This window comes from Amphiura filiformis, chromosome 10 (genome assembly GCF_039555335.1).
Source record: "Amphiura filiformis chromosome 10, Afil_fr2py, whole genome shotgun sequence".
In the NCBI taxonomy this organism is placed as follows: domain Eukaryota; kingdom Metazoa; phylum Echinodermata; class Ophiuroidea; order Amphilepidida; family Amphiuridae; genus Amphiura; species Amphiura filiformis.
This window is the reverse complement of record NC_092637.1, coordinates 21,698,693-21,765,360: the sequence shown is the minus strand read 5'-3', so window position 1 is coordinate 21,765,360 and position 66,668 is coordinate 21,698,693. Positions and strand designations below refer to the sequence as shown.

Genomic DNA, 66,668 nt, shown 5'->3' with positions numbered 1-66,668 from the left:
AATCCTGCTCCTCAGAGTATCTTCTCATCAAAGAAGGGATGAAGTCAACTTACTCTAGGCAATTCTCTGTTACCACCATTATATCGCCCTGGTCCATTGTACGGGGCCACCACATTGCTAAGTGGAGTTATGCCCTCTTCTCCACTCTCCTGAAAACAACATCAATTAACATAATTATAAATTCTACGTCATTCTTCATGGGACTCCAACCACATATTGAGGTTAAAATCTCATATCAATGTATTGAAGAAATTCAGTGTTCTGGAAAAGTCTCTGAATGCAGCCACAGTGGAACACCTGTGTTGAATCAGATACTATTTTGCTCCGGAAAATGTAGAATTGAGAAATATAGTGATCTGCAATATGGCAGAAATATGGCGGCTATACCCAATTTACTATTTAGGACACAGGCATGTGTAAAGGCAAACAAAACCATATCAAATTGTTTCTGAAAGAAACAAGGACATTTCCTGAAGTTTGGAAATTGTCTTAACATTTTCAACTTCAATTCAAAAGGCACATGAAAACACATAACTTGTTTCTGTGTCATGATAAAATCTCAGAAAAGTTCAGAAAACAAATGAGGGAGGGGTACTACAAACAGCAGCTTCCTGTTGGCATAATACACTACATACATCTCAACCAGATAGTTGATGAAAACAAATTAACAGCAAACCGGAATATTTTGGTATTGTTGCCATGACTGCAGAATTTAGACAATTATACTTTTTCCCATTTAGGAAAATAGCATTCTAATAGGAAAGAAAAGAGTACAATTCAAGTATGGAACCACAAATCCAAAGACAAACAGTTAGTTGTCAAACAGGGGGAAAAGATATTCTAGTATCTACAGCAGGTTTGCACCGGGGTTTGCACGTGCCCGGGGAGGCTTGAGCCCCTGGGGTTTACACCAAAATCATGAAAAATTGTCCCATTTTGAGTCCATTTCAACCTCTATGCTCATCAGTTTCCCAGGTATGCTCCAGCATTAAATCTGGGCAAGCCACTGGAGAGTAAATTCAGATTCAAAGCAGTTGTAGTTGCAGAAATATATTATTAAGGGATTTGCTGCAGGTCTAAAGGTGAAGAGTGGTCCAATAGGGGGAGGAAAGAGTTAGGTAATTCTTGTTCAAAACTAAGCTCTTGATTCTGACTAGCAAACATGACAATTTTTGCTGCTGGCGGGCAGCAGATGATTGAAGCGAGTTTGGTACTGCTAGTTTTAAAGACGATTAAGAATTGCTTTAATTTTTGTTGCTCATTGCTCGAGTGATAATAGTGACCATCCCAGTGACAAACGTAAAAAAAAATACTTGCCCATCCTCCTAGCTTGGAGTGCTGGGAGATCAAGAGAAGCAGGGGATTTGTGTAGCATGCTCCTATGTGGATTTGCCAATGATAATATTACATGGAAGCAAAACTGCAGGGTTTTCTCCCAGTCTGTACCACATGCTTTTTATGTATGGCATCATTGATCCTTCCAAGGCATACCTCACCACAATCTGACCAAGACGAAGAAGACACATCACAAGGATACCAAAATATAGTATCAAATGTTTGATTGCTGTATGAGCTAGAGCATGTTTGATCTACCAGTAGCTATGATAGAGCTAAACACATCAAGGAGGAATTTAACAATGAATGCAATTGTGGAGGAAAATTGTATACTCGGTGGAAACTTTGCGCAGAGCGTCCATTATGGTCAGACTCAGAGCAAAATATTAAAATATTCAAGGAGAGCACCATGGTGATAATGCTCTTTCACATCATGCCATAATAATGGATTGTGAAATGCAGTTTTGAAATACCAGAGAATCAACAAAACAACATCTACCCTGCAATATCTGTATTTGTAACATTTTGCTACGAAATACCAGCTGCACTGGCCAGAAAACTATCTTCTAAGATAGCAGTGGACCGATATCAGAATAATACACTATCTACTGCAGATAGTGTACTAAAGATAACAGTGGATATGTCAGAATACTTGTTATCTACTGAAGATAGAAGTACACACTATGAAAAGATGCTATTCATTGGTCAGAATACTTGCTATCTGCTGAAGAACAATGTGCCCGTTGGCCAGAAAACCTGCTATCTACTGAAGATAGCAGAGAACATATATCAGAATATGCACTAATCAACACTATCTACTGGAGATAATCTACTAAAGATAGAAGTACATGTTGTTGATCAGAAATGTTGCTATCTACTGAAGATAGCAGTAGACACATCAGAATATCTGCTGCATACTGAAGATGAACGAAGTGCACATTGGTCAGAAATAATTGCTATCTTCTTAGGATAGCAGTAAAAATTGGTCAAAAAATTAGTCATCTACTTAAGATTGCAGTGGACACATCAGAATACTTACTATCTACTGAAGAAGTAAGTACACATTGGTCAGAAATATTGCTATCTACTTAGGATAACAATAAAAAATAGTCAGAAAAATTGCTATCTACCGAAGATAGCAGTAAACATTGGTCAGAAAAATTGTTACCGGTATCTACTGGTAGCAGTGCACACATGCCAGAATACTTGCTATCTACTGAAGATAGCAGTGGACATATGTCAGAATACTTGTTATCTACTGAAGATAGGAAGTACACACAGTCAGATCATTGCTATCTACTGAAGATAGCAGTGGACACATGCCAGAATACTTGCTCTCTACTGAAGATAGGAAGTACACACAGTCAGATCATTGCTATCTACTGAAGATAGCAGTGGACATATGTCAGAATACTTGTTATCTACTGAAGATAGAAGTACACATTGTCAGAAAATTGTTATCTACTGAAGATATGGAGCACAGAGTTTGATTGACTTGATTTACCTGAATTTTACAGAAAACATATTTAGGTGATGTTATGATATTGACTGCTCAGTGCCCAAAGTAAGTGCAATAGCTTCCCTGTTATACCAGCTAAATAGAATACTCAGGTACACGCTGGTCAGAAAAATTGCTATCTGCTGAAGATCGCAATGAAAACAATCATATCAGAATACTTGCTATATACTGAAGATATACTGGTCAAAAAAATTATCATCTACTGACAATATCAGTAAATAATATTGGTCGCATTGGAAAACTAATCAAACTTGCTATTTATTGAAGTGTACTCTCAAAATGTAAACAAATGAAAAACACTAATGAAGATTGACTTTATGAGCAACTAACTTTCTATAATGAAATTTTTAATTTAAATTGAGTGCAAATTCATTACATTATTCAATTTGCCAACTGCAAAAATTCAAGTTACAATCAATCCACTTTGGCCAAAACACCGCTGTTGTTAATTGCATACAAATAACGACAAAGAGTCCCTAAAATGCAAAATCTGGGTCAGTCTGGCCTGTAGAAAAGGGCTTTCTTTAGCTTTCTTTGTTTGTTTTGATCACCTAAACTAGAAAATACTAGATAAAAAATTAATCTAAATAAAGATGGGGCATTCCAGATGCAGTCACCCATTCAGGTAGTTCCAACTGAAATTCACACTCCCTGTGTTGAAGATTAAGGTTATGACTTCGGGTGTATGGATTTTGATTGCATTGACACTTACCTTTGGCATGTGATCCCTGTCCCTGTTGAAACCACGACCTGGTCCATTGTATGGAGCAAACCTGTTACCGTGTGATGAGTAACCATGTTGATAGCTGCCAGAACTAGTGTGATAGGAGAAAACTTGTAATAAAAAGGTGTGCTACAATTTACTTAGCAAATAGGGGAAGAGGCATCAATCATGGGGAAAGGGCATCAACCCCAACACTCCCAGCCACTTTTTTGGCCAAATGAGCCACTTTTTGTTCGGCCATGCCCACAACAATTGTGATGACGGATTGATGCAGAGGGAGGGGGGGGCAAGATACCACTCAGGTACATCAGAACCAAATGCTGATAGCCTTGCCTGTTATTTAATCAGGGGGTACAGGTCCCCCCCCCCACCTTTCAGCAAAATGATCCATTTTTTGTTCTTTTCAGCAACTTTTTGTCAATTTAGGCCGATTGTCCCCCCTCCCCACATTTCAAGCCGAATTGGTGGTAATACCCAAGACATACTATATAAACCATTAGCAATAGTGAGGAACTTGCAGCCAAGAAGCACATACCACATCCCACAAAAAGCATACCACATCCCACAAAGCACCATCATATCACAACCAGGATCAGCTTCCAGAGCACTGGTACGAGTCATCAAGACAATAAGAAGTTAGTTCCTTGCCCAGAAAAATTTCAACTTAATTAGCTCAATAATAAATAAATTAAAGACTTCACCAGGAATTGAACTTGCATCACCACACTCTAATGACCAGAGTCTAATGCCTTAACGAATGAGCTAACTTGACATCACCACTCAAGTCTTATTCAGATTCCCTTTTATAAATTAAGCGTACTGCTAGCCGTCCAGCGTGTATTATTTGCACAAGGTCCAATGCACACGCTTGACGTCGCGCGCGTATACGCGATGGTTAAGCTGTCAAATGAAATCTGAATAAGACTTTAACCAAACTCATCACCATAAACCCCATGTCATTATCCTGCCAAGCATATTAGTTTTCAAAACAATATGTAGCAAAACAAAACGAAACATCCGAAGCGCACCCACAAAACTCAATTTACAAAGATTGAAAACACAAACAATACATTCTCATAATATCAAATTCAAAACTAAATCAAATCCACCAAAAAAGGGCTTATATAAATTTTAAAAGAATATAAAAAAGTGATAATTCATTCCAACAAACAAACCACACACATGACAAAACTTCAACATTTCATTCATTTACTATTCCTGAATTATATAACCACCACCAGGCAGTATCACCTCCTTGATTTGGTAAAAATATCGCAAGTCTGATTTGTAGCCTAAAGCAGCATCACAGCAAGCACAGTTTTAGAAATTTCTTTTGACATGCTTCAAAACAGCTTCCTCCAATGATGTATGAAGTGTCATTCACCTACCATTGTAACATCTACACTGCGTCAAAAAAATGTCCTTGCACTTCGAAACAAAATCGTAATTTTAAAACTGAGCCACATTTGGGTGAATTCCCGGGGGTGAATTTATTTTTTTTAATAGATGCACTATAACCCTGCACATTATGACAGGCCATTGAATCCAATGTGACAGTAGAGTTACAAGCAATTGATTAGATGAAGGTCCCGTTTTAACCCTATTCTATTACCCCCACAAAAGTGGTATATTTGAGTGGTGTGGAGGTATCTTATTAACTACTGTGTTGCAGTGTTATCTGTTGGGTAAAAACCAAGAAGTGGCATACCATTGGCAAGCTTGGACTTTAGAATTTAAGTTTAATAATTCATTATGTAAGTTTTATGCAGATTAGCTCATGAATAATTGAGTTCATAGACAAATATGGTGAAAAAATGTTTTGATTAACATTTTTGAAGTGTATGAGTACATCAATGTGGCATTTTTATGCAGTTTTAAATACACTGCCGTGTGTCTAAATATAATAAAAAGGAATCAGAGTTAATTTGCACTATATTTAAAAAGTTTATGGACATTTTTGGTCTATATTTTCCATATACGGTACTCGGTTAGTTTTGTGGGGTTCGATCATTATTGTGATTATATTTGCTATCTCTCAAAATGTTCCCCTATAGACTATATATACAGACAACATAAAAATTCCAAGTTTTAAGATATTTTTCAAGTTAAATTATGAAGACCTATCTCAAGACCCACAGAACCAAAGCTAAGCTTGTTTGTACTAGCTCATTTTAATGCATTTTCCATGTTGATTCCAAAAATGCTCATGGAAAATGTACAATTCGATATTTTTTTTAAAATATGACTGAAACTTGTCATCTGCAGCCAACACCAATGTCAGAGGTTGATTTTATCTATGAAATTATTATTCAATCAATGGATACCACTTGACCACTTCTCTGTTGCTATATAGCTCCCAAACTACTGCCAGAGACCCTTTTATCTTTAATTTAAAGCTTCACTTAGCATTTCTGAAAACATATTATGTATTTGTTAAGCAAGAACTTGTGAAGGGGAAAACTATCAAATTCAAATTGGTCTGCCATCATCTACTATCAATATTATTATAATTTTTCAATTCTTCACTTTAGTATCACATCAAGTCAAACCACATTTTGGTTTTCAGCCAAATACAGAAAGCAAACCTTTTTAAGCCTAATTGTTGTTATCAAGTTTCTAACCGCCTCCAAGCTACCTTTATAATACCACCATGGACTTTTTTAATTCCTTCACTTTATATCACACCAAGTCAAACAATACAGGTGCAACCTCAGATTACCCAAAACCATGACAACTGTAAACCTCTCATGAGAAACAAATTGAACAAAAATATTGCACTCAAATTATGTTATATAGCATGTTTGATTACAAATATTACACTCTCCACTTCATATTGATAGACGCTGATTTACATGTACACATTAAAAAAATAAATTCGTCAAAACACCCAGAGATTTCTGGCTAGGTTGTTAGTAATCAATTTTCTAACCTCCTCCAAGTTACCTTAATAATCCCACCATGGACTATTTTTAATTTTTTCACTTCAGTGTCACATCAAGTCAAACAACTGATTGCCAAAAGTTCCAAATTTAAAGCCTTTCTGAAGTCTCCTCAGATTACCAAGACAACTGTCTACCTCTCACAGGAAACAAACAAATTGAACAAAAATATTATATTGCACTCAAATTACATTATAGCATGTTGGATTGCAAATATTATGCTCTCCAATTTATCACTTTATATTGATAAACACTGATTTTACATTTTAAAATAAATTTAAGTCAAACACCCAGAGATTTCTGGCTATAGGCTGCCAGCATTAAAGATTGGCAAGGTTGCCAGCCTAAAGGATTTGTTGCAAAGGGTGTTGCCAAGTTGAATGATACTATAACCAATACCACCTGCTGCTGACGCGGTTTGGATTCTCCCGGGACGGACGACGTGGGACAATCTCTCTTCCCGAGGCATAATCTCTCCCTGTAACTTGAATGCGTGGCCTATCTCTTGAGGTGTTGCAAGGCCTGCTGCTTCGCTTGTTCAAACTTTCTCTCAGATCGGGTGGCTTGGCGTTTGACCTGTTTTATGTTATGAAAAGAAAATAAGACAATGGTTAATTTCTGCTATAGTTTGAATGTGTCAATGTACTTTATGAGTTCCGAGTTTGACTTTAAAGATAAAACGAAGAGTTCAGCGGTAAAAAAGTGGGGTGTCATTTTCAGTTGAGGTAGGCCTACGTCACTTTCATCTGTCCTGTAATGCGATTATGTTCTGTCCTGAGGCATTGGTTAATTTCTGCTATAGTTTGAATAAGGGAATGTATTTTATGAGTTGAGTTTGACTAAAGATCAAATGAAGAATTCAGAGGTAAAAAAGTGATATGCCATATTTAGTTGAGGTCATTTAACATATGCCCTGTAATGCTGGCTTATTGAGACCCTTCTTTTATAATTCCAATTGTCTTATTATTATTTTTATGTTGGACCAGTTATATTTACCTATATATCTCAAATTGAGAAAAATTTATTGTTTTCTTTCATCTGAATTACTCTCCATATTTGCATATTATTTCTAGCTAGGCCTATTATAGCAATAGCAATAGCAATACCTACTAAAATTGGTCCAGTAAGTGATTAAATGCCACTATTTTGGAAACAATTGATTTTGTTTTTTCTCCACTTTCTCTGGGCCAAATTTCTGAACTTCCTGGACAACGTGGTATAGTAAAAGTAACCAACATTACAGCATGCAGTAATTTAAAACATTTTAAAAAATTGTTGGTTTATAGCCAGTTTCATAAAAATATCATAAGAAATAGTAATAGAAACAGTAATATTTAGTTGATTTCAGTTAACTTTCAACGGCCATATTTGATTTGATTTCATTAGATGGCCTATTCCAGTTGAAATCCATACACCCCCTATGAATGATGTGATCTTAAAAGCTCCCACACAAGGGGTACGTGTGACTATTAAATGGAGTTACCTGAATGGGTGACTCCATTTGAAATCTACACCCCCTGTGTGGGGGAGAGTAAGGTCATGTCTTCCATAGGAGAGATAGAGGGTGTATGGATTTCAACTGAAATAGCCCAATCCAAGGCATATAGTGACAGGCTATTAGCTTTCTGCTCCTGTGAGCACATATATTTATTTTTATCTTCCCTGGGGCTCTAATTAAACAAAGACAAAAGCAAACCATGGTTGAATGGATCCCATTATGGTCACACAATCATGAGAAACAAGAAAGGAAATTGATTAACTCTCTCCAAGGGGTGTCGACTGCAGACGACAAGTTTTATTTATTTTTTTCTTCAAAAATTCAAACATTTCAGAATTGTACATTTTCATGACCATATTTGAAATCAGCATGAAAAATGCATTAAAATGAGTACAAGCATGCCTATTGGTTCAGTGGTTCTTAAGATAACTTTTATCTCAACAGAGTATTAATTCATATCACCGCAGTTGAAAAAAGTCATAACAGATCAATGCTTTTAAAGGGTTTTTGGCTCTATAATAATAGATAATAATGAAAGGAAAATAATAGATAATAGATAATAAATTTCAAAGGAAAACAGAAGGTAACGATACTGATTTGAGATATTGGTATTTAAAAAACTGTTTGTTTTTGTTCAAAATCCATGTTGTGAATGGTTTTGGCCTAATGGCTGTATCCACAGTATTGAGAAATGTTTTAAGAGAGGGTATGATGGGTAGGGGCTGGAAGAAAGGGAGGGGGACTAGTAATGGCAGTGAAGTAAACGAGAGCTAGGAGGGGAATCAAGATAATATCCAAGGAGAAATGCTGCTTGCCTTGGCCTATTTTAACATTTTGTGTTTGCTGGGTAGTGACAGCAATAACCTCAATATCGGGATATGGCTATTTGTTCTGGTCTACTGGCTAGGTCCACAGTAGGCCTACTGATATTGAGATCTGTATTTGGAGAGGGTGGTGGGGTGGGGAAATAGAAAGGGAACAGAGTTTGGCGGTAAAAGAGAGGAGGATGGGATGGATGAAAGGGGAAAAAAATGCTCACGTTGGCCTAGCTTTGGTGACCATCCAGGGCATAATATAACCGGTATCGCATCGCATTTTGCTTCACAATCTAGCCAAATTGCTATGCAATCACACAAAATGCCATTGCTATACATAATTATTGCTATACAAATAAAACTTCACAATTTTGCTATGCAAAATTCTAACACTAAATGATCTCAATATAATCAGGGGATGCTGATAGTTCTGGTCCACATATAGCTATGTCTCCAGGATTGAGTTCGGTTAGGAGAGGGTTGATGGGGTGGAGGAATGGAAGTGGAACAGAGCTTGGTAGTAAAGGAGATCGGAGAGGAAGGGAAGGGGGTAACAAGAGAAACCTTGGCCTAGCGTTGGTGACAGCAATGATCTCATATCAGGGGATGTAGACTGTTTTGGTCTAGCTGTGTCAGACATTATGACTGCTGTATTGAGGTCGGTTTTAGGAGTAGGTGGATGGGGGTAGAGAAATGGAAGGGGAGCAGAGCTTGGTGGTAAAGAGATCAAGGAGAAGGGGATATTAAAAAACAGAAGAAAAGTTGCTCACCTTGGCCTAGCTGTGGTGACAGCAATGATCTTAATTATCAGGGGATATGGTGATTGTTCTCTGGTCTACTGACAGTGTCCACAATATTGGAATGGAGGAATGAAATGGGAACAGAGCTTGGTGGTAACGGAGATGAGGGAAGGGGATAAAAGGAGAAAAGTTGCTCACCTTGGCCTAGCTGTGGTGACAGCAATGATCTCAATATCAGGTGATGGTGATTGTTCTCGGGTCTACTGACCATGTCCACAGTATTTGAGACTAAGATCTGTTTTTTGGGGTGGGTGAGTGGAATGGAAGAATGAAACAGTAACAGAGCTTGGTGGTAACGGAGAGGAGGGGAAGGGGATAAAAGGAGAAAAGTTGCTCACCTTGGCCTAGCTGCGGTGACAGCAATGATCTCAATATCAGGTGATGGTGATTGTTCTGGTCTACTAGCTACAGTATTGTCTACAGTATTGAGATCTGGTATTTCACTTTCATCACAGAAGACAGTGAGAACATCGGCTGCTTGTTCACTGGCAGCAAGAGCACTGTGGAAAGATAAATCTTGTATATTTACCAAGATATCTTTGTTGCTACAAAATAAAAACTATTAAAATTATTCAATGACATGCCACAAGGTTCATTTTGAGTCAAAGCAGGGAGATCGGTGCAGTGTGGTGTTGAGGAGGATTACCCCCCCCCTAGATTTGGTTTGCTATCTCAACCCCCTCCCCAAAAAATTTCAACTCCCTAAAACCATCCCCCCCACACACACACCCCCACATAGTGTAAAATTGGAATGGTAAACACAGAATTTCACCTTTCAACAGTCACTTAGAGCCTAAACCCACAGGGAATTTGTTGTTGTTGCCCCCTCAGGCTATTGACCCTGATCCACCACTGAACATGGTACGTACCCCAAAAAAAACCCAATAATTCACACAATCCAGACTTCATCGATCATACCAGGGAATGTCTCAATCAAGGAGGTTTTAATAATCATAGATACTGGTCCCGATACTGGTACACATAGATTACATAACACATTGTTTCTTTGATGCCAATTTGATTTGCAGACAAGCTATTCATCCAGTTTGTGGTACCTTTTGTTTCAGACAAAAGGGTGCCGCCATTAAATTGATAACTGACCTAGTGATCAAAAGCAAGTTATGTCAAGTGCTTACTTGAACGAGTGGTACCTTTCATTCTTATTAGTCCACAGTCACCACAAGCACAAAAAAGTACACTTTAGCCGTTGATGTACAGTTATTTACTGCCCGCCATATTTGAGGTGCATCACAAATAAATTGAATCGATTACCCGTAACAACGTGGAGTGGCTGCCAGGTATAGGTCCATGTCTTTGTTGCTTTCTCACAATTATTTCACAGTTTATCTTGATATCATATATAGGACTCTTTAATAAAGTTCATTTCCATTTTAAAGCCAGGGGAAAGTGAGGGAGTGAAAGGAGGAAGGGGTGAAAAGAGGGGAAGGGAGGGGCAGAGAATGAGAGGGGGTAGAAGGGGAGAGAGGGAGAAGGGGAAAAAGACGAGGAGAGCAATCTTGAGAGTGATAGAGTGTAGGCCTACGAAAGAATAAGTGCAGGAAAAGAAAGGAATGAATAATAAATGTTATAATAATTTATTAATTTTAACTAAACACATCTCTCTCCCAGAACTGACAGTTTTAAATTTACTATTGCATTTTCTGGATAACGTTAATTTGTTCTTGAGCACAGTCTGCTGAGAGTTAGTGAGTGAATGAATGGAATGGTGAGGGGTGAGTGAATGAGTTTGGATGAAGTACTGGCAGGACAAAGCTCATGATAGACGCCACTTGCACCCTTGCAGCCACTGATGACTTTTGTACTGTTTTTATGCATAATTAGGTTTTATTAGTACAAAATATTGCAAAAAGCAACGAAACAGCTTGTTCAAGTTATTCCCCTTTTGACCTACCAGAAATTGCTTTCCCTATCATGAGGAACCAGCTGAACATTAACTTGCTATAAAGGGTAAAGTGTTATGCAGAGTAGTCTTACACTTTACACAGGATTTCGGAGCTTGATCTGTGGTTCTGATAAAATCTTTCCCTATTTTATTTGCACAATGTTGTTCTACACAGTTGAATGAACATGAAAAGAGTGTCGCTTATCATGCGAACTAAATATCGCATTAGTTACCATGGTTACTGCACCTTCCCTTACCTTTCAATCCTTGGAGGATCAGACAAAGGTTTCTCCATCGATGGACAACATCCTCCGGGCCTCCTCTCCTCATCTATGTTTTCCATAGGTGGTGGGGGTGGAGGGTCTTCGACTAGACGGAGTATTTCAGCGATTGGTTTAGGTGACACACTTGGTGGTGGTGGAGAAGGCGTTGATAGTGTGGAAGGCGTTGGTGAGTTTTGCACTGGAAATTCATTTAAAGTTACAATAGAAAATTATCATAAATTACCTGGTCAAAAATGTAGAGAATTATTTATATTTTTTACACCACCTGCCCACATGAGTCCCCCAGTCAACCAAAAAATCCAAAAATCATTAACAATTCTACTTTTGGGGCAAAAAATTTGTCTGATGTATCCCCAGTATGTCAAATTATTTTCCTCCCCTACCCAGTGCCCCCGAACAAATTCTTGGTGGCTTCACTGATTGCTATGATTCCTTCGGTCTGAGTGTATCAGATCTTATCACTTTTACAGGATTGGGATCAGAAGTCAAAAACAGGATTCATGTTTTAAATATGGTACTGATTATGATAGAGGGTTGAAAAATATGGAAACATGAGAAATATGACAAGGCAAATATCCTTGTAGGGGGTTGGAGCAGTGCTGGACAGTAAGACATTTTTATTCAGTAGCATTATCAGCTTGCTTACTTAATTTTTGCCCGGGGGTAGGGGCCTACTCAAGTTTGGTTTTGGTAGGGGTGTGCCGCTGAGAATTTGAAAGTGCCAAAAAAATTTTTTGGACCCCCAAAAGAAAATGATAGCCCCTTATTACTGGTAAAAAAATACCCCTTTTCTGCAATTATTTGAAAACATGAAAGCATGCATGCATGATTTATACCAGTACCAACTTTCATGTTGGGGTGTTGAGTAGGGGGTGGGGGACGGGAGAGTAAACCTCCCCTTTTTTTACCACACAGGTACCCCTGAAGTACAAAAATTTCACCATTTGGCTTTGCTCTCATTAATGTTTTACGATATTACGATAAAATAATGTAGGCCTATATACAAATTCTGCCATTTTTTTTGGCTAAAAGGAGATTGTATACTGTTTTGGGCAAAAAGTAGATTGATTTTATACTGCAAGCTATAAAGTGAGGGGAAATAATTGGAAGAAATTGCAATAATGCCAATATTTTGTTGATTTTTAGAGTCATTTGCTAGTAGTAAAAAATATAATAAATACAAAAATGCCAGATTTCATGGATTGCAAATGATGTGCTAAATAAATAATATGACTGAGGATTGGAAGCAGAACAAAAGAAGCCCAAAATGTGGGAGGGCTCCCCAAACAATGTCCTCACCCCTTTGGTCATGGTGCCAGTCAGCCACTGACAATGTCAATGGACAATGGCTGATAATATAGACTAACGGCGGGTCCTCACATCTAGAATTTGGTGGTGGAGCTTCTTTTTTTTTAAAGTACTCCCAGGGGGGGGGTCACTCCCATTGTGGCCTTTACACCATCCACGAAAATAAAAACGCGTAAAAAGGGTAGTTAGGGTGTCAAAAACATGAAAAAATGGAAAAAAGGGTAGCAAAATTGCAATTACTAATACGCGGAAATGGAATTTAGGGTATGAAATTTAATGCAAGGAATAAATTCCCTGTTTAGGGTGTGAAAACAGGCGCGTAGGGTATTGTTTTAGCCAAGGGTTAAATCCTTGTTTAGGGTGCTTTTCAAAAGTTGATTATCACGGATGGTGTACAGGCCACAATGGGAGTAACCCCTCCGGGTAAGTACTTTTATAAATTAGCTTTTATTTGTCAACAAGGAGCTCTGTTCAGACTGTTGCATGGTTGGAAATTGCAAGCATTTTAATAAGGTCAGGAGCCCAATAAATCAGGCGTGGATAAATCAAAAGTGGTGCAAAGAAAAGAAGAGAAGAGAAAAAAAAAAGGGAAAAAAGGAGAAAAAGAGAAGAGCAAAAGGAGGAGAAAAAAGTTAAATTGGCAGATAGTCATGATAGTATGAAAAAACAGTGCAGTCGGGTCGATCGGAAGTAGGTCTTAGGCTAATGAAAGTCGATTCCTTGTTTCCCGTTACCCTACTCCGCTCAAAACCAAATGCTGGCCAAATATTTCATTATTTTGAATAAAACATTGATTTCTAACAAACTTTAACATACCAATAAAAAATTGTGGTTTTAAATATATCATAAATCTCTTTCTGTTGATTTTCAGGGATTTTCTTTGCAGTAGGAGCATGGCATATGGTTACTAATGAATTAATAATGAATACCTACTCACTTCTCTGTCCCGCACTTTTTGATCTGCTCTGATCTCATCCCGTAAAAAATATTGTGAAAGTTTTGATAATAGTTGTACAATCTCCTTCATGTGGTTGTAAACTACATCTGTAAACTACAAACTATGCATGATTTATCACATGTATACATGGGTAGTTATTGGTTTACACCTGTAACAGATGCAATAATGAAATGGTATGAAATAATGAATTAAAAATGAAATGGTCACCTACACAGGCATGAAAAATTGTGTAACGGGAAACAAGGAATCCCGGGGGGTACTCAAGTTTGGTTTGGGTAGGGACGTGCCGCTGAGAATTTGAAAGTGGACCCATAAATATACCAATTTACGGCCGAATTTAACCCAAATTGTCTTAGTTTTTACAAATTTTCCCAAAATTTTGGGAAAATTTTGGCTAGATTAGGGAAAAATTGGGCTATTTTCCGAAAAAATTGAGAAAAATATGAAAAAAGGACCCATTCATATACCAAAATAGGCTTTGAAAAGGGGTCATTGATATACCAAAAGGCTGAAAATGCTACCCATGTTTGCGGCACGTCCCCGTATGGTCATTTGTACTGAGTACCCCCCCCGGGCAAGGAATTGACTTTCATTGGCCTTATGATATAGGCTATAGGCCTGCAATTATTTTAGGCATTGCTTGAAGGCGGGTCCCTACTCGCGGATCACTCATGCTCGTCGGCGAACTTTGAAAACACCCCCTTTTGAATCTCATTTCGCGAACTTTTCAGGATAAAACACCCCTATTTTTAGCAACTTCAACATCGATCCATGTATGTTTTAATTGCGAGTCTCAACTTAAATAGTGTAAAAATGATGCACCAAAATTGCTTTATTTTATTGCAATTATTTTGCAAAATTTCACAAGTTCTGAGGGGGAACATCCCCCTCAAACACCCCCTGCATAGTGGGTAAACAAGTGCCCATTTTCGCTTCTGCTTTCAACGTTTGCCAGTTTAGGCCCTATGTTTAACAGAATTTATAGGCCTACAATAATAGGGAAAACTACTTGTCCACAAATTTTCGGCTTTTTCAAACTAAACTTTTCTCATTAATAGTGCTAAAATGGTCCACAAAATTGCTTCAATTAGGACTGCATTTTTCTTACTTCTCAGGGGGAACATCCCCTTTCAGACACCCCCTGCGTAGTGGACCAACAAGTGGCAATTTTTGCTTCTCCTTTCGACATTTGCCAATTTATGTTTCAACACAATTTATAGGCCTACAATAATAGGGAAAACTTGTTCACGAAATTCGCGCGAAAGGCTTCATGGAACACTCATTTCACAAATTTTCGGCTTTTTCAAACTAAAGTTTTACACAATAATAGTGCTAAAATGGTCAAACAAATCGCTTCAACTGGGTCTTCATTTTGCAAAAGTTTCTAACTTCGGAGGGGGGCACATCCCCCCTCAGACACCCCCCTGCTTCGCGCAAGCGCCACACGATTTTGAAAACATTTTTTTCGGTGTCATATTGGATCCGTCTATTGGGCGCCCCACCTTTAGACGCCTTGCTATGCGCCTGCAATAAATGGTAATGAATTTATGAAGGTCTGCCCGGGACCAGGGACTACCTACGGCAGTATAAGGGACCATTCACAAACACTTGCTGGGTGGGGGGATTTTTCAGGGCCCCCCTTTTGAGATCACAAAAATTTCAGCCCCCCCCCCCTTTTGACAACCCAATAGAAAAGCATATAAACTCAATTTTCCCAGGAAAATTTGTGGTCATTTTTTCAGGGCCCCCCCTTAGCTTAGGAGGGTCAAAAATTTAAGGGCCCCTTTTGCATCAGCGCCCCCCCAACAAGTGTTTGTGAACAGCCACTATAAATAGCCCACAGCTAAATATATGACTAAATCTTTAAATTGCTATGGTTTAATCTCACCTATGTAAGGTCTACTGAACGGCCTAACAGGGACTGCTGTACCAAGCAATGCAGCTTCGTTGACAATACGGCAGCACATTCCTTCTCCATAATAATCGTCATCTTCATCATCATCTTGATTATCTGCCCAACGCGACCATTTGGTTATTTTTCTCTCCTCTTTTCCCGCTGAATCCATTTCAGACCTGTTCACATAACTCCACGGAACTTATATCCAAGCATAAATCACCAGTTCGAGGAAAATATTCACGAAATTGAACAGTTTTTCACAAAATTGGTTGTAAATTTGACAGTTCATTTGCATGCATGCGTCATACAAAATCACTGCACTGCAATATCAAAACCGCAACACCTGCAAGCACCTGTTTACGCAAGAAATTTAAAGCTGACTTTATGCTCCATCACTTCATCACCAATGAGGTTGCGTGCTTTTCTCAACGCAACAAAAAGCGCGCTAGCTCATTGGCTAGAAACCAGTCGCTTGTCGCTCAGCGATGGAGTATAAATTTAGCGTTACCAACTTTGTACAATCACTCAATTTTAGACAAGTTTTAATTTTACGCCGTTTTCTTTGGCTAATATTATTTTTTTCTGATGATAAACATTTTGCATGTAATTATATTTGTAAAAGCGTATCGAAATTCAAATTTTAATTTGATAAGCAACATCATTTGTTATAAAAAAAAAACGTGTTTATAAATGTGTGAAAATAATAATTGCTGTGAATATTTTTGTTACAAATGACAGCCTCTTTCAAACACGCGTATTTACGCGTTCAGGCACTTTGTGGACTCGTCGCGGGGGACTCGTCCACCAATCGCTTCAATTATAGGTCTTCATTTTGCAAAATTTTCCAAGTTCTGAGGGGGAAAAATCCTCCTGCGTGGTGGATAAACAAATGGCCACTTTCACTTCTGCTTTCGATTTTTGCCCATGTATGTTTAACACAATTTATAGGCCTACCATAATAGGGAAAACTTGTCGTTCACGAAAGGCTTCTTGGACAGCTCATTTCACAAATGTTCGGCTTTTTTAAACTAAAATTTTACACATTAATATTGCCAAAATGGTCCACCGAATCGCTTCAATTAGGTCTTCAGTTTCCCAAAGTTTCTTACTTCTCAGAGTGCATTTTTTACATTTTATTATTTTCTTCTAAAATTGCTCCCCCCCTTATGACTGATCTAGATCCGTCACTGCTCCAAAACACACACACTTTTAAAAATGTCTTCAAAAATAATATTATCAAAATACCCCTTGGGCACTGTTTTTGACCCCTTTTGACAATTGAAAGGGTCCAAAAAAATTAAAAATACTCCTTCAGCAAAATGCTTAAAGAAAACACTGACTATTGGTATTGACTTGATTGTGCATGGTATTTATTTTAGTCAATCTAATTTTGGGCTGGCAAAAAATAAGAAAACTTGTAAACATTGCGAGAAAAAAAAGATTGAGATTTATTCTGCAACTCCGTAAAACAGTATATATAGTCAATATCAAATAATCCTCTCAATAAGGAAAAAGGTAGGCCTATAATGATATTTTGAACAAATATAATGAATGAATGAATGAATGATTAATTAATTCATTCATTCATTCATTCATTCATTCATTATATTTGTTCAAAATAAACTTGATTGATTGATTGATTGATTGATTGATTGATTACCACCATAATAAGTCCCCTAGGCCCCTATATGATTTTTGTCACAATTTAATTTTGTTATTCTTTTGCCTATATCACATCAGCAGCGATAGGGCATTGATGATCTTCTTGCTATCAACAGTAGATAGGGCATTGATGATCTTCTTGCTATCAGCAGTAGATAGGGCATTGATGATCTTCTTGCTATTAGCAGTATTGATGATCTTCTTGCTATCAGCAGTAGATAGGGCATTGATGATCTTCTTCATATCAGCAGTAAATAGGGCATTGATGACCTTCTTGCTATCAGCAGTAGATAGGGCATTGATGATCTTCTTGCTATCAGCAGTAGATAGGGCATTGATGATCTTCTTCATATCAGCAGTAGATAGGGCATTGATGATCTTCTTGCTATCAGCAGTAGATAGGGCATTGATGATCTTCTTCATATCAGCAGTAGATAGGGCATTGATGACCTTCTTGCTATCAGCAGTAGATAGGGCATTGATGACCTTCTTGCTATCAGCAGTAGATAGGGCATTGATGACCTTCTTGCTATCAGCAGTAGATAGGGCATTGATGAATTTCTTGCTATCAGTAGATAGGGCATTGATGATCTTCTTGCTATCAGCAGTAGATAGGGCATTGATGATCTTCTTCATATCAGCAGTAGATAGGGCATTGATGATCTTCTTGCTATCAGCAGGAAATATGCATTGATGAACTACTTGCTATGTGTATTAGATAGGGCATTGATTTAATTTTGTTATTCTTTTGCCTATATCACATCAGCAGCGATAGGGCATTGATGATCTTCTTGCTATCAACAGTAGATAGGGCATTGATGATCTTCTTGCTATCAGCAGTAGATAGGGCATTGATGATCTTCTTGCTATTAAGCAGTATTGATGATCTTCTTGCTATCAGCAGTAGATAGGGCATTGATGATCTTCTTCATATCAGCAGTAAATAGGGCATTGATGACCTTCTTGCTATCAGCAGTAGATAGGGCATTGATGATCTTCTTGCTATCAGCAGTAGATAGGGCATTGATGATCTTCTTCATATCAGCAGTAGATAGGGCATTGATGATCTTCTTGCTATCAGCAGTAGATAGGGCATTGATGATCTTCTTCATATCAGCAGTAGATAGGGCATTGATGACCTTCTTGCTATCAGCAGTAGATAGGGCATTGATGACCTTCTTGCTATCAGCAGTAGATAGGGCATTGATGACCTTCTTGCTATCAGCAGTAGATAGGGCATTGATGAATTTCTTGCTATCAGTAGATAGGGCATTGATGATCTTCTTGCTATCAGCAGTAGATAGGGCATTGATGATCTTCTTCATATCAGCAGTAGATAGGGCATTGATGATCTTCTTGCTATCAGCAGGAAATATGCATTGATGAACTACTTGCTATGTGTATTAGATAGGGCATTGATCAATTATTTGCTATCAGCATTGATGAACTACTTGTAAATCCTTTGTCAGTGGCGTACCGTGACCGCTCCTATCCCGGGGGCTAAAGAAAATGTAAATGTTGTAGCAACAGCAACAGCCCGAAAAGGTTGACCCTCGAAAATCTAAAAAATAAGGGGCATTTTTTTTTTAAAGTAAAGTTTTACAGGTGTTTCACCTCAACCTCCCAAGCTGTTGCCCTGTTGATGGTCGAAAAGGTATTATAGTTTCATTAATTTACCATAATTTTTCGCCCTCTTTCATTGATAATTATTCTTGCCGCCCCCAGGTCCCGCCCTTTTTTTCTTTAGTTCTTGTTTTTGTCGCCCCTTTATTTGTGCCGCCCCTTCTTTTTTGCCGCCCCCTGCTTTTACCCTGGGGGCTCTCGCCCCCAAAGCCCAATTGGTCAATTACTTGCTATCAGCAGTAGATATGGCATTCATGAACTATTTGCTATATGCATTAGATATGGCATACCGACATTGATCAATTACTTCCTATATCAGTAATGTATAAGGCATTTAAGTTTGTTTTCAGGATATATATTTTTTTCCTTGTATTTAATGTGTATTTCTAAGTGTTTAGCTGTTTTTAAAGTGCAATATATATTCATGTTCCAGAGAGGCTGATGGGAAGTGAGTGTAATGTTTCTGTGCATGTGAGTATGTTGGGGTGTGTGTATTTTAGGAGTGCCCATGTATTGTTGCTTCAATGATTGTGAGAGTAATTTTGTATGTTGCTCTTTGCCTGTAAGTAGTAAGTGCTTGAGTTATATAAATGAGTGAGTGAGGATTTCTAATTTGGGTTTTTTGCGGCATGAATAATTTTAAATAAGTTTGGTGTGTTGTGGCAATATCAGTGCTTGATTCTTGTGCAATTTTTTTTTTTTTTAAATATTTACTTTATTATTAAATGTTTTTTCTATTCCTGTTGTTTTTTGATTTTAAAAGCATGTATTGATTTTGTACCTTTTATACCATGTAAAAAAATACGTAATTTGGCCTTAGGGCCACGAGGTTATTTTTTAATAAAATTGAATTGAATTGAATTGAATTATCAATTATTTGCTATCAGCAGTAGATAGGGCATTGATGAACTACTACTTGCTATCAGCAGTACGGTAGATATGGTTTTAATGAACTACTTGCCATGTGCATTATTTATGGCATCGGTCAATTACTTGCTATCAGCAGTAGATAGGATATTGATCAGTTAATTGCTAGGCCTATTAGCAATATAGATAGGGTGTTGATAAATTATTTGCTATATCAGAGGTATATGGGGCGTTGATCAATTACTTGCTGTCAGCAGTAGGGCATTGATAAACTACTTGCTATGTGTTCCTAAGGGTTATAAAAAATTTGCGTCCCATTATGCATGCGCATATTTTTTTTTTGGGTTGTGGGGGGCCTTTGGGGCGCGAGCCAAAACGAAGGTGCGGCGGAAGAAGAAGGACGGCCAAAACGAAGGGGCGGCGGAAGAAGAAGGGTCGGCAAAAAGAATTAGTAAAGAAAAAAAGGGCACTATACATAAAAATGTGTTGCTTTTAGGGCGCTAGCGCCTATAATCCCCTTTTTTTTTGCTCTTCACTTTTTCAAACCACCAAAAAAAAAAATTGGGTCAACCTTTTCGGGCTGTTGAGGAAGGGGCGGCAAAATTCAATTTTCTTTAGCCCCCCGGGGTATAGGAGTGGGCTATACCTCACGGTACGCCACTGCCGTTATGGTTGCAGACAAAATTAACCGGCCGGGACAACTGCTGAATGTAGGCCTGTTTCCGTTAGAAATTGTGTGGAAGGTTATTCAAATGTTTCTTAACATTATGTTCCTACATCCAGTTTTTTAGGGCCTGTTAGGGCATAAAATCTTTGCTCCTCCCTACTTTGGCCTGCAAAAAATGTCCCGGAAAAGTGTTTGCTCCCATTGACATTGTCCCAGCCTGTCCCCCCATGTCCCCCTCTTTGTCCTACCAAAACATCTTTGCACGGGCCTAGCCTTGATCTACCAAAAATATTTGTACCCCTCCTCCAAAACCAACTCGGGCCACATATTATTATTGCCCCCCCCCCCTTGGGCTTTGAGCTTCTTTGATTGCCACCATGCACCAGAGATTGCCACAAAATAAAAAGTTTTGTAATTGGGAGGAGTTACAAAACTTTCTTATGATTGACAGCCAATGTCAGAAACTGTTCGCCACTAGGTCACTCAGAGGTTAAAGGTCACTTCCGTTACTAACAACGCTGACGAATTTTCGATGAGTCGTGCATGTAAATTTCTCTAATTTATTACGGTAATTTCGTTAATAAATTTTGACATTGCAGGTATGTATATTTAATGTAGATATAGCCAACAATGGCTATGGGGAAATTCACGCGTAACTGAATGTGGATTTCATTCATTATTTCATGTGCGCGTACATAGCTTGAAGCTTAACAATTTCACTCATAATCCACTCATAATAAATAATTGTAATGCACTCGCAGCACGCTCATTCATTCCATTCAGTAATTATAATCAAATTTTAAAGTTTGAAATTTGGACACCAGAAACTTAACGACGTAGTCTAAAATGTGCTTGGTACTTTATCCTTGATACAGAAGTCAGCATGCAGTGAAAGTTAGATTTCATAAAATAAAATCGCCTTTGTGTAAAATGGATCATCATGGTAAAAAATGATGCATTAAATGCTTGTTTTGTACAGTAAGTCATTGTAAGGTATTGTCAATGATGGTCGCAGAAAAGTGCAGTTTTTTAAAAACTGACATTTGCCCATAACTTCGCTAATTTTTGACCTACAGACATGGTTGACCCCCTCATTTTTTAAGTTAAATAATCACCTTTTTAAACAAAATGTTTTAACAACCTGTTTGACCTCTCCATATATATTCATACATTGCTCAATGCTCACCTGTGTTTTCATATATTTTGTGGTGAATATGACTACAATACAAATGTGTAATTTGCAATCATTTTTGGAGCAACAATTTCTTTGAACCGGCGGCTTAAGTGTGTATATGAATGCACATTAAACACATAAAAACACATACACAGCACCTGTTGGAACTCCCGGTCGGAGCTGGGAGTTTCAATTATTGGAACTGCGTTCCACGATGTACACAAATTAAGTAATTTTTCTATAGTTAGTATATCTTTGCCAAAAAATATTATAGTACGACGGCAACTTCGCGTTGTGACCTCTTTTGTTCGATAGAAAATTATTCCAGGTTGGTGAGCACGGGTTACGTAACACAATGTTGAAAATTTGGCCGGCAAACATGTTTTAGCAAAATAGCTCCAGATATGGGAGAAACAGGTCGTTTTTTGCTTAAATCATGTACCTAATCATGAGTCGACCACGGATTATCTTGGTCGGGCTGACGTCACAAAGAGGAAATAGCCTTGTAAAACCAGTGTGCGCATGTGCAGTTCCCCTTTCTCGAGCTAGTTGCCATGCGCACGCTTGTACAAAGGGGACGAAGGGGACAATGTTCCCGGATGTCCGACCGAGTGAATAAGATACCAAACATTTGTTTTAAAAAGCAACAAAAGTAAAAGTTGAATTATATTGAAAATAAAGAAGCCTGAACATGTGTCCAAAGTAAGTAATTTTTCTATAGTTAGTATATATATCTTTGCCATAAAATATTATAGTACGACGGCAACTTCTCGTCGTGACCTCTTTTGTGAAGGCTAAATTATAGCTGTTCAGAAATGTCAAGGCTAAGTATAGCTGTTCAAAAATGTGTATATATCAAAACGAGGCACTTGTCGGCTGCTACATGTGTCTCATTTCACATAATAGCTAGGAACAAATACCAGACTCATCCCAAGTGGAGGTCACTTCAAATCATCCCAAGCCACGTAACACATTAATTTTTTAGATGACTCTTGCAATTTGCCGACAATCACACATGTATAGCTTTGACTACATTTTCTGACAATCACATGGTTTTGACCACAACAGTCAATTTTTTGCAGACAAAATTGTGTATTGTATACCCCCCTCTAATGACGTCCCTGTATGGATGTACACAAATGTGAAAGCTAAGTTATAGCTGTTCCAAGCATGCAACAGTTAAGCTACTGGTAGTTATACTTCTTAAAATCAAAAACATGTGTGATATTTTTTATGAGATAGGTATGTTAAGGTCACATGCACTCTACATTGTATATTCATCTGTGACATTTAATTAAATACAGACATGTCAACAATAGAAATATACGTAGCATATTGTGTGTCAGATAATATCATATAGCTGCCTTAATATTATTTTTCATCAGCAATGTCAACTACACAGTCTAGTTAAAGCCCCATCTCCCTAATCATGGTCTTAGACAGGATTTGATTTCTTGGGTGTGTAAATCAAGGGTGAAAATAAGAAATGATGAACCAGGGCTCCTTTTTACACAAAATGGCCCCCGGTTCACTTCATTCAACATGGAACCAGGGGCCATTTCTAATCAACAAGGGGCCAATATTTGTTCTGAATAAGTTCATCATGCGTTAAGGGGACTCGATCTTTCGTGCGTAATTATAGAGGGCCAGGGGATTCACTCTATCATTAAAAAAATCATTTGAAGAAGTCAAAGAGCCCTAAGAATAAAAACTGTACAGTGTAATTCACGCCAGACACAATTTCTTTATATGACAAAAATTAATTTTTGTAATCGATCAAAAAACAAACGTTTTATATCAATTGTAAATTTAGCCTGAATCCGTAAATATGGTACCTCTCGCCCTTTTTTATGTCAAGGCTGTTTTTACCATTATGCAGCGAACCATTGTTGAAGCTATTTCACATACATGTATAAAACATTCTAGAGAAAGAATGATGCCATATACTGTTGAAATGTCTTTTGTTGATTTCGAATGATAATGTCATGAAGTCGTAAATTTTAAGGTCAAATTCCTAAAACCAAAACAAAACATTGCGATGCAGATATTTCCCGACTTACGAAATTTCATCATCACATCAGTGTCTTTATTATTTGTTTGAAACCTTTCCCAAATTGAATTTTTGGGTGTAGTGACCAGGGCCAGTTTCTGAAGAAAAGTGTCCCCTGGTCAGCTTAAATTTAGATGGGACCAGGGGCCATTTCAGGGTTTCTGGGGGCTAAACGGCTCCCGTCTCCCACTTATTTTCACCCTTGGTGTAAATTCAAAAACCTGGGTGTGTAAATTTAAGATTTGTGTACAAAAATAGTATAGGCTATGTGGGCCAAAATTGGGTATTTACAAATTTGGAAAACACTCCCTACACGGCTGGCTGCCTAAGCCCTTGCCCCTAATTTACCTGTTGATGAGATTTTGGTATCATATAATCGATCAAATTTTTCTCCCTACAATCCTGAAAATTGACGTTCTAATCTTAGATCTCCCGCCATACACATAATTTTTTTTTTTTTAAGTGTGGGGGTGTATGTGTGTGTGGGGGTGTGTGTGTGTGTGTGGGGGGGGTAACCTATTTGTTTAGGATACGGTATGAAATGTATTCAAATTTAAATGTGACATGATCAAGGGGAATGAGTCGCATGTCGGCAATTTTCAATTAGCAGTTTTTTACATCATTTTCTACCAGTGTACAAATGCTACATTTTGATGCAAACCCCATTAAAATCGGACATCTGGTTACCGAGTTATCAGCAATATACCAATGGCTGAAAACAATATAAAACAAAAGAATTTGAACACTGTTTTTGCCAATATATGTCAAAAACAATCAACGACATCCGACTCATTCCCCATGATCATGTCACAAATGTCAAACATTGTCCATTTTATGCATCCATGTAAAAATCAAGAACATTCATGTAGCTCAATTTAATATACATGCCAACCTCAAATTGCAGAGAAATTAAGTGAAGCCCCATTTTGGTTCACCATTCTCTATTTCCTGGGCTATCTTGATACAACTAGTATTTTGGGAGCATGTGTGGCCGAGTGGATAAGACGCCCGACTCATGATCCATAGGTTGTGAGTTCGAGCCCCGCTTGTGCCAACGTGTTGTGTCCTTGGGCAAGGCACTTTATCCTCATTGCCTAAGTATGGGATGGGGTTGGGTTGGATTGGATGCTTGTATAGTCGTCTGTTTCAATGTTGCAATATTGACGCTGATTAAGCTGCTGCCTGCAAATTGCATTGTGTCTGTTGTACATGTACAATGTACCTGCAGGTCACCATTAGAGTTTGAAATAAAAACCTTCCTTTTAAAAACCTTCCTCGTATGCATGGTGACAGACTATGGTTCAGGACAAAAAGTGTGGCCATACTTTTTATGTGAAGTGGAAAAATTAAGATTTAGTCTAAATGGGCTGTAGTAGTGATGGGCCTGAAACAAGGCCAGACCCGTAGCCTATTTCTTTCATCTTTAGACCTCAAGTGTGTCACTCGCTACTCAAACAAGGAGGGGGGATGTTTGACATTGTGACAATATTTCATATTTTGGGTTCACCCATTCCATCCTGTTTCCAATGAACAATTTATTTCAAGCATATTGAAATAATAAAACACAACAATCAATAATTTGCCTGGTTCAGTGCCCGGTAGGCACTAGCACCAATCTGGCTTGAAATGTGGGGTGGGGGGATAATCAGCCAATATTGTCAAAAAGTGGCTGAAAGGAACAAAAAATGAGTCATTTTGCCAAAAAGTGGGACATTGAGCCACCTACAGGCGATTCACCAAAACCTCTAAATTACACAGAAAAACTCCTGACTTGGTTGACATCATGTGCCCATCCCCACATACAAAAATATATTTTTGATATTTCATTCTTAGAAAAAGATATAAAATTATTTAAAATTGTAACATTTTTTGAGATATACTGTGTAACCCTTTAAAATGGCCACTTTTGTTTTCCGAGGCAGCTTTATTTGCTAAACAAAAGAAGCCACACATGCATGTCACTGTATTGTATCATTGTATCCTACTCATCAATAGCATGGAAATGAGATATATCGTTAGTGTATCAGTGTCACTGCGTGCATTGATTGATTTTTTTGATCTAATACAAAATTCTGTGTTTAATTCTTGATTATTATTAAAATTGAGGACATCAGAATCCGAAATTGCAGGTATGAAAATGTGAGATTCCGTATCGGTATCATTAATTAATTTGTACTTTGGATAAATAGTCTATAAATTTAAATTCACAGTTCAGCATTCATCCTTCCATATACAGATTAGATATATGCAAGGTAGTTTATAGTTCAATCATTTCATTTTCTTATTCTGTTTATAGGGGGTACTACATCCCTGCTAAATTTTGTGCCTATTTTTGCATTTTACTCAAAAATTATAGCGCATTGGGGACAAGTAAGATATGTATATTATAGGGGCAAGGACTACAACTACTGCACTGGAAATTTTTATTTCAGCACAGATAACAGTTGTGGAGTTACAGTCAAAAATGAGGGAAAACCAATATTTGATCAATAAATCAATAACTAAATTACTACTTGCTTTGAGTTGCTGAATTTTCAGCATAGTAGTTGTAGGCCTTGCCCCTATAATACATATCTTACTTGTCACCAAAGCTATAATTTTTGAGAAAAATGCAAAAATAGGCACAAAATTGGCGAGGGTGTAGTACCCCTTAATGTTATATATCTATCACCACTGCTCAACAGTATGTTGTCTGATATCAATTAAAGGTAGCTGATCAGATTTTTTTCATATTATGTTTTGTACCTCACATTGTTGCCTTTATACCAAAATAACCAATCATTACGGGTTGGTGAGCACGGGTTACGTAACACAATGTTGAAAATTTGGCAGGCAAACATGTTTTAGCGAAATAGCTCCAGATCTGGGAGAAACAGGTCGTTTTTTGCTTAAATCACATACCTAACCACGAGTCGACCACGGATAAGATACCAAACATTTGTTTAAAGCAACAAAAAATGAGTAACAGTTGATCGAATTATATTGAAAATAAAGAAGCCTGAACAGCCCTATATAGCCACTAGATCATCACAACCTGCTACCTTATTCTCGCACCTTTTTCAATGTTATTTCTAATTCAGTGTCTCGTTCAACAATAATCTTTTTTAAACTGTTTGTAAGTTCAGTGAAATGGGGTGAAATTACTTTTTATATTGACTTCGATATTTTGTAAGACAGGGCAGTATTTTGTATGAATCAATAAATATTACTGGAGTCAACTGGACGATTCTGACAATTATTAATCGATATATGGACAGAGCTGACTGCTAATTTTCCTACTGACACTGGTCACCACTGAACACGCACGATTGCGACACAAAGCTGTTTTGAAAGGACCTACTTCTGATTGACCCGACTGTCGTTTTTTAGGCATGAGCCTACTCAATTATGTACAATTTAACCTTTTCTCTCCTCCTTTCCTCCCTTTTCTCTTCCCTTTTTCTCCATTTTCCTCCTTTCTCTTCCAGAGCTTCTCTCCTTTTTTTTGGAGGAGCCCCCCCCCCATTTTCCTCCTTTCTCTTCCAGAGCTTCTCTCCTTTTTTTGGAGCCTCCACTTGGGATGAGTCTGGTATTTGTTCCCAGCTATTATTTTAAGTGAAATGAGACACATGTAGCAGCTGACAAGTGCATCATTTTGATATGGATACAAATGTGAAAGCTAAGTTATTGCTGCTCCAAGCATGCAGCAGTTAAGCTACTGGATGTTCAAATGTACAGCTGTTAAGTAACAGTCTATAGTGAAGGCTTAAGGAAGGGGTATGAACGTTTGGACAGTATTTATTGTGGGACATTAGAGCACATCAGACATATCGAATTGCATTCTGAATACGAAGAATGGCCTTCTGATATCAAATAATTTTGATTCTTTGAAATTCGCAATGTAATACACATTTTATGGCAAATCATTAAAAATTGATATTTTTTATATTTGACAGTACTCAAAGTAAACTTTATAAATCTGATGATTTCTACCTAAAGTGTATGTAGGTGGGATGAAAAGTCGACGATCAATTGAAAATTTTGACCTTTCAGTATTGAAGATATGGATTTTTTCCCCAAAACACCAAAAAAAAATGAGGTCTTTTGGGAAAAAAATCCATATCTTCAATATGAAAGGTCAAAATTTTCTATTGATTGTCGGCTTTTAAGACTATATCATTACATTTATAAAATTTACTTCGAGGACTGTTATATCTCCAAAATGTGAAAAATATCAAATTTTAATAATTTGTCATAAAATTTGTATTATATCGTGAATTTCATAAAATGAAAATTATTTGATATCAGAAAGACATTCTTCGTATTCAGAATGCAATTCAATAGGTCTGATGTGCTCTCATGTCCCACAAAAAATGCTGTCGAAAACTTAAAATGCTCATTCCAGTTCCCTTAAACAGGGTTATACTTTTTTAAATAAAAAAAATGTGTGATATTTTTTATGGGATACATGTAGGTATGTTAAGGTCACATGCACTCTACATTGTATATTCATCTGTGACATTTAATTAAATACAGACATGTCAACAATAGAAATATACGTAGCATATTGTGTGTAGATAATAATATATAGCTCCCTTAAAATAGTTTTTCATCAGTTATGTCAACTACACAGTCTAGTTAAAGCCCCATCCCCCTAAGGCCTAAAAAAAATTGTTTGTTTGGCGTAACATAAAAATAATTTTAGGGTAGGTAGGTCGGGATTTTTTTATTTACTTTTTAAGCTGTAAATTTCGTTTGATAAAGGTTTTGAAACTTTTTTTCTTCTTTTTTTTGTAAATATATTTATTTTTATTTATGTTTTTAAATTTTATTTATTTTTTTGGCAAAAAAGAAATAAAAAAGTTAGGGTCGGGCCTAATTTTAGGGTAGGTCGGGTTACGCCAATCAAACAATTTCTTTTAGGCCTAATCATAGTCTTAGACAGGATTTGAATTCTTGGGTGTGTAAATTCAAAAACCTGGGTGTGTAAATTTAAGATTTGTGTACAAAAAAAGTATAGGCCACATGGGCACAAACTGGGTGTGTATATCCCTACACGGCTGGCTGCCTAAGCCCTTGCCCCTAATTTACCTGTTGATGAGATTTTGGTATCATATAATCGATCAAATTTTTCTCACTACAATCCTGAAAATTGATGTTCCAATCTTAGATCTCCCGCCATACACATAATTATTTTTACAAAAAAGTGGGGGGTAACCTATTTGTTTAGGATACGGTATGAAATGTGTTCAAATTTAAATGTCAAACATTGACCCCTTTATGCATCCATGTAAAAAAACAAGAACATTCATGTAGCTCAATTACATGCCAACCTCAAATTGCAGAGAAATTAAGTGAAGCCCCATTTTGGTTCACCATTCTCTATTTCCTGGGCTATCTTGATGCAACTAGTATTACTGTATGGTGACAGGCTATTGTTCAGGACAAAAAGTGTGGCCATACTTTTTATGTGAAGTGGAAAAATTAAGATTTAGTCTAAATGGGCTGTAGTAGTAATGGCCCTGAAACAAGGCCAGACCCGTAACCTATTTATTTCACCTTTAGACCTGTGTCACTCGCTACTCAAACAAGGAGGGGGGATGTGTGACATTGTGACAGTATTTCATATTTTGGGTTCACCCATTCCATCCCGTTTCCAATGAACAATTTATTTCAAGCATGTTGAAATAATAAAACACAACAATCAATAATTTGCCTGGTTCAATGCCCGGTAGGCACTAGCGCCAATCTGGCTTGAAATGTAGGGTGGGGGGATAATCAGCCAATATTGTCAAAAAGTGGCTGAAAGGAACAAAAAATGGGTCATTTTGCCAAAAAGTGGGACATTGAGCCACTACAGGCAATTCATCAAAACCTCTAAATTACACAGAAAAAATCATGACTTGGTTGACATCATGTGCCCATCCCCACATACAAAAATATATTTTTGATATTTCATTCTAAAAAGATATTAAATTATTTAAAATTGTAACATTTTTTGAGATATACCCTGTAACCCTTTAAAATGGCCACTTTTGTTTTCCGAAGCAGCTTTATTTGCTATTAAACCAAAGAAGCCACACATGCATGTCACTGTATTGTATCATTGTATCATACTCATCAATAGCATGGAAATGAGATATATTGTTAGTGTATCAGTGTCACTGCGTGCATTGATTGATTTTTTTGATCTAATACAAAATTCTCTGTTTACATGTAATTCTTGATTATTATTAAAATTGAGGACATCAGAATCAGAAATTGCAGGTATGTAATGTGAGATTCCATATCGGTATCATTAATTAATTTGTATTTTGGATAAATAGTCTATAAATTTAAATTCACAGTTCAGCATTCATCCATCCATTAGATATGCAAGGTAGTTTATAGTTCAATCATTTCATTTTCTTATTCTGTTAATGTTATATCTATCACCACCGTACCAGTGTTCGAAATAAGCACTTATCCTCTTGTCCTCTTGTCCAAAAATCACTGGGGACGACCATATTGAGCTATGTACTTATCCCCTGGACAACCACTATTTGGATTCTTTGCACACAAAGGCATGAAGTGGGGACAACCAAAATGTTTTGAGGACAAGCAGAATTCATGCTTTAATTGATCAGCACTGCTCAACAGTATGTTGTCTGATATCAATTAAAGGTAGCTGATCAGATTTTTCATATTGCACTTTGTACTGATGCCTGTACCAAAATAATCCAATTCCCAAGTTTTAAGGTGAATTGCATGAGCCGTTTTGATATTAGAAGCAATAATGTCTTTCACAAATGTTCCATAGAATGATATGTGGTCATTGGCAGCGCCAAGATTTTTTTCGGGTGGGAGTGAATTTCATGGGGCCCGCAAATTCGCAAAATCAACAAATTTTTGTGCAAAATTGCCCCAAAATGTGGAGGGAAAGAGTTCTGACATGGGGGGGGCATTTAAGCATTCCACATGCATATGGTGCTGTAAACTATGCACGACTCGGGAAAAAAATAAACCAATCATGTTATGCGGCACTTGGTGTTTATGAGGCAGTTGGTCTCTTTTCGGTTGGGGCTTCTGCAAAGTACCACATGCATTTGAGTTGACATGACACTCGCCAAATTGTCAATATTCAAGGTGTAAATTTGATCTTATTCAATAACATTTAGGGCTATTATACACCAGAAGTATTATGCTTGCATGACAAACTTCTATTTGCTGGAAATACATGTAGACATGATAATGATGGTGAACAATGCAATTACTTTAGTTACCATGGTAACAAAATCAGTACACACAGTGATTGATATAAATAAAGGGAAATAGTCGGTTTATTTTGGTCACCAATGTGCAGGCAACCACAAATTTTTTCCAATTACTGTGAAAGTTATTAAATCAATATCTTTATGCTGGGGAAGATTTGCGTTGTTCTATTATGTGACATGATCAAGGGGAATAAGTCACATGTCGACAATTTTCAATTAGAAGTTTTTTCCATCATAATTTCTGGCAGTCTACAAATGCTACATATTGATGCAAACCCCAAAATTGGTCATCTGGTTACCGAGTTATGAGCAATTTATCAACAAACAATATTTAAACAAAAGAATTTGAACACTGTTTTTGCCAATATCTCAAAAACAATATTAGCGACATCAGACTCATTCCCGTTGATCATGTCACATGAACTTCTCCAGAGTCAAGCATTTCTGTGGAAATTAATTTTCTATTCTAGCCAATCAGATGCTATTAAAAAGGATTAGAATTAGATGCATAAATATGTATCATTTTAGGCCACCTTAAGTAAATCCTAAGTCTCAGAGCTTGTGAGGAATTGAAAACCTAATACAGAATGCGTTTTTTTTAATTAATTTTTTTTTTATTGTTTTTTATGTGTACAGGCTTTGGGACAAGCATTTTGTGCAGAAAGTATCCAATGTCCTGATGTCTGTTGCAAATGTTGGAATAATAGACAAAGTCACTGCTACAAAATAATTCTTCTGAAACTTATTTTCACCTTTTTGTTTAAAAAAAAGACATAAAAAACCAAATTTCTTGATTTTCAAAGAGGACTACGATTTTACTAACACGCATGGCAGCTTTAAGACTGAGATTTAATTAAAATGGCCTAATGTGTTTATGTTTGATTTTTCATTCAGTAATCAAAATGTGCTTGTTGTTTATTTTCTCCTAGCAAAACACATATTAAACATCATCGCATGATGCAGCTACATGTACGAGAGATGTGAACACCAAGTCTACACATTAAATCATGTTCCACGATGACCGACTACAGAGCCCTTCCATACCGCTGTCCAAAATGTTTCCACAAGAACTTCTTCCCGGACATCACCACACTACGCACCCACCTTGAGCTTGACCACTCCTATGTCCATTTGTCAATCCCACTTAGCAGTGTTGCTATGGTAACATCATCCCCGAGATCTCACAGCTCCATGTCAAACTTTTCCATGGTTAGTACAGTGGCAGGAAAGAAGAAGGGATTCAAGGACCAAGCTAGAGAACTTGAAAAACAGCTCTTTATTGCTGCAGGTATGTATGTCCGATTGCTTTCAATAAAAGTGGTTAATTTGTAATCTAAAACATATCATGCTAAATTATTTTGTCCCCATTAGGGCCTACAGTTATTTATTCTTATTATTAAAAAAAGAAGATATTTTGACATCATCAAAAACCCGGATCTCATATCCTTAAAAACAGGTTATGTTTGGCCAAAAAATACCAATCTAAAAAATAATTTCTATAGCTCTATGTACCATCATAAGTCAGGACATGCTAACTCAAGTTTGGTTTGGGCAGTGGACCAGGCCATCACTATTTTTCAAGAAAAGCCTATATAATTTGTCTGTTAAATTTTAAACAAAGCTTACTTTTTACCGAATTTTCAGTATTTTTGTTATATTTGATGAAAATAATGCCAAATTTTGTGGTACATCCCCATATGGTAATGGGGTCATCAGTTGAAAGACAGATTTTTGAACCTAAAATATGTTGACTTTTCCAAAACAGTCCCACAGAAGCAACATCAAAATTTCTAGTTCTAAATGGCTTCAAATAGTTTTGTTATTTAAAAATAAAGTACCGTAACAAATTAGTGATAAGTGAAATATAGAAAATTGAAAAATAGGGGCCTTTGGGCCAAAACAGTCCCACAGAAGCCTCAACATCAAATGTCTAGTCTAAATGTCTTGAAATAATTTTGCTATCTGTTCAAATTGAAAAATAGGTGTATTTGCATGGGTGACTGATCAAATGCAAAAGTAAGGGGTCAAAAGTTTGGTGAAAGAGTGTGTGTTTGGAAAAAAAGGGGTCTTTGGGTGACAACGATGGTGAAAATGGGGTATGCATCACTTCTGTGTTTTTCACCCTTCAGCACAGGTAATCACACTCCTTTTATATCCCTAAATGCAGGTAAAGATGCTCCATACACACCTCGCCATGGTAACACATCATGGCCAAACAACAGCACTGTATCCCATGCATCAGTACTAGATGCTTTGTTGAGACCCTCAGAAGACACAAGACATGCCTACAAAGAATTGGATCAGGGGGCTGCTGATGAGGTTCATCGATTGAAGCAGGAATTATTGGACAAAGATCAGGATCTGGCTAAAGCATCGCTATATTTACAAGTAAGTTGTAGTGGTTGTAATGAAAGTGCATGTTATGAAAACTTATAATATCAGTGAGATTTTAATATAGGGCTAGTACATGCTTTTCATAAATTGCAGCCAGTGATGCAGGCTAACATTTTCATGTTGGCCTGCTTTCCATCCCAGCTACATACACTTTTAAAAGTACATACATCATTAGATTGATAAAGTTTACTTTGAGGACTGTTTTAAATTGTCAAAAATGTCCAATTTTAATAATTTGTCACCACCTTTTCCAAGTCCCTTTCCTCTCCATATATATATCGCAAATTTCACAATTTATTTGACATCATCAGGACATTTCTTGTATTCTGAATGCAATTTGGTGTGTCTGGTGTGCTCTCAGGTCCCACAAAAAATACTGTGCTAAGGTAGATGACCGCCTAATTGCATTTGTTTCCTTATTTTTGCATATCAACATCATTATATTGTCAACTTTGGTCCCCGGCTTTGGTCTGATTGGATCAGACACATACATCTGATGACGTCAACTGAATCTCATTTTAAAGTAAAAAAGCAGTTCTATAACTTGGTTATAAAAGGAACGAACAAATTTTTCAAAGACTATAAATATACATCTATGCTGTGTTTTTATGCGATGGGTCTTATGTTGTGTAATTTGTTTTGCTGCAGGAAATACAAGTTGAAAAGGTGAAAGCACAAGAGGAGACCAAAGATTTAAGTCATAAAGTGGAGAGTCATTCAATGGAGATAGCTGCATTGAAATCTCAACTGAAAGAACAGCACAAAGAGATCAAACAGGATGAAAGGTATGGTACCACAACCAAATTTGTTCAATCTTTGGATCGATTGTTATTGCTGCTTTGATGCTTTGTTATTAATTAACTAAAACTAATTAATCAGAAATGATGGTAAATTTGTATTGGTCAATATCATTACACAAAGATTCAAATGGTGTCACAATTGTCAATAGTCAATGAATTAGAATTGACCAAGCATTTAAGGTAGATCGAAAGATTGAACTAATTTGGTTCTTTTGCCTAAGAGAACTTTTCTATAAGACCTCATAAAATTAAGTTTTAAAATTCATTTCACGTCCCCACCTTTTTTGAAAAGTGAGGAGGAGGAGTTTGACAAAATTGACAAAATACAGCAGAATTGACAAAATACAACTTTAAAAAAATACAGAAGTTTTTACATAAAATTGACATTACTAGTAGTTTTCAGCATCTCCCAGGAAAATGATAAGGTCAATCTTTTTATTCAAGATCATGAGATGTTAGAACCATTAGTCTTTGACAAAAACACTTTTTTGCTCAATTTTTGCCAATTTTATTGTCTTCATATAATGTGAACAGAAAGTTGTTGGAATTAAGTCAATTCCTGGAGGACATTGATACCAAACAGATGACAGCTAGGGAGTCATTGAAGCCCATTGAAGATACACTTGGATACCCTGGTAGATAGAGCAGAACATGCCGAGATGGAGGTACTACACCAATCTAGACAGGGAACCTTATCATCAAGGACTCGTGAATCTCCTGGGTCGTCTGTAGAGGGATACCGTGTGAAGGTAGGATACTTAAGGCTTAGATACTGTGAAGTGGAGATGTTTTACCATGAAAAATCTCTGTGATTCCAGATTTCCTTAACCCCCCTCAGCACTACCTGCCGATCTAACATTTCTCTGATCATGATTGGTCAGTTACATGATATCTTCATTTTATCCAATCAGAATGAAGCTTTGCCAATAATTCACCTCATTTTTTGTGTGTGGTGAAATTGTTATGCCTCCACCGGAGGTATTATGTTTCCTGGTTGTCCGTCTGTCTGTCTGTCCGTCCGAGCTTGCGAGTGCAATTTCTCAGAACTGGTAAGACGTACAGTGATGCAAGTTGGTGGAGGGATGGTCATGGGGAGTCTTCAAATTATAGGAGGTTTTCGTCGCAAAATATGGTAATTAAGTACCTAATTTGCATAATTTATGCGTAATATGCATAATAAGCAAAATACCTTGTGAACAGATTATCTGGAGATCCGTATGGGGTACAGTGACGTAACTTGGTGGGAAATAGCGTGGCCACATGTTCTTGACCTGATTAGATTTTCAGGGCAAAATATGGTAATTAACTACCTAATTTGCATAATTTATGCATAACAAGCAAAATACCATGTTCACTGAGACTAGGGGTCGTACGTTCCTCAAACTTGGTGGGTGGGTGCATCTTGACCCTAGACAGAACAAGTTTGTATTGGTCAGTGGGTCAAGGTCACCCGAGGTCATCCAGGGGTCATCTGAGGTCAAATTAGCAAAAACTACCGTATGGGCATGAAACTGGGTGAGTACAGTCAACATTTAGAGCCAATTATTTTAAGGGGTCATCTGAGGTCAAATTACTAAAAATTGTCGTATGGGCATGAAACTTGGTGGGTACAGTCAACATTTAAAGCCAAAATTTTGGAAGGTCATTTTGGGGTCATTCGGGGTCATCTGAGGTCAAGTTACTAAAAACTGTCGTATGGGCATGAAACTTGGTGGGTACAGTCAATATTTAGAGTCAAATTTTTGGAAGGTCATTCCAGGGTCATCCAAGGTCACCCAGGGGTCATCTAAGGTCAAGTTACTAAACTGTTGTATGGGCATGACACTTGGTGGGTACAGTCAACATCTAGGGTCATATTTTTGGCGGTCATTTAGGGGTCACCCAGGGGTCATCTGAGGTCAAATTACTAAAAACTGTTGTATGGGCATGAAACTTAGTGGGTACAGTTAACATTTAGAGCCAACATTTTGGAAGGTCATTTTGTGGCCATCTGGGGTCATCTGAGGTCAAGTTACTGAAAACTGTCATATGGGCATGAAACTTGGTGGGTACAGTCAACATTTAGAGTCAAATTTTTAGAAGTTCATTCCAGGGTCATCCAAGGTCACCCTGGGGTCATCTTAGGTCAAGTTCCTAAAAACTGTCATATGGGCATGAAACTTGGTGGGTACAGTCATCATTTAGAGTCAAATTTTTGGAAAGGTCATTTTGGGGGCATTTCGAGCTCACCCAGGGGTCATCTGAGGTCAAATTACTAAAAACTGTCGTATGGGCATGAAACTTGGTGAGTACAGTGAACATTTAGAGCCAAGTTCAACATTTAGAGCTAAAAACCTACACTGTCTTCTACAGATGGCCAGCTCTTGGTGAAATAGCACCGGTTAAAATGATACGCCTCAAGGTGGAGGCATTGCGGCCGATGCTTTGCGTCGAGAACCGCGCAAGTCGAGAACCGCGCAAGTCGAGAACCGCTCTAGTTCTATCAATGTTGCTGATTGGTCCAATTGATAATGAAAACTTCTTTTTGACCAATAGGCAGGTAGGTCTCATGGGGTTAACATGGATATAGAATACCACATAGAGAAAATAATGAGATGCTACTAGCTAAATATGAATATTTATGATTATCCATCCAATCAAGAACCAAGATTATGGCATTAATTTTTGTTTTGTCCAAAACAGCCTATATTTCGTCGAGGTGTATCATTTTCATAAAGAGCTTGGGCAATTTCAACAAGAGGTTTAGCTGGCCTAGATTCAGAGCTGATCAAGTTATCGTCCGTAAAAAAAGCTAATGTGGTAATGCACCGCGAGTAGGGGACATCAGCTAGCTGTACATGTAGTACAAGAGATGAAGACTATTGTCTGCAACGTTAACATTGAGAATGTCAAAATGTTTTTTTGTAAATGTTCATTTGCAAAAAAAGAAGGTAGTCCAAAGTATCACATTCAATGTCAGCCTTCAGCATGATGCTCAACAAAATTTATTGTACAATAAGATTTGGACATTATTTTATTTTCATATTTTTCTCAAATTTTCAGCATAACAGAAGTCATTCATTGAGCGATGATGCATGGAATAACCAAGACCTTCCACAAGGACATGGAAAAAGGTGAGTGTCTATGAAGAACAAAATGGAAATAACCAAGTTGAAATAAAAAAAAAAGTGTTGAATTTGAAATCAAAGTATATTGTGACCACAAAGCCCGGAACATTTTGGCAGATATGCATTTTTTCCTGCAACGAATTAACTAAAAATTTGTCGTCATTTGTTCATATCACTTGTTAATTGGTTTCTGTCATCCAGTGGCGTAGCCAAGGGGGCAAAGGGGCAGCTGCCCCCCCCCCCCTGTGATAAGTCTTGCCCTAAATCTCCCACACAGGGGGTGTAGATCTGTAACTGTTGTGTGTTTTGGTCAATTTCCTGTTCATTATTAAAGCCATAATGTAACATTTGCTGAGGAGGATGCCCTCAATATTTTTCAAAATCTGTTTTTTACACAATTGTAATGTAATTTATTAGTAAATTAAAGTACCCTGCAAAAATCAAGACTTCAGGTGCTGTAGTTTTGTAAAAATCCAAGATTTTGAATAATACAGCTGAATAAGACATGCAGTCATATAATTATTAGGGCTATTAGACATGACCTTAATCTCCCACACAGGGAGTGTGCATTTCAAATAGGGGTTACTTGAATTGGTGACTCTATTTGAAATCTATGCCCCCTGTGTAGGAGATTAAGGTTATGTCTTCCATGGGGGTGTATGGATAATGGATATCAACTGGATTAGCCCATTGTCTATTTACATGCAAAACCAACAGAAATAGAAAGAGCACATTTGTGACCGTCCAGGTCGAAACGCTTGTAAAGTCGGCCCCTGGTCAAATTTGTTTTCTTCCGTGTTTAGAAAATATACATCATAAGCTTTACAATGATATATCATTTGACTTCAAACGATATCCAGAAGCGGAGTTATAACTTGTTAAACTTTGCTCCTTCAGAAAAGGGTACATTATTTTGGCACTACATTATTTCTTTTTTTCTACATTGCTGGTATTAAATATCATATGGTCATAATTGGCGGTCACTTCAAATCATCCCCAACTGAACGAGGTTCAGGAATGTCCTCTCATTGTTAATTGTTGGTTAACCCACCACTTGAACAGGATTTAGCCAAAGCAAACAAAGACTTTTTACTAATGCTATACATAAATATAAGCTTATTATCCTCTTCAACAATAGGATTAAACGTTGGTGTTTGACTGGACTAAAATGAGAAACATGTCGGACAAATATTAGGGACAAAAGAATACAACCTCTATGCATATTTTGCACTGTAACTCGAAATACAATTTGCCGATGGTCACATTTGTGATGCGATCAAGCAAAATCAGTCAGAACTCAGAAATATTAAATTTTCAGTTTCTTATAGAATAGTAAAAGGCATTTACAAAGTTGTATTTTGCAGAAAACCATATTGAAATTGAACAATCAGTCCCAAAGATATGAGCAATTAAAGAGTTTCCAAAACAAAAGAAAACAAAAGGGAATCTTTCCTTTGTTTAGCTATATCTCAAAATCATTATTTCCGAGTTTCGACTGATTTTGCTTGATCGCATCACATTTGTTATTTTATTATTTACATGAGAATAACTTGAAGTAAACTGCTTTTTGCTCAACATTTACAGGTCACCTTCCAATGGCAAACAGCTGCCACAACCTTCAACAGAAAATACAACTCCAGATCCTCATCCAGTGCAAATGTCTTCCACCCACCAAACCTCAACACCTATTCCTAGCCACAGTGAACGGTCCAATCAGCAACAGGAACACCGTCAGGAACAGCTTGACAATCTACAGCAACAGCTAGAAACCTTACAGCATCAGCAGAACCAACTACAGCAGTTTCTTGTTCAACTCAGCGAGCAACCTACACACGTTAATCAGATGCAAGATTTATCCCCATTGCTTGTCAAACAGCTCTTGTCACAAACTTTGCCAGAGACTAACCAGGTTGATTCACAAAATGGTAACCGGTTCTTGTCAAAGACTGCTCCAGAGACTAGATATAACAGACCAAAAAGTACAGACCAGGAAAGTAGCTATGCAGAGAAATTAAAGCAAAGCAAGACATTCCGTCAAAATCAGTATTTGCAGCAGGTGATATTGAACCCAGGTCAAACTGAGAACCAATCTGATTATACCAGAAGTCCAAGCAGGACATCAACTTCAAAAGCAAATCATCCATATAACGGTTCCTCTGAAAACTGTACAGAGGAAAAACTTCAACACCATCAGAACAACATGGAGTCAAATTCCACATTGTACCATAATACATTGCCATGGCAGCAGTCCTCCATCTTGCCTAGTAGACTCAATAATCATGCCTCCTTGTCTTCAACCCTGCCTTCATATGCTGGATCAGAACTACCTAATTTCAACATTGTTGATGATGACAGTGACGATGATTCAGATGATATTATTCAAAAGACAGAAGTACCTTTTGAAAGCACGACTTTTGAAAGACAGTATACTGACAATCCTAATAGCTTGCCTAAAAGTAGCATCGATGGTTATGACACTGCAGTCTTTGTAAAGACACCACACTCTGATATGTCCACGTACCAAAGCCCCCTCAAGAGACCCGCCGATCAAAATCCTCGTCTTCCGATTGATCAAGACTTTCGTAGCAGTAATAGTACTTCGGATGCAATGAATTTAAAAGACCTTGAAGAAGTATTCCAAGATTTGTTAAATCGCAAACAGCAATCTGCAAAGACAATTGAAACACAGGCATCTCAACTTGAAAACCATGGTAACACTTCAGGGTTGACATCCTTACCAAATACACAACATGTGAATTTTCGAGAAAGTAGTGATATAAGAGTGAGAACTTTACCAAATGGAATTCCAAAGAACCCAACCATGCAGGAGGAATTCCACAGAGGGTTGACATATGTATCTGAAAATGATGACAGAAGGGCGTCATTTACATCACAGAATGTGCCAGAAATTGTGATTAATAGTAGACCAAACTCTGTGGCTAGCAGTAGGAGGGTCTCTGGCGGATCTTACACAACTGTATCAGAGTTGTCGGATATAGATGATTCGTTCACTGATGTGACATATACGCCCTCTGTGTCAGTACACAGTGGATATGCAAAAATTAAACGTCCAGGTATGTGCATGTAAACAGTCTGTAGTTAGAGAATGAAAATGTAGTATGAAAATTAAAGTCTCTCTTATTTTTATTTTTTTAATTTTTTTTTTGGACATATTATACATACTTAAATCATTAAAACAAAAATTTTCAGAACACAAAGACTATTGCATTACACTACATAATTATACAAGTACATGTATAACGAAATTAAATTGAACAGTTTGGCACATTGCGAAGTTTGAGTTCATTATCAAACAAAAAGAGCAGATTGGGGTGGTTACCATATGTGTACATCCATATCAAAACGATGCACTTGTTGGCTGCTACATGTGTCTCATTTCACTTAATAGCTAGGGATAAATACCAGACTCATGTCAAGTGTAGGTCACTTCAAATCATCCCCAAGTCAACTTGTATAAGGAATGTTCTTTGTATTCCTAAACAATGTGACTTGGGATGATTTGAAGTGACCTCCATTTTGGAGATGAGTCTGGTATTTATCCCTAGCTATTAAGTGAAATGAGACACATGTAGCAGCCAACAAGTGCATCGTTTTGATATGGATGTACACATATCTATATTTGCTAATACAAAGCTTGGCAATCACAATTACGTAGTTGACAAACAAGTTGTCTTTGCTGTATGAAAGTCTCTCTTATGGTATGTTGTACTGACGCTATGTTGGCTCTATCACTGTAGCTGTCCTTTTTCAACATTAAAGTAAGGTCATCTCTATACCTCTCTCTCTCTCTTTCTACTCACAAATCTTGCACAGGTAATTGCTCTTTTTTAACATTAAAGTAAGGTCATCTCTATACCTCTCTTGCACAGGCACAGGTAATTGCACGGGGAACAACTCAGTTTATCATTTCCATATCACATCAAAAAATATACATGTACAGTCATTTTGCCAGCAAATACATGTAGCTTGCCAACCTTTTCACACCAAACGTTTAGAGAGTTCAATTCAAGAAGAAAGATGAAAAAGATCCAAAAAGAACTGGATGAAGACAGCCCTATACTTAATGTAAAGTCTGCACAAAAAGTAACTCAGCTGTTATAAATACGCCTATAGATTCAGAACTAATAATTGTTTTCACAATATTTCAACATAGCGAGAAGGATGATTTATTTACGCATTTTGATACCCCATTAAGTCAAATGTCGTTCAATATTAACAACACAGTAGTGCTTCTACAGAAAAATACCCGAATTTAAAAGTTGCAGTTTACAGCGATCAATGGTTATAATGCCAGCACTGTAAACACGTAAAGCCCGCCATTATCTTCAAGCGCTTACTTCAAATCAATACAAATAACTGCAACTTTTAAATTGGGGTATTTTTCTTTCAAAACACTGCTGTATTGTCAATATTGAACAGAATTGGACAAATGGGGTATCAAAATGCGCATAAATAAATTATCCTTCTTTTTATGTTGAAATATTGTGAAAACAATTATTAGTTCTTAATCTATAGGCGTATTTATAACAGCTGAGTTACTTTTTGTGCAGACTTTACATGCCAGTTATTCAAGAGAGGTCTATTTTACTTAAAGAAAATGCAATAAATAAGAGTTTTGAACCTAATTCAGTTAGCAGGGTCATGTTTTTCAATCAAAAGTTCTCCCAAAATATAAATGTACCATTAAGTTTGAATCAAATGTATTTTTCCATAGCAGCCATGACTATTCCATCACCAGCAATGCCAATGACTCGCAGCCATAAGAATGCACTCTTAAGTATATTCAGTCATCTGGATCAACAATCACTTTTGAACTGCGCCCTCGTTTGTCAAGATTGGAAGCAGATAAGTCGGCATCCATCATTGTGGAGGACTGTGAGGCTGGCTAACCAGAGGATTTCTTCCAAGGTAATATTGCTTTCATGTCATGTTTAAACTAAAAAATTGAGTTTAATACTTATGTTTTTTTTTTGTTTTGTTTTTTTATTCCCTGTTCTTGGAGCTGGTGGAGGGAGAAAAAACATACACAAAGAGCCACCAGCTCCCAACGGTCATGAATTAAAACATAATATTAAAGCCATTATTTTTTAAGAACAGGCACAAAGAAGGACAATCACAAAAGAGAAAAGACAATGGACAAAGAGAACATTCACTCTTACTCACAAACAAAAAGTTTAATACCTATGTTATCAATTAATACCTATGTTATCAATGAACAAATTCAGATCATTCATCATCATCGTCATGACCATCATCATCATCATCATCATATTTCGGCTGCGGAGCAGGCGACCACAAGATTCCTTCATACACAGCGATCTATCTTTGGCAAGTGCGGCTTGTATTAACTGAAGTTTATTAAATTTATAATACCTTTTGATTCTTTTCAGTTTTTGCAAACGATATCGTCATGGTGTACAGAAATAGAATGGCTGTATCTAGATAATCTGAAGCCACGGAAACAACGTCCAAGAGAAACCGTAGAAGACTATAAGCGAGATACAAGGTGAGTGTTGCGCAGGAGCCTCACCTATTGGTGACTGTGTCTTGTTGCTACTCCTCCAGGCTATCCGATGTATAGACCTTTTCAAATCAATATTTGAAATGTTTAGAAAACCAGGTCACAGCAGGGCCTAGTTTTCATCTTGGTTTGTGAGAATCAAAATCCATCTTAGTCACTGCACTTACTGTATGATACAATGAGAGAAGTTGATTCTTGCAACCGAATCTTTAGAAAATCATTACGAGCTAGGCCCTGAACATGTATCAGGTGCGTACACAGGGTAATAAAGCATACACGAGCATCCTTACGCATGAAAAAACGCACATAAGCACTCATCAGTGACCAGGGTCTTAGCTAGCCACCCGTCTGGCCGTCATTTTTGATGGGGAGGTTGCTCCTGGGACGGGCAAAATTAATGCCTTTGACAGATGCTATATTATAAATTGTATGTTTTGAGAAGCTTATTGACCTTTTTAGTAGACCAGATTTATAGAACAAGGCCATATCAGCACATATTTGAACTCTTTGAACCCCCAATGGGCTATAGACATCTGGTAAATGTTTTAAAGGTCAAATGAGGACAGGCAATTTTATTCAAATGACGGGCAACCCTCAACTTCTAGCTAAGACCCTGTCAGTGACACACATTACACAAAGCACAACTAATATAAGTGCTGCGTCCAACAGCTGTGTGATGACCTGGAGTATTATTAACATATACTGGGTCATCATAAACAAACGACAGCTGTTTGTGGAAAACTTTGATTTGAAAATGTCTATTGGGTCTTTTTTCCTTTTTTTATTTGATTGTATTTATTGTAACAGTTAATAGTAATAATATTTATTTGAATTTGTAGTACACAAAGTAATACACAAAATAATACAAGAAATTAATATACAGATACATGTATAGAGCAAAACTATAAACTAAATACAGGTGCAATCATGTGCATTCAAAAAGTAACTCTGGATATGCAAGCAGGGTTTTCTTTAAGCACTTTGCTGAAAGGGAATTTTCATATTATTTGTACCCTTTTCAATTGTGAATTTGTGACACGATCTGGTCAATGGAGGCCGAAGGCGGCAAATTTGAAATTGAGATAAAGGCAGAAATATGGAGAAAAAAGCAATAAAATACATAGGAAAATACACATCACAAAACTTCATAACTTTAGAACCATTTATGCTAGACCTTTGGTGTTTTCAGTATTCGCTGTTGTAGTGCACGTTAGTAACCATTGGTTACTGCTCCAAGCCTGGGCTCATACACCTGTTCCAAATTTTGATATGCCATTGGCTTTTTGTGATCATTTCGATCAATGGTTCGTAACAAAGGAAGGGGGATCCAGATGACCTAGCAATGCTCATATTCTAATGTGCACTACGACAGCGAATATGATAGCCTAATGTTTGTATAAAGTAATAAAATTAGTAACTTAATTTTCAAAAATGCCTCCTTTGGCCTCCATGGACCAGATCATGTTACATTTGTGATGTGATCAAGCAAAATGTGTCTGATGTCAGGAATATTGAATTTGAGAAACAGGCAATAATAATATTCAACTTCCTTTATATTTTATTGTTCTGAGCAACACTAACATGGCCATACCTCTGTAATGTAAAAAATGTAAATAGCTCATATGTAATGAAATTGAAAACTGAATTTTGATTTTGATCAACATCAGACTCATTTAGCTTGATCGCATCATATTTATCCTCTGAGAAGCCCATGTGTGTCATTAGGCGAATCTTTATAATATTTGGCTAATATATTTAATTTATTATATTATTTTTCAGGGGCTGTTTAGAAAGTGGTCTTGAGTATCTGCTTCATAAATCCGGGAGTCACCTGATTTCACTGACCATTCATAGTTGTCACAACATACTAACTGAAAGGTAAGGTTAGGCTCTTCCAGTTGAAATCCATAAACCCTCTGTGGAACACATGACATAATCTCCCACACAGGGAGTATGAATTTCAAATGGGTTACCTAGATGGGTGATTTCAAACAGGGTTCGGTTTTTGCCGGCAAAAACCTGTTTTTGCCGGAAAAGTGGCAAAAACTGGCAAAACCCATAAAGTCACTCAAAGATTAACAAGTAACACAGAAAGCTCATAAACAGTAACACACAACCTTTAATGAATCATTCAACATATTTTTTGTCTCATCAAGTCCTTACCTAAAATGAAAAAGTTTTGAATTATTGATATATGCCACATTTTAGTTAAATGCACTAGAGAGCAATGAAAATATGTTACTTATAATTACAAAATCTGGCTTTGATTAAATTCCATCAGGTCTGTAGATTATCCATAACAAAGAATTTCATCTGATCAAGACCAATCCAAACTTACGTTTACTGGACGTTTCATCAACCATCGGTTGACTTCATCAGCAGTGATGCTGTGTCAAATTTCTTATGCAACACAGGATCATACTGTGGTAAGCTCCTAAACAGAGATGAGGGGCCTACCAACTTTCACACCTGTACGATCCTGTGTTGCATAAGAACTTATCACACAGCACTTCAAAACAGCAACAGCAACAACACTGCTGATGAAGTCAACCAATGGTTGATGAAACGGCCAGAAAACTAAGTTTTGACTGGTCTTGATCAGATGAAATTCTTCATGTTATGGCTTTGTTACACTCTGAAATTTATTTTTGTAACTTAATAACTTTTGAGATGAAAAAAGTGAACTATTTATCACTTTTTTAGTTTTTGCCATTTTTGCCGGCAAACAAGTGGAAAAACCCGCGGTTAAAACCGTGTTTTTTTCCACCTGCGGCAAAAACCTGCGAACCCTGATTTCAAATGAAATCAACACCCACTGTGTGGGAGATTAAAGTTGTGTCTTCAATACGGGGTGTATGGATTTCAACTTTAATTGCCCATACTGTGAAGCACCTTGATGCCTAGTTTCGACAGGGAGTTTTGGTGAAAATGACGGGCACTTGTCAAATTCTAGCTAAGACTCTGCCCTATGCATAATGCTTTGGGGAGTCAGCCATAAGGTTAACGTTGTTATGGAGATAAAGAAGGTAAATTTGGCAAAGGCCTGAAAATGAATGAGAATTTGTCTTAACACATAAGCACTACATATTGGCATAGTACATAACACACAGATTGCAGATAGTCTGCCAAGCACTTGTTGAAACAATCGGGGGTTCACTATTTTACCCTTCCATGGCATACTGTGGATTCTCAAAATGTAAGCTCTTATGCTGGTGTCATACTTTCTGCCGCTTGCTCTGAGCAGTGTGACACTTCATCATGCTGCTTGTACTTTTCTGTCCTCTCATAAATTGTCGTCAAAGCGGCAGGAAAGTATGAAACCAGCACTAGATTTCACAGATTACCTTTCCACTTTCCTGTTAGGAATTCTATCAACAACATAGAAGTGCAGCTTACCTACTGACAGTACTATCATGATATGTTTTGTTTCACCATGCATAGGTGTCTGTGGTTAGCCAGTTGTTATTGTATGAATCTATGCAGTGTGACCTATGTCAGTCAAACTGACCCTGCAGGTCATGAGGTCATTTGGGCTGTTGGGGCAGGATGCAGACAGATTGAATCACTCAAGTTACCTCCTGGCTTTCCATGGTAAGTCTTAAAGGGCCAGTTTCTCGAAGCAAGGCTAGTCAGGCTTCCTAAGCCATTAGGCTTAAGTCCAATTAGTCTGATATACCAGTGCTTACAATTTTACATCATACATCGCCTAGATAGATAAATCAATAAAATGGATCCACATTGGTAGGGCTAGCCTTCTGGTTTAGGAAGCCTGACCACTAGCCAAGCTTCGAGAAATCGGACCAAAGTGTGTGAGGTCATTTATTTGAGCCACCTATTTCAGGATGCTTATCAGCAGTAATTTTTGAGCTAATGAGCGTATTTGAAGATTTTGAAATGAATTTGGCGTTATGACATAAATGTAACTTATTCATTGATTGATCTAATCATTCTCTTCTGGATGACAGGGAAATGTTCAAGTGAATTAAGGCTTGCATGTTGCCCATGTGGGTTGACAATTAGAGGTTGTGTGTGAAATTATTGATTGGCTCCAAACAAAGGAATTGAACCAGTGCCCTTCACCATAATCATGGCACATTGCAGTCCATTCAATCAAATGTTGTCATTAACCTATTTGATTGTAGTGCATTTGTTATGTGTGTGAGCTGACGAACTGTCGCGGTAGATTGCAGTCGTGCTTTTGTTGAATGCATTTGAGTAGTCCGCCATATTTACTGTATGATACATCATATGCACTGTAACCTCTATAAGTGTGGAATGTGTTAGTGAACTTAAAAATAGCGCAAGTGTACACAAACGGATGTTGTGCATAAGCGCTGACAAGTTGAGTGCTCCATGTCTGCTCAGATGAGCAACATTGCCAGATGAATACTGTACTGGCAACAGCCAAATTCAAGCACGCCCAGAACACACTCTCTGTGTGGAAGATTAAGGTCATGTCTTCCATAGGGGGTGTATGGATTTGAACTGGAATAGTGTCAAGAAGTGATGAATAGAAAGTTATGTGTAAGCGCACCACTTGAGAAAGTGGTACTATTGTTCTCACACAGCCCAAGGGTTTTCTGATCTGAAGTTCAATAATCTAAGGTTATAGGATCAGGTGGCGATGTGTAGCGCTGCCGTGGTCTTCACAAGAGTACGCCATCTCACTCGATCTGATGCCAAGTGCGTTGCACCTTGCATTCCTTGGTTAGAAACCAGCTTCACGTCATTAGTCCAAGATGTTGGTGGACGTCCTCTTCCTCGTCTGCCTTCCGGTATAGCTCCTTGCAAAATCTGTTTTTCTACACCTCCATGTTTCCTGACAATATGGCCAAAGCACTTCAGCTTTCTCTCCATTATGCCGCTTCTAATGGTTAGACTTGTACCAATCTTGTTGAGGATCCAGGAATTTGTTCTCCAGTCTTTCCATGTCACTTGTAGAAGCCTCCTGTAACACCACATCTCAAAAGCATATACTCTTTTCCTATCATTCTTGGTCATCCCAATAGTTTGAAATCATTACTCTTGAATACTTGAGACCCAAACATTGAAAGGAGTAAACCTGCATCTTCATAATTTAAAAAAAAATCCTATGAAGCGTCAAGTTTTGTCCTGATTTTCATTAGTTGGAAGAATACGAACACATCTGCCATCGAGATACTTAATCCTTTAAGGACCTCATGATATGCTATGATTTGCTATCACATATTAGTCATTTCTGTCCAGTTTAATTTTGATCACCGTTTTATAATTAAATACAGATTTATTGTTTATTTTCAGTGATCAGCCATATAAGTTCAACAACAGATGTGCTCAGATGATCAGCAGATGTTGGCCTCGGCTTAAAGCACTTAGTATAGGTGGTAAAGGTGTAGATGGAAAAGGACTAGTCACTATAGGTGAGTAGTGTGAGGGGTGGGGTGGGTGTGTGGGGTGTGTGTGAGGGGTGTGTATGTTGTTTCCCTTCATTGATCAGCTATTTAAGTTCAACAACCGATGTGCTCAGATGATTAGCAGATGTTAGCCTCAACTTAAAGCACTTAGTATCAGTGGTAAAGGTGTAGATGGCAAAGGACTAGTCACTATAGGTGAGAAGTGGGGGTGTGTGTGTAAGGGGGTGTGGTGTGTGAGTTGTGTGCATGTTTTTTCACTTCAGGGGTCAGCCATAAGTTATAATCAATACAGCATATAATGGAGCAAAGTGCAACTTTTGCATTTGCATCTTCCCTAAGGTTTTGGATCATCGTGTCTTTATTTCTTGAACAATTTTAACGATTGAGGTCTTACAATAACGGTTTGCAGTCTGTATATATTTTATTCAGTTAAGGGAGTAACATATATGGTAGCATTTTACTTTTAACTAAATGCTTTCTTTGAATACAGCAAAGAATTGTCCCAAACTGCAAGTTTTGGAAATCAACCACATGATAAAGGTGTCTGAGCCTGTTGCCATAGCGATGACCAAGAGTGGACTACGTGGTTTGCAAGTTCTCATCTTCAGACACACTCCAGTTACTACAAAATCTATCTTGCAATTTAATGGTAAGTTAGAATGGGATCAATTACCAAAAACAAAATACAGAATGTTGTATACTTGCTCAATTTCAATGGTATCCAACAGATTGTGAAGTTAAAAAGTGCAAGGTTGTCCATCCTAAAAAAATGCTAAATTATGTGGTAACTTATTAGCAAAACAAAACAGAGAGAAAAAACAAACAAACATACACATACACACAGGAAACAATTTGATGAGATATTAACCCCAACTCCCTCTCTGCTGTTTGCCTAAGTGGAAGAAAGGAAGAAGTTGAAGAGAAAGAAAAGTAGTTTTCCCAACCCGTAAAATGACCCACTAACCCCTCGGGTGCAACCAGCAGAAAGGGTATAACAAGTCATATGTGTGACCGCTGCAAACGGTTTTGTGCTTATGTACATGTAGTATAGCATGATTATGCAATCTGATTATGTGGGATGCATGGTCTTGCAGTCACTTCATGCTGTATGGATTTGTAGTGTTAGGGTTCATTGAGGCCTACATGTACTTGTATTGTTTTGTAGTCTTAATTAACCCCAACTCCCTCTCTGCTTTTTGCCTAAGTGGAAGGAAAAAAGAAGGAAGAAAGAAGATGAAGAGAAACATTGTTTTCCATTCCCAGGAATTGACCCACCAACCCCTTGGGTGCCACAACCATGGGATGCATGGTCATTTCAATCGCTTCATGCTGTATGGTTTTGTGTGATCTAGCAGTGTTAGGGTTAAGGAAAGGAATGCCAACTTTTTTGCTGGACTGATTATAGTAGCAATTTTGTTTGCCTGCTCAGTAATATGTCACTGGTGAAAGTTCTGTCGGGCTGGTAACTTGACCTGAATGCGCAACCCATGTTTGTATTTGGAATAAGATTTCAAAGGTGCTTTAATGTCCATGTATTTTGTCAATGGAAGAATTATTTATCATGGGGTGCATTACATAGTGATGGATCTACACTTTACGATAAAATCCATAGTGACGGATGTTGAGCTCTCAAAAGAATTGCGCAAGACATAGTGACGGATAACTTTGGCAATCTGAGATGTATGATTTTACTACATTTTAACGTTTTGAAAATATCTATCAAGAATCTTATTTTAATAGACACATGAATAGCTGAACATTAATGACAAGTTCATAATCTATACCCAATACAATTTACCTTCCCGATGCCCATACATTTTTTTGATAAATTTGCGATCAACATCCGTCACTATGTAATGCACCCTGGGTTTGACATCCACCACTATCTAATACATCCGACAATATAACATGCATTTTCATTTGATTTCAGGTGCATGTTCTCAACTCCGATCCATGTCTCTACACCTGTCACCATCAGATTACTTCACCGACGCTGATGAGAACAATGAGGAAAATGCTGCCAGGTTTGATCAACTTCACAAGAAATTGCAAGTATGTCATGCTGGGAACTATAGGGGTTAAGTTAGTCTTATCGTTGAGCTATAGCAATGGCAGAAAACACTGTTCTACAGGCCTGACTGACCCAGATGTGGCTTTTTTTTTGGACTGATGGGGATTGATTTTGACTAAGAACTGTTACCAAAGAAAGTTCACCTTTTTCCAGATTTGTCAATCTTTGGGTCATTTAGTATCTTAAAAAAAAATTCTGACCGACTGTACAAATCTTCCTGCCTGTAGGACATTTTTTTATTAGCAATTGAGGATGCAAAAATATATAATTGCCATTTTGGCTCCCTGTAAAAAAAATATAACATGGAAAATCAGAGACATGATCAACATGAATTTAATATAATAAACACAATTTTTACCATTTCTGTATTCTTTTCCCAGGTGTTGGCAAAACGACCTGGTTTGAGAGATGTCCTGCATCTTTATATCACTACGCCATCATAGAGAACATGGATTGTGGTAAAACTATCATGCCTGTCATGAATGTTTTTGGCAACTTGATAATATGTAAAATTTCTGTGAAGTATATCATTATTGGTTATGTTGTCTATAACATATACTACTACTACTACTACTAATAATAATAAATAATAAAAAATTTCGGTATTTATATAGCGCCTTACCACAGATCACAGAGTGTTCAAAGCGCTGTAATTTCGCTGCCTTGGTGAATCATCACAATCAGATCACATCAACTAGGCATTGTGCAGCCAGAATAGCCCAAACCTATCCGCACTTAGATTGTACTATGGTCAGTCAAAAGTAGACAAATCTCTAACACTATGAATTGATATAATAATTTAGGCCAGTTAGTGGGGTTGTTATTCCAGCTGAAACCCATCTCCTATGGAAGACTTGTCCTTAATCTTCCACACAGGGAGTGTGAATTTCAAATGGGGTTACCTGAATGGGTGGCTCCATTTGAAATCTACACCTCCTGTGAGGGAGATTATGGTCATGTTGTCCATAGAGGGGTATTGATTTCAACTGGCATAGCCTATTCATTACCCAGCAATATGGTGGAAAATGTAACATAATTTCAACAGTTGAAAGCTCTCATTGGGAATACTGCTGACAAACATGGCATGTATTGAGATGATGTATTGAGATGGGTTTGTTTAAATTAAAACTAAATTATTTGAACCTACTAGGAGCTATAATCGAAGTATAGTACGAGGCAATTCCATGTGCATTTTGCAGAAATGATACACACACCTTCCGGAATTGTGTGTTTCCAATCGACAAACGGTGGATGGAATAACTTGCCATTCGGGGAGATGACCCTACCCCTGTATATGTCCTCATTTTTTATTGCATTTTAAAGCCATGGGGGATGCAGGGGGTATAGACTCTCCAACCGGGGCCATCCCCGATTTGGCAGATGTCCCCGCTTGTGTAATTAAGAACACACAACCGTTCCCTGGAAGTGAGCATTTTCAGGCGCGAGAGTGTTGGGTACGCAATTTTTTCCGCAAATCCCAGATGGGGTGGAAATATATCAGCAGTCCTCTTGACTTGCAACTTGTCCTTTGCATAGGTTCTGAAGTATTTTACAATTTACATGCATGGAGACATGTACATGTAGGATAGGCATGATGATATGAAAATCCGTGCCATGCATTATAGTGTTTACTGAACCTTCTATTAAAAGTTGCAATATTTCTTGTAAGTTCTAGTATTCATACAAGTATGCCATCGGTTATCACAGCACCGGTGCAGCCGGTCCCTGTGTGAGTGGTCGAGCTTTCGTCAGACGTGTGTCTGACTTCATCAGGACATGTCATTAGTGTATGCAGAAGTCTAGTATACCTCTTTACCAGTGACTGCCTTTTGGAATTTGCAGGAGAGCTCTTCTGGAGCCTTCAAGGAGAGTTTAAAGTTTCTTGTATTATAAGTAGTATTTATACGAGTATGGCATTGGTTATCACAATACCGGTGCAGCCGGTCCCTGTGTGAATGGTCAAGCTTTCGTCAGATGTGTGTCTGACTTCATCAGGACATGTCATTAGTGTATGCAGAAGTCTAGTATACCTCTTTACCAGGGACTGCCTTTTGGAATTCGCAGGAGAGCATTAAGTAGGTCTTCTGGAGCCTTCAAGGAGAGCTGTTTAGAGCATTTACAATAGAATGTAAGGAGAATGGTCAACTAAGGAGAGCTAAAAATCACTCTCTTATATCAGATTTAAGATTTACAATTTTGTTCGCCTCAAGTTTGGTAGTGATGTCAAGGCCTTTTTGCTGTTGCGCAGCAAGCATGCCGACTAGCCACCCCTGTACGCGTGCGTGTACACTCAGCGCATTTAACTTTACTCGGGTGAGTTGATACTGTGGCGAGCGAAATGCACACATACACACTACCAAACTTGAGGTGAACCAAATTATAGAGAGCAATTGCTCTCACTCTCCTCAAAAGGCGGTCCCTGCTTTACTAACCAAAGAACTTTAGCACCTTGAATTAATTTAATATGTATATGTGGGGAATTTATAACAACATATATGTGTCAGATAGAATTATTTTATGATACTGCATTCAGTGTATATATTGATTATTACAGTGTATAAGATTAAAGAATGGGATATTAACGTATAGCAACATTTTCACATATTTTTTGTGGGAGCTGAGAGTACACCTGACCTATCGAATTGCATTCTGCATACGAGGAATGTCCTTCAATAATTTTGATTTTTTGAAATTTGCGATATAATACAAATTTTATGACAAATTATTAAAATTGAATATTTTTAAAATTTTTGATATTTAACAGTCCTCAAAGTAAACTTTATAAATCTAATTATATGTACTGAAAGTGTATGTAGCTGGGATGAAAAGCCGACGATCAATTGAAAATGTTGACCTTTCATATTATTGATATACATTTTTTTCCCAGAAAGACCTAATTTTTTTGGTGTTTTTGGGAAAAAATTCCATATTTTCAATACGAAAGGTCAAAATTTTCAATTGATCATCGGCTTTTCTTCCCAGCTACATACACTTTAAGTGCATATCATTAGATTTATAAAGTTTACTTCAAGGACTGTTAAATATCAAAAATATAATTTTTTAATCATTTGCCATAAAATGCCTATTATATCGCAAATTTCAAAATATCAAAATTATTTGATATCAGAAGGACATTCTTCGTATTCGGAATGCAATTCGATATGCCTGATGTGCTCTCATGTCCCACAAAAATTACTGTCCAAATGTCCATACCCCATCTCTTAAGTCATAACTTCATATTAATGTAGGCAATGCATAGTATACAATAAATCACACTGTACTTTATCATTTGTAATGACCCTCCTTGTGACATGGTATACAAATATTGACTGCTATGAGGGGCATGGTTAAAATTATAGACATTCCACAAATAACGAGACAATTAGCAGTAATTTTCTTGTCCAGGGGAATTTCAATTCTTCCACGAGAGCATACTAGGCACCGTCAGGGTTCGAACCCGCAACCTCTCACATACATGAGGTATATAATACCTGAGACGAATTCGTCTCAGATAATACATGTAGGTACTATGCACTATAATTATTCGCTCTTATGCATATTATACTAGAACAGTAATGGCTTTTGTATTGTGTTCCTAATGGGAAAATAATAACTGCACGCTATCTGTTTTCAAGTCATTGCGAGAAGCTCCTGAGAAAATTTACTGAGGCCCAACACAATCAGACATGAGAATTTTCCTGTTTAAACAGGAATTCTTGTTTTTTGGTTCCTCGTATTTCTTGAGTTTTATTTCTTTTTGCCAGTTTTTGAATATTTTTGTCATATCGTCGTCCGTATTCCATAGTGGCATATAGTGGGGCGCCACGAATAAACAACTTTTCGAGAAAATCGGGTTTGAAGAAATGCCAATTTAAAATCGAGTTGTGTAAATCAGACATTCATTATATTTTGTAAATGATGTGAAATTTCTGTAGTAAACTAAATAGATTTTATTGTTATATATTTTTCAAAAGAAATAAATACATACTATTGCTGGCAAACTGAAAATAAAACTATACGTCACTATGGATAACAAACAAAACGCAATACCCTAACCTAATGTTAACCGTACGCCACCTCGGTCGCCGTGTAATCCCTATGGCGTTACTTTTCGTCGTTCGTATTCCATAGTGGCATATAGGTCCGATACGTGTACGCCACTATGACATACAATGTTTTTCATTTTTGCCGATATTTCATGATTATAAAATGTGAATAAAAAGTGGCGTATGGTCGATACGCCACTATGGAATACAAAAAATGTCACTTTGTAACTATACGCCACATTTAATTAATTAATTACTAATTAATTAGCTAATTATGACTGATGAGACTTAGAAAAAATGAAAGAGAACATCATTAAAAACATATGTGCCAATTTTCAAAAAATGACCAAAAATCACTATCGCCACTATGGAATACAGCCGACGATATGTTATGCTCTTGTTCCTGTTTGGAATTTTACTGTTTTTTTTTCATTGAAATGTATTCTCATGCCTGCACAAACGATTTCACGCAATGACCATAAAACAGGTGGTGCAAAGTGATTATTGTTGTTCATTGGTAATTTACCGCCATTTTACAAAATTAGTTTCATGAAAATGAAATGGAATAACATGCACATATTTTGGGGGCTTTGGGGCGCGAGCCCCCGTAGTAAAAGCAGGGGGCGGCGAAAACGAAGGGGCGGCAGAAGAAGGGGCGGCAAAACGAAGGGCTGCGGAAGAAGGGGTGGCAAAAAGAATTAGCAAAGAAAAAAGGGCGGAAAATTAAAAAACAAAATGGTACAATACATCAAAATGTGTTGCTTTTAGGGCGCTAGCGCTTATAATCCTTTAATCAAACATTGTAGCGCATTGGTGACAAGTAAGATATGTATATTATAGGGGCAAGGACTACAACTAATGCACTGAAAATTCAGCAATTCAAGGCAAGTAGTTATTGATTTTTTGACCAAATATTGGTTTTCCCTCATTTTTGACTGTAAGTTCACAACTGTTGTCTGTGCTGAAATAAAATTTCCAGTGCAGTAGTTGTACTCCTTGCCCCTATAATATACATATCTTACTTGTCACCAATGAGCTATAATGTTTGAGAAAAATGCAAAAATAGGCACAAAATTAGGCAGGGGTGTAGTACCCCCTTAAAAGACTTTTGAAACTATTTTCCTTTCACTGTTTTTTTGCGCATTTGATATGTGATGCACAAATAGGCAGGCTTACTCGGGGTAATTATGCGCCCTTCTTTGCACGCTAAAAGAAAGAAGGCACAAATGCAGGGTTATTTATGTAGTCAATTGAAAGATATTAATGCATCAGCTTGTTTACAAATAATACAACATGATTGGATCACATGCATCACATACATGTATATTCATGAGGTTATGAATTAATGTTTCAAAGAAGTAAGTATGAGCCCGTCCACAACGAACCAGGTATAAAGTTGCAATTTTAAATTTAGATTTATTTAATTAAATGTGTGTGCAATGAAGGATGGTATTTATGAGTCAGTTGGTGCTTGGTGGTCAGTTTTCTCTTTGGTGCTGCACAAAATATGAACTTAGAAATGTAGTTTTCAGTAACTTGTAGTGGACGGTCACATTATGACCCAGTGCAAGTAAAGAAAACTATATCAACAAATTGGAAATGGCAGTTTTGAAGTGTACAATGTATATTATTAACTATCTCAAATTTGTAATTTGTCAAACTATAATCACAAGGTGAAAATATGTTGTTCCATTATGTTTGCAATACCTGTAAAAGATGTTGAATTGTTTATTTATTGAAATGCTATCACATACAATGTACTGGAAATGTTTAATTTTTGTACTTAATTTATTTTCACACTTTTGATATTACAAACAGCTATGTGGAAATAACAAAACACACATCTACCCCTTTTGTGTATATTTCAATGTATGCACAAAAATTGTGATGTGATCAAGCAAAATCAGTTGGAAGTCGGAAATGTTGATTTTGAGATATAGCCAAAGAAAGGAAATATTTCCTTTTATTTCCTCTTGTTTTGGAAACTCTATAATTGCTCATACCTTTTGGACTGGTTGTTCAATTTCAATGGGTTTCTGCAAAATGTCGCTTTACAAATGCTTATGTTACAATCCAATAAGAAACTGAAAATTGAATATGACCAACCAACTTCAGACTGATTTTGCTTGATCACACCACATATTACAAAATTATAATTACAAAATTAAAAACTAGTAAAACAGTTCAAACTTGGCAAAATGAAAAAAAAAAAAATTCAAAGTTTGTTTCAATTATTGTGCAATTGAATTATACATAACATTGATGAATAATATAATTATTGGTTGTTAATATTTGATTAAATATGTTCAATTTTTAAACCAGAATTGAGTGTGCTACAAATTTCCTGCCTTTTTAAGATTTTTATGTGTATTAAGGGTATAGTTTCTTGTAAGTATGAAGAGATCAGATGCAAAAACTGATTTATGTTAATATTATATTTTTTAACCCTAACCCAGAGATGCCACTTTTCCTGATTTATCAGGAATTCCTGATTTTTGCCATTTTTAGCCAAAAATTCAAGATTAATTTTTGGCAAAGAAAGAGTGACTACGCTTCGCAACTTCCTGATTTTTTTCAACAAGCAAGTGGCATCTCTGCTAGTAACTGAACCAAACATCAAAAAACCTCAATTCACAGAGCATCTGCAAGCGCAGGTATCCCACGTAATGCGATTGCATCATCATGCAAACAGTCATATGGTCACAGAAAGCTTGGCCGGCCAAGATAGCCTGTGGCAAGGTGCGCGTGACTGGCACCCAAGGGGTCCCTGGTTTAAACTTGCACCCGAGAAAAAAAAGTTCTCTTGTTCTTTGTTGTTTCTTCCTTCCTTCTTTCTTCCCCCCTAGCCAAAATTATAGGCCTGGGGTATTAGGGTTAAATACACAGTCAGACGCCGCTTTGTAAAAATTAGTGGGGCACGCCAGGTGTGCCCCCTTAAATCCGCCCTGTACTCGGTACAATGAATATATGGAGACGTGCCATCAACGTGGGTAGCATTTTCTGTTTTTTGGTATATCAATGACTCCTTTTCTAGGCCAATTTTGGTATATGGGTGGGTCCTTTTCACAATTTTATTCAGAAAATAGCCCAATTTTGCCTCACTGTACTAGAGCCTCCCAAATTTAAAAAATTGGGGGGAAGTTGTAAAAACTTGGAAAATCTGTGTTAAACTTGGCTGAAAATTTTGACTTCTGGTATTATGGTATTACTTGAAAAATTGGTATGGGTCCACTTTCAAATTCTCAGTGGTACCCCTGCCCAACCCAAATTATACCCCCCCCCAAGTCAAAACTATGACTTTCAAAAATAAAATCTTTACCAGGTCAGTTAAAGTGGCTGGGAGAGTAGTGTGTGTAATGAGTCATTTGATTGGAGGAATATCGATCCTGATTGAGGAGGGTGCTGAATGTGTATCAGCTATTAGTATTTTCAATGGGATTTTTCAAACTTCACTTTCATTGGAGGCATGACATTTTTTGCACATGATGCGACTCCACTGGGTAAAGGGCAGTGACTTGGCTTGTGACTTTGAAAAAAATATTAAAAGACCACAGAAATATAAGACACAGTGGAAGGTTATTATCAATATTATGTTTCAGGATGAGTTTTATTAAAATATGCCTCACTGGACACAAGTGACAACTTACTTGAGAAATAATAATCTCCACCAAATCTAAATTAAATTCAAGATGGTAATTGATTTCACAGCTTTGCAATAAATATAAATTTCCTGCACTTGTTTGTGCTACACTTACGCTAGTATTTAAAGGCCCATTCAGTGATTTGCTCATATGGAGGATCATAAAAATCATTAAAATTCAGATTTTGGCACCTGTTGTTGATCTTTTGTTGGTATCATAACATAGCTAGTGTTTTAGCTGAAAGCTAGTAGTTTAGCTGAAAGCTGTGTATTAAGACAATAGAAGACATTTTACATGAATCTGTAATTTATTGACTTAAGTAGATAAATTAGCTACATGTATTTGAATGGGGCTACAACTTTGTCAATACTGCCGGTTTCCTTGTTTTTTGCCAAATTTTTCATTTCAAACATACAATGTACCTTTAAGGGCTGGGGTATGAGCGTTTGGACAGTATTTATTGTGGGACATTAGAGCACATCAGACATATCGAATTGCATTCTGAATACTGAAGAATGTCATTCTGATATCAAATAATTTTGATTTTTGAAATTCGCAATTTAATACACATTTTATGGCAAATCATTAAAATTGATATTTTTGATATTTAACAGTACTTGAAGTAAACTTTATAAATCTGATGATTTATACTTAAAGTGTATGTAGGTTGGATGAAAAGCCGACGATCAATTGAAAATTTTGACCTTTCGTATTGAAGATATGGATTTTTTTTCCCAAAACACAAAAAAAAAATAGGTCTTTTTGGGAAAAAATCCATATCTTCAATATGAAAGGTCAAAATTTTCAATTGACCGTCGGACTTTTCCTCCCTGCTACATACACTTTAAGAATATGTCATTAGATTTATAATAATTTTCGAGGACTGTTATATATCAAAATTTGAAAAATATCAAATTTTTATAATTTGTCGTAAAATTTGTATTATATTGTGATTTTCAAAAATGAAAATTATTTGATATCAGAAAGACATGCTTCAGTATTCAGAATGCAATTCGATAGGTCTGAGGTGCTCTCATGTCCCACAAAAAATACTGTCGTAAACTTTAATAATAAACGCTCATTTTAGATCCCTTAATAACATATTCTTCACTTTTAGGAAATTTATACACAAAAATTGCTTCCACTTTTGCTGGGATCACTGGATAAGCCTTTAAAGTCATAATGTACGATCTTTTTCAGAATTTACCTTTATTTTTTCAAAACAGATTTTTGGCATATTTGTAATACTTACACATGTTCTAACTTAAATCTATGAGCAAACTGTCAAATTCGTCCTATTTGTAGTAAAAGCAGAGGCGATTTTCTGTTGGTCCGACATAAAGTCATAATTTTTAAGATTATGACTTTATGTCGGCCACGATCATAAACCGTAGTCTCAGTACAAAACTAAAGCTTGATTACGCTCCCTCCACATGTGGAGGGCGTAACTCAAACTGGCAGCGTGAGGAGACTAACTCTGAGGCCGCACTCGCTGTCCTAATCCAAATAGTGCGAGATGTTTCGAGTGATAGAGGTGAAGTTTATGATGTTGTTTCTTTGCAAATTCCCAATGTTTTTCAGCGTCCAAATGTATTGGGAACTTTCATAATGATTGCATATTATCATTTTAGAAGAAAAAAGAAAAATCTAAAAATTTAAAAAGATCGTACATTAAGGCTTTAAATGTGTTTTTAAATATTTTGTTGACATTTAAATGTTAACGAAATAGTTCTATTTTTTTCCGTGCAAATCGCCTGTCTCTGCTAATGGGATAGTAATAACTGCACACTATCTGTTTTCAAGTCATGGCGAGGAAGGGAGTGTGAGCTCCTGAGAAAAATTACCGAGGCCCAACACAATCAGGCATAAACATTTTCCTGTTTTAAGCAGAAATTCCTGTTTTTTGGTTGCCCAAATTTCTGCATTTTTATTTCTTAATTTCAGTTTTTGAATATTTTTGTTATATGTTATGCTCTTGTTCCTGTATTTTGTTCAGAATTTTACTGGGCTTTTTTTCATTGAAATGTATTTTCTTGCCTGCACAAACCGCAACGATTTCACGCAATTGACGTTCATTGGTAATTTACCGCCATTTTACAAAATTTGTTTCATGAAAATGTTTAAAAGACTTTTGAAACTGTATTTTCCTTTCATTGTTTTTTTTGCGCATTTGATACGCGATGCACAAATACGCAGGTTTGGGGTGATTATGCGCTGGGTTATTTATGTGGTCAGTGGTGAGATATTAATGACCTACATTTGCATCGGCATGTTTACAAATAATACAATATGATTAGGTCACATGAGTCATATATGTGACACGATCTGGTCCATGGGGGCCAAAGGCGGCAAATTTGAAACTGAGATAAAGGTAAATATATAAAACAATAAACTATATAAGAAAATAGACATCAAAAAACTTTAGAACTAAGTATGCAGATGCTAGACCTTTGGTGTTTTCAGTAAATGATAGCCTATTGTATGTATAATGTAATAATTACAGTAACTCAATTGTCAAAAATGCCTCCTTTGGCTCCCATGGACCGGATCGTATCACATATACTCATATGAGGGTATGAATTAATGTCAGAGTTGCAAAAAAGTATGAGCCCGTCCACAGCAAACAAAGTATAAAGTTGCAATTTTAAATTTAGGTTTATTTAATTCAATGAATGTGTGTGCAATGAAGGATGGTATTTATGAGTCAATTGGTGCTTGGTGGTCAGTTTTATAATTGAGATATATAGTTTTCTCTTTGGTGCTGCACAAAATATGAACTTAGAAATGTAGTTTTTCAGTAACTTGTAGTGGACGGTCACATTATGACCCAGTGCAAGTAAAGAAAACTATATCAAAAATTGGAAATGGCAGTTTTGAAGTGTACAATGTATATTATTAACTATCTCAAATTTGTAATTTGTCGAACTATAATCACAAGGTGAAAATATATTGTTCCATTATGTTTGCAATACCTGTAAAAGATGTTGAATTGTTTATTTATTGAAATGCTATCACATACAATGTACTGGAAATGTTTAATTTTTGTACTTAATTTATTTTCACACTTTTGATATTACAAACAGCTATGTGGAAATAACAACACACAAATCTACTCTTGTGTATATTTCAATGTATGCACAAAATATGTGATGCGATCAAGCAAAATCAGTCGGAAGTAGGAAATGTTTGAGATTTTGAGATATAGCCAAACAAGGGAAATATTTCTTTTTGTTTTCTCTTGTTTTGGAAAATCTTTAATTGCTTATACCTTTTGAACGGGTTGTTAAATTTCAATGTGGTTTTCTGCAAAATGTCACTTTACAAATGTTTGTTACAATCCAATAAGAAACTGAAAATTGAATATGACGGACTTCAGACTGATTTTGCTTGATCACACCACATATTACAAAATTATAATTACAAAATTAAAAACTAGTAAAACAGTTCAAACTTGGCAAAATGCAAAAAAAAAATTCAAAGTTTGTTTCAATTATTGTGCAATTGAATTATACATAACATTGATGAATAATATAATTATTGGTTGTTAATATTTGATTAAATATGTTCAATTTTTAAACCAGAATTGAGTGTGCTACAAATTTCCTGCCTTTTAAAGATTTTTATGTGTATTAACGTGGCTGTGTACTCTAGCCATTGTTTCTTTCTCAAAATTGAGTTTTTATGATATGTTTGTACCTTGTTATGTTTTTATAAATACAAGGAATGAAAATCCAGATTTGTAAACTCCAACTGCAATATTTTAAGGATTTTATTTCACTATTCCACTCGTGTTTGAAATTGAAAAGGAAAGAAAATCTTTGTTGTACCAGCAAGGTACACGCAGCGCAACAACTCATCGCGTTGCGTATCGCGCAATTTGTTAACGCACAAATACGCGACGCTTATCTGCGTCTTGTGGCGCATCTTATGGAAACACCACGGAAGCACTGATTTCACAAAAACCTAGTGGTCAAATGGCTCCGTTTTAGCTGATAAAATGTGGGGTTTTTCAAGTTCTTTCCCCGATTTAAATATCAAGTTATGAATGGATTTCGCTCAAACTTCTCAAGGGGCTGTGGATTTACCCGATGTTCACGTAATATAAGTTACAAAAGCGAAAACTGTCGCATTCTCCTGTGAGATTCGATGAAAGTGCAAAATGTGACCACTTTAAACTTCAACGGCCATTATTTCAATGTTCATTTTCTCGGTAAAATGACGATTTAGGTACTACGATAACTCAATAAATACAGCATCTATAGGTAAGCAAATATGATCATCGTAAAAAGCATGATCGACTCAAGAAACGGTTTTCTCATTTTTTATATTTTGGTCTATTTCCGATTTTGGGCATCATTTTGTGCAAATAGGCGTTTGTGAATTTTAAAAGTTCATTTTGATGCCTTATATGGTCAATATCTCAAAAATAAGGCCAATATCAAAAAAAAAAAACCGTTTTGGAATGGAGCCTCAATATTGAGCTAAAAACAAAATAAAATATTTTGGAAAGAGTGTTTTTTTGTTACGATGTACCTAACAAATATTGCCAAAAACTCACTTTTTGTGATTTTCTTCAAAATTGTTGTTTTTACCCCAAATCTGTATTTATATTAAGATTTATTGATGTCTTGCCTTCATAAAAATGTATACTTTTATATGTTTTTGCGAATAATTACAAAGTTATTGCACTTTTACTACATGCATGTCTGAGAGTACACAGCCACCTTAAGGGTATAGTTTCTTGTAAGTATGAAGAGATCAGATGCAAAAACTGATTTATGTTAATATTATATTTTTTAACCCTAACCCAGAGATGCCACTTTTCCTGATTTATCAGGAATTCCTGATTTTGCCATTTTTAGCCAAAAATTTTGGCAAAGAAAGAGTGACTACGCCGCAACTTCCTGATTTTTTTCAACAAGCAAGTGGCATCTCTGCTAGTAACTGAACCAAACATCAAAAAACCTCAATTCACAGAGCATCTGCAAGCGCAGGTATCCCACGTAATGCGATTGCATCATCATGCAAACAGTCATATGGTCACAGAAAGCTTGGCCGGCCAAGATAGCCTGTGGCAAGGTGCGCGTGACTGGCACCCAAGGGGTCCCTGGTTTAAACTTGCACCCGAGAAAAAAAAGTTCTCTTGTTCTTTGTTGTTTCTTCCTTCCTTCTTTCCTCCCCTAGCCAAAATTATAGGCCTGGGGTATTAGGGTTAAATACACAGTCAGACGCCGCTTTGTAAAAATTAGTGGGGCACGCCAGGTGTGCCCCCCTCAAATCCGCCCCTGTACTCGGTACAATGAACATATGGAGACGTGCTATCAACGTGGGTAGCATTTTCTGTCTTTTGGTATATCAATGACTCCTTTTCTAGGCCAATTTTGGTATATGGGTGGGTCCTTTTTCACAATTTTATTCAGAAAATAGCCCAATTTTGCCTCACTGTACTAGAGCCTCCCAAATTTAAAAAATTGGGGGGAAGTTGTAAAAACTTGGAAAATCTGTGTTAAACTTGGCTGAAAATTTTGACTTCTGGTATTATGGTATTACTTGAAAAATTGGTATGGGTCCACTTTCAAATTCTCAGTGGTACCCCCTGCCCAACCCAAATTATACCCCCGCCCCCAAGTCAAAACTATGACTTTCAAAAATAAAATCTTTACCAGGTCAGTTAAAGTGGCTGGGGAGAGTAGTGTGTGTAATGAGTCATTTGATTGGAGGAATATCGATCCTGATTGAGGAGGGTGCTGAATGTGTATCAGCTATTAGTATTTTCAATGGGATTTTTCAAACTTCACTTTCATTGGAGGCATGACATTTTTTGCACATGATGCGACTCCACTGGGTAAAGGGCAGTGACTTGGCTTGTGACTTTGAAAAAATTATTAAAAGACCACAGAAATATAAGACACAGTGGAAGAGGTTGATTTTGATTTAAACTTTTGATCCAAACACGGGGGCCGGTTCAAATTCTCATGAGTCTACAAGTCTGTTATCAGGTCAAAGGTCAAAAAGATCACGACCTGATACAGTCACTCACTCGCTGATGAAAGATGGAGTACCATCTGAAAATTCCGAGGTAGGAATTAATTCCTTGTGTTTGGATCAAAAGTTTAAATCAAAATCATGATTTATACCAACACAGATGAACTTTCATGAGCGACAGTGGAAGGTTATTATCAATATTATGTTACAGGTTGAGTTTTATTAAAATATGCCTGACTGGACACAAGTGACAACTTACTTGAGTAATAATAATCTCCACCAAATCTAAATTAAATTCAAGATGGTAATTGATTTCACAGCTTTGCAATTAACTTAAATTTCCTGCACTTGTTTGTGCTACACTTACGCTAGTGTTTAAAGGCCAATTCAGTATTTTGATCATCCGGAGGATCGTAAAAATCATCAAAATTCAGATTTTGGCACCTTTGTTAGTGTCATAGATGTACCAATATAGCTTTAGCTGAAAGCCGTGTATTAAGACAATAGAGGACATATTACATGAATCTGTAATTTCTTGACTTAAGTGGGGAAATTAGCTACATGTATTTGAATGGGGCTACAACTTTGTCAATACTGACGGTTTCCTCGTTTTTTGCCAAATTTTTCATTTCAAACATACCTGATGACAATTTTAATGACATATTCTTCACTTTTAGGAAATTTATACACAAAAAATTGCTTTAACACTTGCTGGGATCACTGGATAAGCCTTTAAAAATGTGTTTTAAATATTTTGTTGACATTTAAATGTTAACGAAATAGTGCATGAAACATAATCTAGCAATAATGTTAAAATCAAATGTGGAAATATTGGGTTTTAAAGGTACTTTCAAATTTAATTATTTTGATTATTTACCAACATTAAACATGATACAAGCTATACAAGTGCATAATGATATATTTAAGAAAATGCTGTATTATCAGACTTCGACCAACCTGTTTAAGTTGGGGAAAACACAAAATGGCTGGTCCATTTGAAAACCACACTCCCACTGTGGAAGATTTTGGAATTCCAACCAATCAAATTCAACAGCTTAAATTATTTCAGACCCAACCATTTTCACCCATAAAAAGTGGGAAAGATGTGAAAGATTTTGGAAATCTAAACAAAATGTTCTAATTTTTGGCCAAATTGGTCAAATTTCAACTGGATTTGATAAATTTCAACAATTTTCAGCTAGAAATTCACATAAATCTAGCAAAAATTTCCAGCTGGATTGACCAGAAGGTGCAACTGTCATTGACATGGCAGTGAAATCTTCCACAGGGGTAAGGATTTTAAATGGAATAGCCCAATGGTCATGGTGGTTTATATGACAGGAATAGTGTAAATGATAGGCCTATGTGTCCTAATTGAGCTTGAAAAGTTTTCTGAATAAATATAGACAGCAAATTAATTTATAATTAAAACAAATCAACATGATAGAAGTACTGACTGTTAAAGCCATAAAACATGTACAATTCGGTCAAATTTAAATTTTGCTATTCTTTGCCAAAAAAATGTACTATATTTTAAGCCAAAATTATGAGGTAAATAAAAACAAGCCCATTTGCCTTATAATATGGAGCTCTATTGTCCATTTGTCATTCCTGATCTCACAGTAGATTGGAAATACAATGCAGTATGCATTTCTTTCCCAAAATGATTTTTCAATTATTTTTAGACTTAGAAAAAAGACAAACTATTTTTGCATGATTTTATGAATGTGCATTACATTGGTGACCAGAGACAAACCTGTTTTTTTTCCCCATATAACTTATAATATATATGCCCTGATTATCAAAATATGTTGCATCCACATGCAGTGGTGGTGTCACAGGGGGCATGGGGAATCCACCCACTGAGGATTTTACCACCCTGTAAAAACCAAAAATTTGATTCCCCCTGAAATTCGAGATCACTTAGCCCATTACCCCGAAAAAAAATTCCTGGTGCAGCCACTGTCTATATCATGACAGTCTCTCTCTCCAATGAGTAGTAATGATGATGATGAAATGACATTATTGGTTGAGCTCTTGTTATACACCTACGCCAGATCTGAAACAGAAAAATTGGTAGGACATTACTTCCAATTCCAGAAAAAATACAGTGATCTTTTTTTGGATTAAAAAAATATTATCATGTTTTTCCAAATGAAACAAATCCTTATCTTTTATTTAACTGGTAATAAAAGTAAAATTTTATTTTTTTGCAGCTTGAGGTATAACAATGACCAGAAACACACTAAGGCACCAGAACCAAATTTGATCTTTGGATCGATCGTCGATGATGCTTTGATGCTTGTTATTAATGAACTCCCAACTAATTAATCAGAATTAATGCTAAATTTATATTGGTCAATATCAATACAGGCAAATAGTCATACGTTATCACAATTAACAAAAGTCAATTAATTGATTTCATAAATAATAG

The 66,668-nt window shown here is 36.8% G+C and overlaps 3 protein-coding genes across 4 annotated transcripts; all 3 read left to right on the top strand.

The window, feature by feature from the left end:
- Positions 1-32,221: 32,221 nt before the first annotated feature.
- On the top strand, positions 32,222-33,691 carry LOC140161740 (uncharacterized). Its single transcript, XM_072185038.1, has 2 exons — positions 32,222-32,543; positions 33,423-33,691. Exons 1-2 carry the CDS (start codon positions 32,273-32,275, stop codon positions 33,689-33,691), a joined length of 540 nt encoding a protein of 179 aa, XP_072041139.1. The 5' UTR covers positions 32,222-32,272.
- Positions 33,692-35,064: 1,373 nt separating this feature from the next.
- LOC140161739 (uncharacterized) lies at positions 35,065-40,148 on the top strand. The gene is made up of 4 exons (XM_072185037.1): positions 35,065-35,198; positions 37,492-37,562; positions 39,141-40,098; positions 40,143-40,148. Exons 1-4 carry the CDS (start codon positions 35,109-35,111, stop codon positions 40,146-40,148), a joined length of 1,125 nt encoding a protein of 374 aa, XP_072041138.1. The 5' UTR covers positions 35,065-35,108.
- Positions 40,102-51,105, top strand: LOC140162158 (F-box only protein 41-like). Of its 2 annotated transcripts, none has more exons than XM_072185430.1 (9): positions 40,102-40,630; positions 42,292-42,485; positions 42,968-43,083; positions 44,878-44,976; positions 46,540-46,689; positions 48,379-48,497; positions 48,982-49,140; positions 50,422-50,543; positions 50,943-51,105. In XM_072185430.1, exons 1-9 carry the CDS (start codon positions 40,165-40,167, stop codon positions 51,003-51,005), a joined length of 1,488 nt encoding a protein of 495 aa, XP_072041531.1. In that variant the 5' UTR covers positions 40,102-40,164; the 3' UTR covers positions 51,006-51,105. The 2 variants fall into 2 exon arrangements, with proteins under 2 accessions (XP_072041531.1, XP_072041533.1); XM_072185432.1 differs by having other exon boundaries at positions 40,103-40,630; positions 42,295-42,485.
- Positions 51,106-66,668: the final 15,563 nt, after the last annotated feature.

Excerpts from the sequence above, each read along its gene's own strand:
- LOC140161740 (XM_072185038.1), top strand. The coding sequence starts at position 32,273 with ATGACCGACTACAGAGCCCTTCCATACCGCTGTCCAAAATGTTTCCAC. Across the intron at positions 32,544-33,422 it reads ACAGCTCTTTATTGCTGCAG|GTAAAGATGCTCCATACACA; the intron begins GTATGTATGTCC and ends CCCTAAATGCAG.
- LOC140161739 (XM_072185037.1), top strand. The coding sequence starts at position 35,109 with ATGGAGGTACTACACCAATCTAGACAGGGAACCTTATCATCAAGGACT. Across the intron at positions 35,199-37,491 it reads TAGAGGGATACCGTGTGAAG|CATAACAGAAGTCATTCATT; the intron begins GTAGGATACTTA and ends TCAAATTTTCAG. Across the intron at positions 37,563-39,140 it reads CCACAAGGACATGGAAAAAG|GTCACCTTCCAATGGCAAAC; the intron begins GTGAGTGTCTAT and ends CAACATTTACAG.
- LOC140162158 (XM_072185430.1), top strand. The coding sequence starts at position 40,165 with ATGAATTTAAAAGACCTTGAAGAAGTATTCCAAGATTTGTTAAATCGC. Across the intron at positions 43,084-44,877 it reads GACTATAAGCGAGATACAAG|GGGCTGTTTAGAAAGTGGTC; the intron begins GTGAGTGTTGCG and ends ATTATTTTTCAG. Across the intron at positions 46,690-48,378 it reads TTACCTCCTGGCTTTCCATG|TGATCAGCCATATAAGTTCA; the intron begins GTAAGTCTTAAA and ends GTTTATTTTCAG.